At 33.7% G+C, this 72,089-nt stretch overlaps 2 protein-coding genes and 1 long non-coding RNA gene across 3 annotated transcripts; all 3 read right to left on the reverse strand.

The window, feature by feature from the left end:
* Positions 1–11,864: 11,864 nt before the first annotated feature.
* On the reverse strand, positions 11,865–13,547 carry LOC114292826 (uncharacterized). Its single transcript, XR_003639857.2, has 2 exons — positions 13,207–13,547; positions 11,865–12,297 (listed from the first exon to the last, which is right to left on the reverse strand). It is a non-coding gene; the product is annotated as an uncharacterized LOC114292826 (long non-coding RNA).
* A 1,965-nt stretch (positions 13,548–15,512) lies between these two features.
* On the reverse strand, positions 15,513–17,763 carry LOC114292825 (Pentatricopeptide repeat (PPR-like) superfamily protein). Its single transcript, XM_028236843.2, has one exon. It carries the CDS (start codon positions 17,672–17,674, stop codon positions 15,869–15,871), a length of 1,806 nt encoding a protein of 601 aa, XP_028092644.2. The 5' UTR covers positions 17,675–17,763; the 3' UTR covers positions 15,513–15,868.
* Positions 17,764–25,605: 7,842 nt separating this feature from the next.
* On the reverse strand, positions 25,606–33,865 carry WRKY12 (WRKY family transcription factor). The gene is made up of 4 exons (XM_028236840.2): positions 33,250–33,865; positions 32,876–32,949; positions 32,143–32,304; positions 25,606–26,088 (listed from the first exon to the last, which is right to left on the reverse strand). Exons 1-4 carry the CDS (start codon positions 33,517–33,519, stop codon positions 25,926–25,928), a joined length of 669 nt encoding a protein of 222 aa, XP_028092641.1. The 5' UTR covers positions 33,520–33,865; the 3' UTR covers positions 25,606–25,925.
* Between the last annotated feature and the right edge of the window lie 38,224 nt (positions 33,866–72,089).

Genomic DNA, 72,089 nt, shown 5'->3' on the forward strand with positions numbered 1-72,089 from the left:
GTCTGGATTGTGGCCTCTTTGTATGCTATATAATGAGACAATATAGCAAACATGAACCTATCAGCTCGAAATTGTCCACACAAGACATAAGGTTGATGGGGGCAGAAATCATAGAGAGATTTGTGACCGAAGTTGGCCGGTTATGGACAGAACCAGTTGAAATACCATCGGAAGAAGAACCAAAAATATAAGAGTCAAAGCACACTAGTGAAAGGAAGACAATGTACACAATGTAATTAGGATTAACCATTCAATTTGTTTTTTCATACATTGAAGGAATGATGATGTTTGACATATATGTATATATCTTTTTTTAACTAATTTAAATTTCATAGCTATCAATGGTTAAATATTTTTTTTTTATTGTGATTGTCAACACAATCCACACAGAGAAAATTGTCTGCAGAAATTTCTCTGGTATGATGTTACCAGAAATTCACAGAGAAATTTAACTAATATTTTGCCAATAGCAAAAATTTCTCTCGTATGATGCCTACATGATCATGTAATCTATAATGCTATGTGTTGGTACAAAACAATCATCAAATTGAGAAAACACAAAGCGCACAGTAGTTTTCTCTGCTAGTGGCAAATTTCATTGGATGAATTCGAAGCTTCAAAACACAATGCACAGAAAATTTTCTCTGGTAGTGGCAAATTTGTGTGGATGAAATTGACTGGTATTATAAAGACAATGCCCATAGTATCTTTCAACAAACACAATGCACATTGTAATTTTCAATGCTATTGGCAAATTTCTCTGGATGAATTGGACCTCACAAAACACAATGCTCATTTCAACAAACACAATGCCCATAGTAAATTTCTCTTCTATTGGCAAATTTCTATGCATGAATTTGACTGGTATAAAGTTAACAGAAATTCATAGAGAAATTTAACTCGTATCATCCCATAGAGGGTGCCTATATGATCATGCAATCTGTAATGCACTGTCTTGATACAAAACAATCATCAAATTCAAAAAACACAATGCCCACAGTAAATTTCTCTGCTATTGGCAAATTTCTTTGGATGAATTTGAAGCTTCAAAACACAATGCACAGAGAATTTTCTTTGGATGAACTTGACTAGTATTACAAACACACTGCCTATAGTATGTATCAACAAACACAATGTAGACTTTCATTGCTATTGGAAAATTTCTTTGGATAAATTTGATAGGTGTTATTATATACACTGTCCAAAAAATACATTTCACAAAACAACATACACAAAAGTAATCATCAAATGTATTATTCAATCAATAAAATGTATTATCCTCAACTATTTAACAAAGGTTCCTTGTATGTCCTCTTATTATGACGACCAATACTCTCACAACGACTACACTTAATCACCCTTTTAAACTCTCAAGTAGAAGAAATTTTGTTCTTTTTTGGCCTCCCAGCTGGTCTCTTACTCAATGGAGGTAAAATCATAGCATTATCAATGCTACACACAGGTTTTTCAACAGTTGGAACTGGGCTAATCGAAAATGAGTGTGCTTGACGATACATATCAGCATGAAAAAATGGTTCAACAAATGAATTCAAATTCTTTCCACTTCTAAAAATTGCAGCAACAGCATGTTGACATGGATACCCATTTATTTTTCATTTTCGACATGAATAAGTTCTCAACCCAAGATCAACCATAACCGAAGGAAAACAATGCACTTCAAAGACATTATCAGATGATAAACTCACATTCCATATCCTTCCATCCAAGAAAGCCTTCTCCAATACACTATCTATACGAGGACAGAGAATTTTATTCCATTTACTAGAGAGCAGCCTCCTATCAGACCTCATATTCATGATTTGTAACCATATCATGTCCACCAAATTTGTTATTGGCAAGTGCCGAGCGTCTCGTATCCATGAATTGAATGACTCAGCAATATTTGAATACATCTCACCATAACGTTTCCTCTCAAAATATGCATCACTCTAATTTTCATATGGTAAATTTCTCAAGAAAACACTCACAATGTCTCCTCCCTCACTTTTTAATTCATTTAACTTGAAATGAAATGATGCCTTTGTTGGCGCATATGCACATTCTGAAAATTTGGACACAATTGTCTCCCTAACCAAATTTGTGTTTCCACATGACAACTTATCCCTCAAATTTCTCTTTAGATGTTCAAGACAAAATCCATGAAAGCAATTAGGGAAAAACCTAGCAATTCTTTCCACAATACCACAATGTTGATCTGATATGAAACTTATCACCCTCTCCGATCCCAATACTTCACATAAATGTTCAAGGAACCAATACCAATTGTCTTTATTCTCAGCATCAATAATAGAAAAAGCTATAGGAAAAAAACCTACAAAACAAATAGGAACTAGCATATTAGATATACACATGCATAGAAAATTAGAACAATAAACAACCACAGAAATTTGACACTGCCAACATCCAAAGAATATTCACACAATGGCAACCTCCAAAGAAAATTCACTCAGTGACAAACTCCAAAAAAAATTCAATAGTGACCAACTACAAATAAAATTCACACATTGGCAATATCCAGAGAAAATTCACTTAGTGACAATATCCAGAGAAAATTCACTTAGTGACCAACTATAGATAAAATTCACACAGTGACAACATCCAGAGAAAATTCACACACTGACCAAAATCTAGAGAAAATTCACACTGGCCACAACTAGAGAAAATTCACACAGTGGTTAAAACCAGAGAAAATTCAAAGTGTCAAAGAAAAATCACATTCACTCAATTCCTACATGTATAGAAAATTCACATACTTAGATAAAATAAGATATATTTACAATTACCTTCAGTCCCATCTTTCCCCGTCACAGCAAGCATAACTCCTTTGTATCGTTCTTTCAAAAATGTTCCATCAAGAAATAATAATGACGGGCAATATTTGAAACCAGCAATGCATGCATGAAAAGCCACAAACACTCTTTTGAAACGCTTGTTATCGTCAAAATCTAACTCAAAACAACTACATGGATTGTTTTTCAATGCCTCATCAAAATACCATCATAATTAATTGAATGACAAATAAGAATCTCCATATGTACTACATTTTGTTTTTTCAACCCCCAACCAACCACAGTTATAACTGATAGAGACCCCATACTTGTCTTTTATTTCTTTGACAACATCCACTGGACGAGTTAAAAGTTTTGCACTTACCTCTTCAAGTATCAGCCTAGAAACTAAGTTGGAAGTCATCCTAGCATGTTTATTAGTACGAACCGCCACACCACATGTATGTTCATTGTTCAAAGCTCTTATGTAAAAGAACCCATTTGTTTTTTCAACTGAAGCATGTACACGCCACATACATCCCCTTGATTCCTTATATGCACATTCTGTCGTAACCCTCAGCTTGTCATTTTTAACATACGTAAACTGAAAACCAACCTCAATAGCATACTTGCATAAAATAGTACGGAACTCAACGGCACCACCCTCAAACTTTTGTCCAACACTCGTAATATTATTTCGCCAACTAGCTGACAATAACACCCTTTCTTGGTGAGAACAAAACTTAGAGAGTGAATTTCTTTCAATATCCACCAGCTTATCATATTCACCATGCACAAAATCTACCCAATTAGATCCCACTTCATCCTCTTGATCAGAAGTACTACACCTAGTAACTGAAACATCAACTACATCAACACCACGCGCACAAACAACCCTCAACATATTAAGAAATCAATATCATTTCAAACCATACAATTCGAATGGCCCACAATAGAATATGAAATGCACATCATTTCAGGTTGCAAATTCTCCCATGTTTTACACAAAATGCCAACCAATTTCTCAAAATTCAATTCGCATGAAATATTAATGACAATAGTATCATTCCCATATTTGCATAGCAACAACACTGTACTGTCCATCAAAACTGAAAGAAAAAAACAACAAAAATAATTTGTTCAACATAAAAACACTTCACAAGAACAACATAAAAGTCTAAAGAAATTTCTAATAATTATAATTTTCTCTGGATTATAATAACAAGCTTATAATTTTCTCTAGACTCAAATAAAAGTCCAGAGACATTTACAAACTTATATTCACCTTCAAGATAACAAAAACAAAATCACAGAAAAATTAATGAATCTAGATAGAATCACAGAGAAATTTACTGCTAACTATTAAACACAATCATAGACAAAAATCACACAGAAGATTTGTTATAAAATTATAAGCTTCTTTGTGATTTTTACTGAAGTACAAGCTTGCAATTTTCTCTGCGTCATTCTGCAATATTACACTCATATCAAAATCTAGAGAAATTTACAAACTCATATACACCTTCAAGATAACAAAAAAACACTGTACTGCCCATCTAAACTGAAAGAAAAAACACAAAACATAACTTTTACTCAAAAAAACAAAAACTTATATTCATTTTCTACAAACTTATAATTTTCTCTGAACCACAAACTGAAAGTAAATAACAAACTTATAATTTTCTCTCAACTACAAATAAAAGTCCAGAGAAATTTAAGAACTTACATTCACTTTCTCAGATTCTATTTGCATTAGAAACTTTGGATTATAATAACAAACTTACAATTTTCTCTGGATTATACCAACAAAAGTGCAGAGAATGAAAATTTTCTAGTTTAAACAAATTTCTCTGGTTTGAAAAAATAGAGAACAAAACTCATCATTGATCAGCATGTTGATGAAAAACAGAGCACGGAAAATAAACTCTAAACATCAAAATCAATTACACTGTCAACACTCTTTGAAATTGATCAAAAAACAGAGAATCAAAAATTAATTCCAAAAAATAAAAATCAACTCTATCAAGAAGGCCTCTGTCTAAAATTGATCAATAACAGAAAATGAAAAATCAATTCCAAAGATCATAAACAACTTCACTAAGCTAGGCTCTCTTTAATTACGAATTGATCAAAACTGAAAACAAAATCAAATCGGAACTGAAAACAAAATCAAATCGGAACTTTAATTACGAATTGATCAAAACTGAAAACAAAAACCTAATGCAAAAATACACTCGAACAACTAATATCAAATCGGAATCCTTACATAAAATTCAAAACAAAAATCAAAATTCATGTGGAATCTGTATCGAAACCATACCTGATTCAACTCCACTGAAAAACCTACGCGATCAACAGACTGTAACACCTATACGATCATCGTAATCTCTATCGCCAAGTCCACTGCAACACTTGTGAAATCCCTATGAAATCTCCGACAAAATCTCCACTGCGAAATCAGTTTCCAAAATCTCTACCATGAAATCAGCAATAAATATTCATGTCTTTTTCTTCTTTTTTTTTTTGAACTGAGCAATAGAATATTCAGTTCAAACAAACTTATGTTTTAAAGAAGGGTAAATTAGGTAGTTTATAACATGAAATAAAGTTGAGGGACCTTAGCCATCAAAACATATTATTTTGTACCTACCCTCCTATCAAAAGTTGGAGAGGGACCTTAGACCAATTTTCCCTAAAAAAAATATATATATAATTTAAAACCAAAAATGACAAAAAAAATAAAAATGTAAACTTTTAATAGCGATTAATAATTTGAATATATGTATTTAATAGCATATTATGTTTAGACCAATAATATTATGACACGTCACTATAACAAATGTGAATATTGATATCATTCTAATTGTAGTAATATAATTTTAAAAAGAATTTAAATTTTAAATTTTATTTTATAATTTAATAAAAGATGCATAAATTAATATATGAATATTGATCTTATTCTAGTAGCATAATTTAAGGAAGAATCTAAATTTAAAATTTTATAGTAAGAATATAAAATTAATTTATAGACCAATCATATTGTGACACATATTAACAAAAATTAAACAAAATCAAAAAAAAAATTAAAAAAAGGATTTCAACTTTCAATTTTAACAAGATGACAACATTTTAGAATTATAATAGTGTATAGATTTTATATGAGATTTTGAAACTCTTATAATATCTCTTCTTAAAGTATTCTTTTATAAAATATATAAATATATAAATAATCTCAACGCCACTCTTATTACTCCTTAATATCAAAATTATGAGATAATTATAATAATTTTCAATTTGTATTTAAAACTTATAAATCATGGGACAGATTATTATAATTTGAAATTTATATTATGTTAATTTTAAATTTAAATTAATAGATTGATTTTCATGTTTAGTGACCGTCAAATTTGAATTTTGAAATGGATTAGTATACTTTTTATTTTTATTTTTTTTAGATTTGATATAATTTCCATTTGCAAATCATAAATTAAGAGATATTAATTTTTATTTTTTGCTTGAATAAGAGCTTGCCAATAGAATTTTTTTTTAAAATTTTAAATATCAAAAAATTATAAAATTTAAATTGAGAACATAGAGCTCTTATAAGCCTTATGGGTTAGAAACTCGCTTTTACTTATATAATATATAAACGGAATGACTTTTCTCCAGTCTAATCACAGACATGAGGGTACTGTTGGGCTCGTGGGGGCCTACCACGAGTCACTTTTCGATAATCCGACCTGTTGATGTGTAAAACTCGTCAAGTACTATGCCTATAAAAAATTACGTTGATCGGATATCGATAGTTACGTAATCAAATCAGTTTTGTGTAAAAAAAAATAGACGATTAAAAATAAACGGCTTACAAAAATCTGATTTGATCACATAGCTATCGATATCCAATCAATGTGATTTTTTACAGGCATATAGTACTTGACAAGTTCTATACATTAACGGTTCAGATTATCAAAATGAAACCCGTGGTGAGCCATCACGGGCCTAATAGTACCCTCCAGCCAATCCCTATATAAATGTAATTTTTATATTTGGAAAACCTTATGGTACAAGCCCCGTACCATATGCATCCTACCAAAATTAGCGTAATTTTACAACATTTCGTAACATTAATTATAAAATGTATAATCTCGCTACAAATTGGCGTAACAAAATGTCTAAAATTTTGTGACTCATGTAACAAAAGTTTGTGGCTTAGTTATAATATTTTTTGTTATCCCAATTTGTGGCAATGTTGCGCATTTTGTATTTAATATTACCAAATTTTGTAGCAAAGTTACGTCATTTTGTGATAGAGTGCATACGGTACACACTTCTAGAAGGACATGTACCATAGGATTTCTCTTTATATTTTAGTCAATTTTTTTAGTTGAAAAATACTATGGTACACATCCCTTAAAAATTGTCTATCATATGCACCTTATAACTAAACAAGAAAATGACATAATTTCATACTTTTTGAGTCATAACTAAAAAAATAAAGAAAAATATCATAACTAAACACAACATAAGGCATAACTAAAATAATATCATAACTAAAAAAGAAAATGACATAATTAGAGGTGCGTATAATGCACCCTTTGAAGAATGCATATGTTAGAATTTCACTTTTTAATTTTCGAGTCTTTAAAAATATTTTTTGGATTTCAATTCGTATTTTGTTGTTTATAATAACTTTTTAAATATTTTAATCAATATTTTTAGTATTTAAATCCACTCAATCTAAATATACTTAAAACGTATAAATATTATATTTTTTAAATAAATTATTAAATACTAATAAATATACAAATATATATATATACATACAAAAAAGAATATACAAAAAAATTTAACTTTTTAGATCCACTCAATCTTTACATCCATACCGCCATAAATGGTTTATTGAATCCAAGATCTCAGACCACAAAGGGTGTTACATAACCCCTGTGCCAAATAGTAGGAATGTAATAATGGCCTAACTCGGTCTATCCGGGCCCAGGCTCGGGTTGGCCCAAGCAGGCCTCATGGGCTCTCATTTTTTAGGGGGTTGGGCCGGGCTGGGCCGGGCCAGACCAGCCCATGGGCCAAAAAGTAGAGCCTAGGCCCAAGTCCAGTCCCACTCATAATAGGGGTCCCACTCATAATAGGGTCTAGGCGAGTCCCTTTTTTTTTAATAAAAAAATGAACGATAAATACATTATTTATGTAGATTATTTATTAGCGATAAAAAATAAAAGAAAAATTATACTATAGTGTTTTAGTTAAGATAAATAAAATGTTTTGTTTGGTTATGTTTCATGCTGGTATTTAAATTTAATTATGTATAACTTATATTTTTTTAGTTATGAAATGGTAATATGACATTTTTATTATTAATGGTGGTATTTCATGGTTGTATTTTTTTTGAGTCTGTAGCGGTGCAGAAATTTTTTTTTTCTTCCTATTCATTGCAACTTGCAATGATGATGTGAGTGATGTGCATGACAAGAGGGCAAGAGGTAGGCACGCGGCACTGGTAGGGGCAGAGGTGTGCCAATTTTTTTTTATTTTTTCATTCATTGTAGCTTACAATGATGGTGTGAGTGAAGAGCGATGTATGAAAATGACTATTTTATTTTATTGTTTTTAAAATTTGATTGTTAGTAGAGAGAGAGAGTCAAGTAGGCCTGGCCGGGTCAATGGGTCAACGGGCCGGGCCAGGCTTCAAATGGAAGGCCCAGGCCCAAGGTTCTGGACTGGACTCGAGCCTGGGCCAGAATGAGTCGGGCCCACCTTGGGTCTCGAGTGGGTTTTAGGCCGCCCACGGACCTCGGGCTATTTTTATACCCCTACCAAATATTGTAGTTGATATGTTCAATCTGAATACAAAGAATCTATGTGGTTTCATTTTCAAATTTTGTTTTCACTAAAAATTAAGTTAGCAAAAAATAACAAAAATTTTAAATACATGATCAGTGTATATTATTTTCTTTTTTGTATGTGTAAAACAATTTCTAAAAATTCAAAAATATCTTTTTGATTTTTATTTTCACCAAATCAATTTTAGTAATTTTCTAGAAAACATGTACCGAAAACGAAACCCACGGTTTTGCTTTTGCTTTTGCTTTTACTTTTGCTTTTGTTTTGTTTGTTTGTTCGTTTGTTTTTTTTTTTTTTGGAGGGGGGGCGTCTAATGTAAGTAAAAAAAAATTCTTCATCACTTTGTAGTAATTTTCCCTAAATACACATTCAATAATTACAAGAGAAATGAAAATCTTTATTCCATCTATCAAGTGGAGAGATAAAAATCCCTATATATCACTACCTCTGTCTCTCTTATTCCCCCAATAAAATTAAAAAAAAAAACAGAGAATGATACATGAAACGAGATAGATATAGATGATCTGAATTCCAATCCAACATATTCCAATTCCACTCACTGCCTTACATTATATGCTTAATATTGAAACAAGTTGTCATTACAATTACAACAAAAAATGAAACATATGGGTCTAAATATAAAAAAAAAAAGAAGCATGTATATAATCACACTGAATCCAATGTCTCAACATCACTAGTATTTTTCGTGTACACAAGAGGAACCAATTCCCCAGCAGCACAAGCCTCATCAGCCACAAAAACATACTCTCTCACCCACAAAACTGCATGAACCACAATCACTGGCGTCGTCGCAGCCACCGTCACAAAAAAATGAATCGCCGCGCTCGTTAATATCATCTCAACCATGATGACAATCACAACCAAGAACAAAACTAGGCGTTTATCGATGATCTCATGAAGCAATTTTGATTCAGGCAATGACTGTACCAATAACAAGTACAAGCAAGTCAAGGTGGACGTGCCCATCAAGAACAACAGTGAAATTTTACGTTGTGGAATAAGGGCAATGGAGAGTACAACCAAAATGAACATTGTGTAGTATGCTTTGAATTGGTTTAAGTTTCTGATAATTCGTACCGCGGCTGCTTCTGGAGTGGTGGGGAGGTTGAATATGAGGGTAAAATTTTGGCGGCTTTTTCGGGTTGAGGCTTTGGATTCGTCGGGTGGAGGAGTGGTGGAGGGAGGTGAGGAAGTGGTGGTGGTGGGTGATGGCCTGTGTGTGGTGGTGTTGGTGCCATAACTAGCCATGACTTTGGTAAAGAGATGAAGAGGAGAGTGGTTTTTAAAGGACTTGTCAATTGTGTGGTCTGTGGAATTTTTATGTAGTGAAGTTTCTTAGAAAATTACATTTAACATTTGGTCCAAGTTCTTGTTAGACTTTTCTCCTAAAACTATGATAAGAGAGGTTATCAACAACTTTAAAAACTAAAAACAAAAATAAGTTTCAGAGAGATGATGTGAGATGAATTTTTAATATTTTTTCTCTCAATTTTAATGTAGATTTAACCTGCAAGTCTCTTCATGATAGTTTGAATACTAGAATTATTGAAGACATTCAATTTAAAATTAATTGAAAATAAATAAAAAAAAATTAAAATATATGAATCAAATTTAAATGAGTAATAATATGAGACAAATTTCTGATAAATATTATAGAGTAAAATTAATTTTAGGCGTGCTATAAGGGATAATGTGATGGTGAAAGTCAACTAGCAATAATTAAATGAGTGCAAGACTTGAATGGAAATGCTAGTCTTCTCTCAATGTTCATCTCTAAGACCAAGTCATCTCTGGAGCAGGCACAAAGAAGAGTCCTTCAAAATCCAGAGGCTTCGCTGGTGGTAAAGACTTATCGCGTGGAGTGTGCTCCTTTTACGATTTTAAGTTCGAAATTTGTTAGGTATAAATATTTTTTTGGAATCAGTTTATATAAGACTTTGCTTTCTTGGCTTTAATTGAGATTTCTGTAAGTGAATGATGAGATTGGTACTACGAATTAGTCAGTCCAATAAACTGGATGCCAAGTTATTAAAAAAAAAAAAAAACCTTCAATGTAGAAAATGTATATTTATTTATTTATTATATGAAAAATGTAGGATTTAGAAAAGGGGAATTACACCGACGTTGTATGACAAAAAATATTTATAAAAAAGTAAAAAATAATATAAATATTAGTAATTAATATCATACAATTTTTTACTAATATATAATATTTTTAAAACAAAAGTACATTGAATAATAATTTTTCGTTTTAGAATTATTTTGTACTCAATTTGACATATTGACTTCTTATTCCATTTTCTACTATATGATAAATAATGGTATATATCCTAAAAAATGTGTATGATATTGAAATATCAAAAATGTCATAACTGAATCCTCTTCAATCATAACTAAAAATAAAAAGAATATTAACCAAGTACCACATAAAGTATAGTTAACGACATTTTGAATTATAACTAAAATAATGTCAACCTTACAATGAATTATAACTAATATCACAATACTAATTTACAATCAAGTCACAACTAACATTACAATAAAACATAATTAAATATCACAAACTTTATAATTGAGACATATGTGTACACTCTAAAAAGAACGTGTATCATAAAATTTCTCTTAATAATGAATGAAAGGTGTATTACATTGGATCAATTACATGACGCACGCATTACAAAAAAAATTCTCCCTTTTAATCCGTGATTGATTTTATGAATCATTTTATATCCTAAACCATTGGAAATGCTAGAGACCCCAGCATTTTGGCACCCCCAGTGCCACATGAGGGGCTGCCAATGGCCAAAAACCAAGAAAAAAAAAAAAAAAAACAGTTTTTTCAACCAATCACAAAGGACCCCAGCACCCCCACTGGGGTCCCAAGCTTTATTCCCTAAACCATAGTCATTACTGTTCAATTATAATCAAAAGTAAACTGTAGTCTTTTCTACCAACTCTTTAAAACCTCGTGAAAACAATGGCTGGTAATGTGGCCAACATTGCAACCACCCATTTTTATGAAAGGTGAGAGTGGGAAACACTATTTTAGAATAATCTTTTATTTTATTATTGTTTTTCTCGAGTTAAAATCTTGACTCCTACTGTTACTATTATTATTAGAGTAATGTTCTACAAAAATAATTCGTATACAAGATTACAAGATTTTTATACAAAATAATCTAATTAATTTATAGCCACTCATTAAATAATATATATATATAAGTCATAGCTGCATAAATGTCATTGTCACATAATTGTGTATAACTTTTTAGTATTGTGAGTCTCAATTACTACTACAACAATTGTCAATAGAGACTGATGCGGCCCAAATCATTGACCTAATACAGAACGGACCGAGCTATAACTCCCCCTTCAGAGCCCTCATTGAGGATACAAAGTTCCTGATGAAACGATGCAATTGTACCCTTGGACACACATTGAGGGAAGGCAATAAAGTTGCTGATATGCTGGCCAACCTAGGAGTGGCACAGACTGAACATGTGGTGATGCTTGAAGTCCCTCCCCGAAGTTGTTAGAGCTTTGGTTGTGGAGGATATGATTGGAGTTAGTTTTGTGAGGGCTTAGCCCTTTGTTTGTACTGCTTCTTTTTTCTTGTGTTTCTTGTTTTCATCTGGATCAAAAAAAAAAGAAAAAAGAAAAAAAAGAAAACGTGTTAGTAAATCATGAAAATAAATATATTTATATAAAATTGTTAGTATATCCAATACTAAAAACAGATAGTCAAAGCCAATTTTTGATAGCACTATAATGTAAAAATGTCAAATTTTAACGATGTTGTTTTATTCATGCACTAGCCATTTCTTCAACCAAAATAAATAAATAAATAAACAAAAATGTTATTTGTGGATCCCATTATGAAAGAGAAAGAGAAGAGTTCTAGTCAAAATTTGGCATTTTGCTAAATCTTATGCCAAATTTAGCACAATATTTGACAATATATATTTTAACAACTCATTTGACATCGCATTAAAACTTATTTTTAAAATGAAGTTATTATAACTTAGCAATAAACAAGTATTATAACAACTCTATTGGAGTGTGTTTTCCTAGTACAAACTTGTCAAACATGGTCTCTCCCCTTGAGTGGATATGTGACATGTCAATGCTTATATGCTAAATTGCTTTTCAACCCTACTCCAGCCTCTTTTTGGGTGAGATGCCTATGATAAACATCAAGTTAGATAAAGAACAACCACCTCTCTCTTTATCAATCTAAAAATAGGTTAATCCTTCTCCTAATCTTCATCAGGTTGTTGGGTAAATGATGGGTTCATTCATCAATAGCCCAAGGGCTTTGCAAGCCTAGGCTATCCTTTGGGTTTATTGGTTCCTCTTGAGTGAGCTATATTTGTTTTCTTTAGAAGAATTTTCATATAACATTATTATTTTGGTATTCCTTGTTTGAATTGGATCCATTGTCTTATTGAAATTTTTCTTTTTTGCTATACTGCTTCTTGTCATATTTTTGTAGTTTAAGAAAGAAAAAAAAAAGGGGGTACAGTTCTATGGAGAAACTTACAATAGTAGGAGCAATAGAAGTGGGAACCTCCTCAAACCAAGCTTGGAAACCCGTTGAGTGAAGAGCCATCTGAGAAAGAAGGTGAGCCGCCTGGCTCTGTAAAATTCTACGGACTTCATCAATCGCATCCCCTTCAATGGACAAAATTCTCAGACTTGACAGCATTCACAACAGAAAGAGAATCATCCTCCAAACAAATACAAGACAATCCCAAATTTTTAGCAAATTCAATTGCCCATAAAACTCCCAAAACCTCAATATGGTCTCTGCATCAAGGGCGCACTGATCCACACAAGATCCCATCACCTCCCCCCCCCCCCCCCCCCAAAAAAAAAAAAAAAAAAAAAAAAAAAACCCCCACCTCCTTCATAAGTTCTCAAAACACCAGCAGTACCATCTCACATAGCTACTTCCCCCTCGCTAGCTGAACGCTTCTGGTCCGTGAAAGTAACATTGTTGTGATTATATCAGATAGCACTGGCCAATGTAAAGAACAACTCAAGAGCCTCAACCCCTGGAAATTTTTGAACCTCCAAGACCCAAACAACAGCATCACCCCTATCCTTAAGATGCCCCCAACAGCCAAAACTGTGACTTCCAGACATCATCCACAACAACACAATCATGCAAGCAGTGAACTACCACACAACCAATTTAATTTTTGGAAGTTGCATAAGCCAGATACAAGACTAAAACCATTACACTCGCTGATTGTTTGAGTAGACCCCTCCACTGTTTGTATTCTCCCAATCAATTCCAATGGCGTGCTCTGAAACTCTAGCATCAGCACAAAAATTCTACTTGTACCTCGGCCCAGCAACAGAAGGTCCAGCCAATCTGCTCTGTAGATCCGTCTCATATTCTCTCTCTGTTTGCACTCCATGACCATTGTTCACACCTTGATTGAGCCCAAGCAATGTTGTCAACCCATCTCCAACCAGGTCTCACCTGTGGTCAGCTCTAGGGTCACTGAAATATTTTGTATGATTTACAAATGCTTTGAATGATTGTTCCAGCAAATTCAAGGACATAAACAATGGTTTTTTAAAAAGCCCCTGCGATTTTAAGATAAAATTCTCAAATTCAAGTAGTTTTAAACTGATATGTTAAATTCAGGTTGTTTAGTAACAGAACTTTAATGTTCAACTTTTGAAAACACAACTTCATTAAAGTCGCATTTGCAACGCGACCGGGAAGGGAAGCCTGACATAGATATTGATTTGAACAAAGGGACTTAAACTGTTACCAAAAACCAAACAAGAGATGGAAAACAATCGATATCGTGTTTTGAAAATTAAGTTCAAAGTCTTTTTTTTTTTTTTTAAAAAAAAAATAGTTATAAATGGGGAAATTGCAATTCAGTGGAAGTATTCAAAAAAAAAACAAAAATCAAATTAGTGGAAAACTTTATCAATTTTAATAATCAAAGTTGTAAACTTTTCCATGAATTTGTAAATATTTTGTGAAGATTCCACTGATTTGCAATTTTCCCTATATAAATTCAAAACAACTCACATCTGAAAAATAAGTTTTTTAAAAGAAAGTTTGGCAACTCCATAAAACATCATATCCTAGATTTACAAATAGTTCTGGGATAGTTGGAACACCAAGACATCATAATATGATAAATATTCTTAGCTAAGTATGTTTAAATGTATTTTCCTCTTCAAAACATAGTCCACAGTTGGAAGTTGGTAATTCTACTCCATAGTTAAAAATATAGGCAGTTTTTTTAGTGACAGATTCTTGCAACATCTGCTTATGGATTTAGAATTCTAATAAACCCCTTACAAAATTCCTATAGGGTATTTTCTTTTGTGTGAATATGAGTGCCATTCAAAAAGATATATATATATATATATATTTGAAGTAGTGTGAAAAAGATATAAGATTAATCAGCCTTGTTTGGGGCAACTTATAGGGATTATGATGGCCTTTTTCTTTTATTATTTTTGAATTTGTGCTAGAGTATTTGGTGAAGTTTTTGCTTATACAGCTTAAATTTTTTTTAATTGATTGTTAGGAAGTTAGGAAAGAGATGTTTTTAGCTTCTACTTTCAGATTATAAGTTTTCAACTTACAATAGGCTGCACCAAATAGACTTGACATATCTTAATTTTTTGCCCTTTTGGAATTCTTTCCCATGGATGGGCCATGTGCAGTTGTTTTTAATGTTGGGATTTTCCTTATCTACTGTGTTGCTTTGCATGTTGTTGTAGGGTTTTATGATTTCTCACAATACTTGATCATTATGATATGTTGAGAGAAAGAAGTAAAAATGAGCATCACTATACCTGGATAATCTCTTTTTGAACTCTCAACAAGGAGCAGCAAAATCTAGCACATTGCAGAGAATCACCACAACCAAAAACCACCTTATCTTTTTCTTCATGTCTAGTGTTCTATTGAGAACAAAGTATACAAGAATGCTGCCCCTTAGCATTGGCCTCTTAACTAATTTCAATCTCTATCTACAATTCTCATCTTAATCAGTGAATTGTTTTTCTTGCATAAGTTCAATTTCTAAACATGAAACTCCTTTACATGATCACAAATGAATTCTCCTGATTAGATGCAACATCTCCAAGCTTTCTTTTTTTCTTTTTTTTTTTGGTAGTTGATGAACTTGACTCTCATAGCGAGTTTCTCAATCCTTCCTTCCCTATAGCAGATCAACGTTTGGGTTACAAACTTTCACTTTCATCTCATCATATAGCAACTCCATTACCTTGTAAATCTCTTCGGAATATAGGTGAACAGAGTCCCCAGCATGAAATTCATGAACTTGAGCATCCATCTCAATCCAACTACAACCAGGAGTTTTGGTGACACCTTTCTGTCTCATCATCACTCTCATCCTCGCCGAATCATCCCACCTTTTCAAATCTGCGTATATCTGTGATGAGATAACATAGTTTCCAGAATTTGAAGGCTCCATTTCAAGAAGAAGCTTCATAACCTTCTCACTAACATCAAAGTTTCTGAGTTTCTGACAGGCACCAAGCAATGCACCTAACATGACTTCATCGGGGTTTTCAGGCATCTTCTCAATGAAGTCCCATGCTTTGTACAACTGTCCTGCACGTGCCAAAAGATCAACCATGCAAGAGTAATGCTCAATTTTCGGGACCAATCCAAAAGATGAGCTCATCAAGTTAAATAACCGCTGACCCTCATCAACCAATCCAGCATGCACACATGCAGAGAGTACTGCAACAAATGTGATATCATTTGGACGGGCAGCCTCACCCTCCTCTGACATAGACTTAAATAGCAATAACGCCTCTTGGGCTCGTCCATTAAAAGCGAGTGCAGAGATTGTGGCATTCCAAGAGACTTCATTTTTCATGGGCATTCTTTCAAAAACTCTAAGAGCATTTTCCATGCTCCCACACTTCGCATACATGTCAATTAAGGCAGTAGCAACATAGATATCATGTTGTAAGCCTCTTTCCAAAGCATATGCATCAACCGACTTTCCAAAGTCAAGGGCTCCGATTGAAGCACAAGCAGACAACACTCCAATCAATGTGATTTTATCCGGGTTAACCCCTTTAACTCTCATAGAGTTAAATAATGAAATAGCTTCATCCGACAATCCATTTTGCGCATACCCAGTTATCATAGCATTCCAGGTGACCACATCTTTTTTCACCATTCGATCAAAGACCCCCCTTGCTGACAACAAATCACCACATTTGGTATACATATCAATTAAAGCTGACCCAACATAAGAGTTCAGCTGCATTTTATTGTTTACAACAAACCCTTGAACCCACCTTCCCAAATTCAAATCCCCCAAGTCACCGCACGCCCCAAGAACACTCACTACAGTCATCTCATCCGGCTCAAAACCTTCATCCCTCATCTTCCCAAACACCGCCACCGCATCCCCTGCAAAACCCATCTTTGAGTACCCTGAAATCATCGAATTCCACGACACCACATCTCTCTCCGAAATTTCATCAAACACTTTCCGTGCACAACCCAACTGGCCACACCTCGCGTACATTGTGATCAACGAGTGACTCACATGACCATCAACACTCAACCCATTCTTGAAAAGCACTGAATGAGCCAACCTGCCATGATCTAACGCCGAAAGATTAGCACACGCAACAAACAAAAATGGGTAGGTAAAATTATTAGGTTTTAAGCCTGAAAACTTCATTTGGTAATAGAATTTTAAGGCAAGATCGAATTTTTGCCATGTAGTTGTTAAGCCACGAATCATGATATTGAAAGCATAGTCGTTGGGTAGAGTTATGTGAGAGAAGAGAAGCGAGGCATAGTTGAAGTCTTTGAGATGGATGGATTTGGAGAGTAGGAAATTGGGTTTGTGAATGGAGTTTATGAGCATCTGGGTGTGGATTTGTTGCAATGTCTTGGTGGAAAAAACACATTGTTTCAAGAGAGATAAGAGTTTTTCAGTGAGAAGTTGTTTTGGGTGGTTCGGAATCATAAACATTGATTGTTTGGAAGTTGAGAATGGCGGGAAATGAAGCGTCAAGGTGTTCTATCCTTCAGCATTGTTTGGGTATGCACAGCTGTCACTTTATCCACCTCAAATTAAAGAAAAGAGAAATACGCATCATGAAAAAAATATTATGAATATGATAATGAATTATTCTCCATATTTGAATTACACATATAATAAAATAAGACATACTAATTAAAAGATAAAAAAATTTCATAATATATTTTATAATATTTTTTTCATGATTCTTAATATTATTTTATAAAAAATGATAAATTATTTGATGTTATTTTTTTTTAATACAAACACTCTTTGCGTTTTAAAAATTAAATCTTTTAAATTTTTTTATTAATTTAATCCTTCTAACCTCTTTGAGGTTTTTTTTGTATATATAATACAAACACTCCACGCATTTTAAAAATTATATTTTTGAAATTTTTATTATAATTTAATCCTTCTATTAATCAATTGTTAAATTAATTAATAAAATAAATTAGTATAAGAAATTAATTTTTTTAATCTTCTCACTCTCAAAGAACGAACCAAACCCACTACAACCTCTCCACCATCAACTACCTCCAAACCCACTATCATCAACCTTGTTTGACCTTCACTGCCACCATCACCTACTTTCAATTGAGATCAACATAAAATCGACAACAAAGTTCACTATTTAATGTTGACACCAAAACATTTTTAAAAAAATAATTACTAGATAAGTAAAGAAAATCTATAGAGAATTACAAAAAAAAATTATTAAATATATATTATTATACTATTAAATGTCTAGGTAATGCTATGATACACAACTTTTTGTGGTATTAATTATCATAAATATTATAATTAGATCTTTTTCAGTCATAACTAAAATAATAGCTATAACCAAATACTGCATAAAATATAACTAAATATCTTTTGAATCATAATGAAAATAGTATTATAATAAATAATTATAACTAATATCATAATATGTCATAACCAAATACCACAATTGAGACATATAAAATTTTCCTAAACGGTAAATTGTTTTGGAATTTTATATATAGATAATATATAAAAAATTTTAGAGAAATTACACACTGGGGATATGTTAGAGAAAAAAAATAATTAAAAAAAAGTGATGAACTTTATAAATATTACTATTTTGAAATAATTTTTCAAAACACCAGTTGAATAGTAATTTCCAAAATTTTTTCCTATTATGATGTATATATATATATATATATATATAATTGACAAACAATTTACGGTTTCGAAAAAATTTATATGCTTGAGTCGTGATCTTTGGTTATAATTTATTGTAGTGTTAGTTATAACTATTGGTGGTAATATTATTTTGGTTATTATTTAAAAGATATTTAGTTATACCTTATGTGGTACTTAGTTATAACTATTTTTTTAATTATGACTGAAAATGATCTAATTATAATATTTGTAATAATTAACAGCACAAAAAGATGTGTACCACAATATTACCCAAATGCTTAATAATATTATAATATATGTGTTAAATGATTTTTTTGTAATTCTAAACAAATTTTCTTTACTCATTTAGTGATTTTTTTAAAAATATTTTAGTGTCAACATTAAATAATGAATTTTGTTGCTGAGTTTATGTTGATCTCAATAGGAAGTGGGTAGGATTGTAAAAATGACTTGCGGGCTCGTGGACGGCCTGAAACTCACCCTCAACCTAGGATGGGCCCGACTCGGTTAGGCCTAGTCCTGAGCCCAATCCGAGACCCTAGGCCTGGGCCTTAGCTGTCATTTTGAAGCTCGACCTGACCCATCGGTCTGCTCAAGGCCCACTCAAAACTCGACCCGTCCAAAGTCCAATGTCATTTTTATTGAAAAATAATAAAATTTTGGTAGAAAAAATTTATAAAAAAAAAACAAAAAAATGTTCAAGCCACCCAAACCTGAGCTTAAGCCCAAGCCCACCTGTCCGTTTGCTCGCCTAAGGCTTGAATACCCCTGGACCTAGGCCTAATTTTATGGCCCGTGGGCTGGCCTGGTTTAGCTTGAATTTTGGCAAGAGCCCGCGAGGCTTGACATGGGCTGACCCAAGCCTAGGCCCAAGCCTAAGTGGGCTAAACCGAGCCAAATTTACACCCCTAAAAGTGGGTGATGGTGGTAGTTAAAGTGGGTTTGGTTTGTTTTATAGAGAGAGAAGACTAAGGGAGAGGGATATGGCAAATAAGGATAAAATAGGCATTTGGAAAAATTAATTGTTTATATTAGGTGTTTTTGTTAGTTGACTTAATAGTTGACTAATGGAAGGGTTAAATTGTAGTGCAAGTTTAAATCTTAAATAGGGAATGTAATTTTCAAAATGTGAGGAATACTTGTATTAAAGATAAATCTGAAGGGGTGTCAGTGTAACTTACTCATTAAAAAATTGTTACTTTTAGGGAAATTTTAGTATACACACCCCTTGAAAGAGGTATACTATATGCACCCCTAATTATGCTATTTTTTCTTTAGAGAATGGGATCACTGCTGTGCCTTTGTTGTGCCTCATTTTGTGATGTATTATGGATTTATTTTTATAATCTGAATCGTTCATATTGTAAGGTTTGTTGAGTACTTCATGCCAACCAAAAATCATATTAATCGGATACCAATAATTATATGATTGATAACCAAAAAAATAAACAAGAAGTTTTTTTTTTGAAAAATAGTATAAAAATATGTAATTCGATCATATAGTTATTAATATCCGATCAATATGATTTTTGATAGGTTTGAAGTACTCAACAAATCCTACAAAATGAACGGTTCAGATCATAAAAATAAGCCCATAATGCATTTCAAAATGAGGCACAACAGTGACTGCTGTGCCAAAGGCACAACAGTGACCCCAAGTCCTTTCTTTAGTTATGACCAATTTTCTTCTTTAGTTATGATATTATTTTAGTTATGACACATGAGATCTTTGATTATGCCTCATGTAGTGTTTGGTTTTGACTTATTTATTATTTATTTTAGTTATGACTTAAAAAATATAAAATTATATCATTTTCTTCTTTATTTATAAAGTGCTTCATAAAATAATATATTAAAACATCTAATTAAATATATATCTTCTTAATTAAGTCTTGTCTAAACAAACAATAGAGAGGAGTCAAAGTCCGACTTCTTCTTCCTTTCTTTTGCCTTCTAACAAACTTTTTCTGTCACTTCCCTTCTCTTCCCCTCAATCCAATTTTGTTTGTTAAGTTTGATGAGTTGTATACATGAGGTAAGATTCTTCAAATATCTATAACTAATTTTAATACTAAAGTATAGAAAACAACCATCGATACTTAGGTTTGGTTTATGCAAGAGTGAGCTTAAGGTTTCATACCCAAATCTAGTGTTCTTCAAGTGCTTGGGTCCTATTGCACAAAACTAATCTCCACATAACGTATCATCTCTAACTTATAGAAAATAATTTAAGAAAAGAATTTAATACCTTTTGTGGTGATATAGTCATTTATTTGTTCTCTAATTTTGGCTAATGGTAGTTGTTGGACTCCATGATAGTTGAGTTTTATAGTTATTATTTAGACTTTGACTGTCCCATTTGACATAGTGCTTCTCATATTTATAATTACTCTTCAACTGATTGATAAAAAATAATAAATAAATAAATAAAAGATTTTTGGTTTTTCTTAGCATTTGAAATGCTTCTATTTTAGCATCGAAAACTTGATCATCTCTCTAGAGCAATGGCCTATTAGTGGTTTAGGCTTCTAATTCTTTTAGCAATTACTGTGTCTAGAGTCTTATGTGCTTTTTTTTTTAGCCGGGAATTTGAGTTTAAGTACTCAAATTCATTATATTTTACTTTTTTTTTGCGTGTGTTTTAGCCGGGAATTAACTTAATTAGCAGATTACTTTGTCTAGAGTCTTACATTTTTTTTATGTCACCCGTTTTGACATGTTTTAGCAGAGTAATTTGGGATGATCTAAATAAGCCTCCGTTTGGGAAGTGGGTTGACTTTTTGACTTTTTAACTTTTTTGACTATTTTAGCTTGGGCTTAAAAGCTTAGTTTGGGAAGGGTTTTTTGGCTTTTTTGAGTTTTTTTGTGAGAGAAGAATGTAATGATTATGGGTTGGATGTGATGTTTTGTTTGTTATGGCTAAAATAGCCTATTTTGTTTTTTGTGGCTAAAATAGCCAAAAAAGCCCAAACCATAGCTTCCCAAACGAAGTCTTAGTATATTTTTTGACTTTTACGAAAAGATGTGTAGAAAAATAGAGATGTGATGTGATGGAAAAAAGATAAAAAAATAAAAAGTGTGTACTTATTAGTACACTAACAAGGCTTACTTTCTAATATTTAAATTTGTGCTTAAGTAGTCAAATTCATTATTTTTTACTCTTTTTTTATGGTGTGTTTAGCCAGGAATGAACTTAATTAGCAAATTCTTGTTATAAATAAAGTTGCATCTTTCAAGCCAAGCATTATTTTTGAATTTTAGAGAGGATTTCTCTAAATTGTGTCAAATGTTTTAAGTATTCTTATAATAAAATAGTAAAATGTTAGACTATTTTATATCAACCTCATTGGCGTTTCTCTTATTGATAATTGTTCATTGTTAAATTTTTTTTATAGAATCATTTATCATAATAACATGACAATTATTATTATTATTATTTTAAGGGATAAATTACACTTTGCACCCCTATATTTTACACAAAATTTCATTTTAGTCCTTACACATCAAATTGTGACACTTAATCCCCTACACTTTTGGTCAAGTGTCACATTGGCCCTTCTGTTAATAGTGAGGCTAACAGAAATTATCCTTTAGGAAGCTAAGTGTTACAATTTTGATGTGTAGGGATTAAAGTAAGATTTTGTGCAATTTATCCTCACATAGTTTTCATGTGACTAACCTCTGTTAACAATAAGGATAACAGAAGAGTCAAAGTGACCCTTGACCAAAAGTGTAGGGGTTAAATGTCACAATTTGATGTGTAGGGACTAAAGTATGATTTGATATAAAGTGTAAAGGTGCAAAGTGTAATTTATACTATTTTAAAATATAAGATATTTGAATAAATTTCTAGTTTTAAAGTGATAAATCTATACTTCAATACATCATTCTATATATTTATATGTATATTGATTGTCTATTTGTATTTGTGATAATTTCTAAGTACTTGCCAAATGAATTTTTTTTTCAAGAGTGGTCTGCATCACTGTGCTCACTTGCATTTTTGGTACAATAATAATCCCAGTGGTGTGTTTGGTACAATAATATTCCCAGTGGTCGTGTGTTGTCAGACATGTAATGTTAACCATCACTATGTAATGTTTCATATTTCTTTTTGGGGGGTAATTGCACCGATTTTGGGGGGAATAAATAATTATAAATTTATGAAAAAATTTATAATTTTAATTATTTTTATAAAATTATATTGATTTGATATTTTCTTTTTCTTTTCTCTTTCTAATGGTAAGTAACATAATCAGCAACTTGTTAAAATTCTGGAGTCGTTTTGCAAGTGATTAGTGGGATTTTGTTAGTTTGGATGAAATATATATATATATATATAATATTTTTGGACGTTTGGTACAATAGAAAATCAAAATTAATAGAAAATATTTTTTATAATCAACGGAAAATAAATTTATTTGGATAAAAAAATATTTTTAACTTTTAAAATTAAGAAACATTTTATAGACTACAGTCTTACAAATGTTATCACATGACCACCGCCACTATTACCTTCACAACTACACCACCATCGACATGGCCGTTGCCATCGCTAGCACCATCGCCTCTGCCACGCCACCACCTCCACCATCACCACTAAAAATAGAAAAATATTTTTTGAAAATTTTTTTTCGTAAAAAATTCTTTTTGTTAGAAAATGTTTTATGTCTAAACAAATAGAGCGTTCGTTATAATGTTAAAAATTATTTTAAGAAGTCAAAAAATTTTAAAATTATTTTCATTCACTCTACATTTTGCGTGTTTTTCATAAGAAGTCAAAAATATTCTCAAATATATTAAAACATATTACTCCCTCCATCTTAAAATATTAATCCCTTATTCTATTTTTTATTGTTCTAAAATATTAGTCTGTTTTCAAAAATCAATGATTAAAATAACATAAATTTTCTATTTTACCATTCTTTTAAATTTATTAACATTATTTGAACTGTAATAATTATACTACTAAAGGATAATTTTGAAAATTAATATTTTTAAATTGTAATAATTGTACTATAAAAAAAGGACTAATATTTTTCACCTTATATTTTTAGTCAAAAAAATGAAAAAAAGTGACTAAGGCTTTGTTTGGGAACATGTTTTTTTAATAATTTTTTAACTTTTTGACTAAAATATAAAGTAAAATGTTTGGAATGACTTTTTAATTTTTTACGAAAAGATGTACAAAAAATAAAAAAAATAAAATCTTTAACCTTTTAATATAAATTATAAATTATTTAATTTTTTTAATAATTTTTTAATTTTTAAACTAAAACTATTAGGTTCCAAACGAAGCGTATAACGTTCACTTCCCAAATGCGCTCCCCATCTACATCTGAATTGATTGATATATGACACCCTACCTTGATGGAATATTTTATTAAAATACTTAATTACAAATATAATAAATAATTTAGGGAAAATTATTAATCAGGTGATTTTTAAAAAATTATCTTGAATGATTAAAATATAACAATAGTTACAACGTTTAAAATGATGAGAAACAAACAAAATAGAAGATATTAAATTTTTCTCTAAAAGAATTAAACCCGCAACCTCATATTATAAAGCGATACAACCAATAAACCAAAAACATAATTTATAGTGTTTAATAATTCTAGTAATTGTGAAAAATTAAGCATAATTTTTCCTCAAAAATTATATGTAAGGTGCAGATTTAAAGTTAATATTGAGTCACATCTAAAACAAATCTTATTTCATATTTCATTTCTAAATAAATTTTTGAGTAATTTTTTTTAATATATAATGCAAATGTATAGAGTTTATTTATTATAGTGTGGAACATGTCATATAGATTCATTGATTGGGGTGACTCACATGAGACCTATTGCAATCAGAAAGTGAAATGTTGTATGCCATATGAGATTTCATCCACTGATTAGTGTGACTTCAGGTGTGATCCAAACGAATCAATGACTGAAATACTATGTGCTACGATGCTTCATAAAATAATTTTTTCATCCATGTAACCACCTTTTTTTTTTTTGATCAGCAAAGAAAAATTTCATTAACAGCATGAAATTAAAGGTACAGGCAGATGACATGCATCGAGAGAGATTCGGAAAGTACAGAATACCCCTACTACTGCTACTCGCATCCATACAACCAACCCCTTGGCCTCACGAATTTTTTTTTTTTTCAAACAAAAAAGTTAAGAAGAACTTAACTATAAAACAAAAAAATAAAAATAAAATAAAGACTCCCCACAACATCAACCCACACAACCCGAGCCCAAACACCACCTTTTTTTTTTTTTTGATCATCCATGTAACCACCTATCCACCTCTTTTTAGAGCATATTGTCTTAAGAACCAAGCTTCCTTTCCTTGTATAGATTCTTCTCATGAATCATAATAGTTTGGTAACAACTTTAACAAGGCATTGTCTAAACTAATCCATTTTAGCCCATCTAGGTTTTAGTTGGAAGAATCCTTTTAATTTTCAGCCAAAAAACTTTTCAGGCCAGAAATTTATAACAAGATGTTGATTTGCACTTGTGTAGATTGCAATAAATCTGATTAAATTACTGATTTTCCCTTCTATCAATTACACATTCACGATTATGCCCTCACCACACCACCCTCACAAGTGCACTTAAGTATTATTTTCATGTATGTAATTTACACAAATTGGTGGACTGAGAACATACAAAGTAGGTACTCCTAATCCAATGCATAAACAACAATCACATATCTTGCAAAGTTCTAATTGCTCCTAGTATTTTGATTTCATGGGAACTATATATATACACAAACATAGAATACCCCTGAAAATGGTTTATACAAGCATGATTGGAGGGTAAAATGGTTACAAACCCAACCGCGGACACATATATCTGTATAGAAGATATATAATGTTGTTCAATATCTTACTACTGTGATAATATTCAAGAAAACAAGCTTTCTACAACAACTAATTATGTGGGATACACTCAATCTTAATAAAGATTGATGCAGACTTTAATTGTACATTATACTCATTACAACATTGCTTTTGTTCACTTAATGAGCCACTAGAATGAAGAAAAACATTCATGTTCTGATGAATTTGAGTCATCACATGGAGAGTGATTGTGTCTACCTTCATACGTTGTTATCACCATTCGACAATCTTCTGATAATCGTTCAACCCGTTTCTTCACTCGACAATTACTATGTGTACAACGATAATAGCTCCTGCAAACAATCTAATAATTGAGGAAACCAAATGATAAAAAAATAAATAAAGAAATAAAAGAAAAACAACAATAGGATCTATTATTTGTGTAATATGCCTACACTTGTTAAGCGTAATTAATAACAAAAACAACATCAATCTAGTTGATTAAATTTCGAAAAGCTTGTAGATAACATTTCTTCTCAAACCCCTATATAAGTAGAATTTAGCATTGGTAGAAGAAGGTGAATAGACCGAACTCTTGATTCAATTTCCAATGAAAATTAACTCAATAGGTTATTAATTTTAACAAACCAAATTCAACATATATCAATTAATCATACGACATCCTCACAAATACAAATAAAAATAAAAACTTCCACTGAATAAGTTAAGACAAACGAGTTATTATCCTAGCTGGGAAGCGTTTAGCTATGACATCCTACATTCAAACTCATAAGATTGAACTCTAATCACAAACGGCTTTGACATGCTCGTTAGGATTCTCTTGTCTAGATCTGTACCTATTGCGATTTTGATCACAATCGGCTATGCACTAAGAGTGGTTTAAGGGGTTAATTGTGCATGTGGTTTTTCATCATCATCAAATTATTTTGCAGATCAATTCTTATGCAACTAGCAAACTAGGTCTCCTTTCCTTCCACAAATCTATAAACAAAACTTTGACCCCGATTGCACATTTTTTCTACAAAAAATGACATAATCTGAATCCTGTAACAATCTAAGATATGATCAAAGTATAGAATTTAAATTAAAAAATTGACTATAACTAATATAAAAAATAAAAAAAAAAATCTAGGAAACAAACAACCCAAAAGCACTAGTTTTTCTCTATTATCTTAGTTCAACATTTTAAATCCTACACTCAAAATTCAACACTCATAACCATATAATCATGAAAACATCAATTATTTTTATTTTTATTTTATTTTTTTGCTTCGCAAAGGAAGTTTGTATATATTAAGATGAAATGAACAACCCAAATTGTTTTGAAAAGCTAAAACAAAAACTTGTAAACCCTTACCTCAAAATTTTAACATGGAATTGAAATTCTTTAGACCTAGAGAAATTTGTGTGTTGACTCCAAAATTTTTAATCCTATGTAACCCTTATTTGAATATCTTTATGATGCAAGCATATGTTTAATTATACAAATAACATAGTAACATTCAAATATGGTATTCAGATATGTACTAGTTGTCAAAGATATCATAGTTAAATTCTAGCATATATATATATATAAATATATGTATTTTTTCATTGGGGGGTAAATCCGTAGCACTTAGTCATGTTATTTGAAAAAAAAAAAAAAATTATTGTGATCAACAAAAAGAATTTTATTAACTCGATAACTATTTGCTTCAAAAAATGTAAATTTTTATCAACTGCAGTGAAATAAATAAACTTCATTGGAGATTTATGGTGCAGTAATTATGTCTTAACTGATGTTTCCAAAGCATTTGTTAGCCAAAAACATGAAACAAATATAAATGCTATTCCACACTAGGTTGTACCAAATGCTACAAGTAAATATAGTTGGTGAACATAAGATTAACGGTAGTGCTACATGCACCAATTAGTGTACTAACTAGTGTACCAACATTAGTTATGACATTATTATTAATCTCACTCATTAATCACATTATAAATACCAAAAACTTCTTAAATTATGCCACATCATCAATTGGTACACTAGGCAGTACGCTAATTAGTGCATATAGCATTTGTTAATTTCATCCAACAGGATTAAGCAGGGCAATTGTTCTAAGTGAACATGTTTTCCTTTCCAAATAGCTAGCCATATGTGCATGAGCTCAAAGGACTCATAACATTTTTTTTTTATCAAAAAAATAAAGTTTTTATTGATGTAAAATGCAATACAAGTAGTTCAACAAAATTATATCAATAAGAAAGGAATAGGCTAAAGTACATCAAAAAAATTATATCAACTCATAACATTTTAAGCCTAAGGTAGGGACCGAGTACAAATTGTGGTTGCAAAATGTAAACTCATTAATTTTGTGAAAACATCAAAACTTTGGGACTTTTGAAGCTTAAAAAATTTTGTGAAATGTCAAGAGGATGGATTTACAAATTTTGGTAACAAAATTTAAGCTGATGAATTTTGTGAAAAAACCAAAACTTGTGAAAACGTTAAAGTAGACTTACAAATTTCATATGATGATGTTTGAGACAAAGGGTATGACTGCTGATAAAAAAAAAATAAAAAGAGGATTAAAAGGTCTTATTCGCATCACATACTTACCAATTTTAATTTCATTTATTCTACGTTTTCACAAGAATTCTACTTCACCAACAAAGAGGAAGAGTTATATTTTGTCAATTAACAAAAACAAGGGAAAGAACTAATGACTTGTTCAGATTTTAAAATTTGAAATACTTATTATTCTTTTCCCATAAAAAAAAAAAAAAGTGTTTGTACTTATTTAGATGATCCTGTGGTTGAATGCAGAGTTGGTGACATTAATAAGCATGTAATTAAGAAGAGGGTGACTCATTAATCATTTATGCATGTAGCTAAGAAGAAATCCTTCTACCTACGGTGGCCTAGTATTAAGGAGTATATGGTAATTTTCAGAGATTCCATATTCAACTTTTACAGGCACAAAATATTTAAGCTTAACTGATATGCGTAATTTATAAGTGATTGCATGTATCCAAAACTTATTCATAAGATATTATACTAAACGAAACGATACATGTGTTGAAATTCTCCGCCATAAAAATAAAAATAATAAAAAATCAACCTTTAACCTCCATTTCTTGGAATACATGCATTCATTGAATTACAACTTTTTTGAGTTTCACACACTCACTCTCTCTCTCGCCTCTTCCTAGTCCGTCACAGGGACAGATGTACATGAGGGTCAGGAGGTCACGTGCCTCCCTCAACTTTTAAAAAATTATTCTTCTGCCTCCAACAAAAATATATATTTTAATTTAATCCTTTCAAGTAATATCTATCACTATTTTCTTTATCTTTTTTCTTAAATGTTTAATTTCGCACTTTAAATGTTTAATTATGCTATAAATTTCATATTAGAGAAATGTTATACGTCACCAATTTTTTGTCACTATTTTATATCACTTCTTATATAAATACTCATAATTGATTCACTTGTTTACATATAATTATTACACAATTAATGACAACTAATAATATATTACTACGTAATTCAGTAATTCAAAACGGTGAAAAAAATAAGTGATATATAGCCACCAAAGTATATAATTTATTCACCTTTCTCTCATTTGTTTATCTATCCCTCTCTATGCCTCATTTTTGTGTGTGCATCTTGATATAATTTCATTATCATATTTTATGAGAGCATGTGATTATTTTTTAAATTGTGATGATGATCATACACAAAATGAAATTAATAACAATAAAGATAATGATCAATTAACTTGAGCTTATATTTAAATATAACTTTCATATCACACTTATTTTTAGTCTTATCATCAAATAAAATTTAGATTAAATTTGATTTTGATTTTTGTCAAGATTTCAACTTAATGATGGTTCTTTTGAGCTAAGGTCATGGTTCCGTCACTTCTCTCATGTTGGAACCCTTTGTAGTTACATTGGTTTTGGTGTTTTCTTTCAAAGACAAATCTCTCTGCCTCCTTCGCTAAATGGTACAGTCCATTTTTTATGCCTACAAATAATAGACGATGACAACAAACTAGAAGGATATATAAATAAATAAAAAGACTTCTTGGATTGGCTCAAGATTGGATTGATGAGAATCGTCAACAAAACATGATTTTGTAAATAATTGAAGGCAAATCATTTTGTTCTCGCGTCTCGTTTAGTTAGATCAAATCCTTTTGAAGGCAACATTATAAACTTAATGCTACCTAATGACAGTACAGAACTACAAGTACTTATCAGTTGGTGAAATAAGAAGTTTTCTTCACCTTCATAATTAATATGCAACTAATTAAAGTGCAAAACATGTGAACTGGTGTACCTAAACTTGGTATTTCTAAATGGACATGATTAAACATTACTGAAGAAACCATTGAATCATACAAACAATTAATTCTTTTGATTATTCAATTTGATAAATTGCCTGGTTAGCCTTGTTAGAATCGAATATTCGCCTAAGTGAATTTTGCAAAAACTCATTATTTTCCATCTTCTTAACTTGATATCTTTGTCAGCTTTGAATTCTATCAAATATTATATGCTTTATAAGATTATACTTGTACTCTTTTCTAAAAGTGTTCAATATATTGTCGGTCTTCAAAAGAATCCGCTATGCTTCATTTTGATCCAGATATTTTAATTGTATCAATATAATCACTAACTTACCGAATTTATGTTTAAATAGTCCCAGTTCCATTTCTGTCCAAATTTTTATTCAAATTTTTTTAAATTTGAACAAAAATACCCCTACTTCCGTATAAAATTTGATGGAGACTTTTTAAATACAAATTTGATAAATTAACGATCAAATTAGACAACAAATTTAGAAAAGTTAATTGTTAACCATCAATTTTACAATTTCCATGCATCACATAATGGTTTCAGCTCAATCTTGCAAAACATGAAGTAACATTCCAATCCAATATAAACGCTAATTAACTATATAAATTTATAGTTGATAAAAAAATAAAAAATAAAAAAACCTATATATATTTAAAGATTAATAGTTTCAGCTCTTTTTTACTTTTTTGAATCAACAAAAGAAAATTTATTAATCCCTCAATGCCAAAGCCAATATTTCTCACATGAAAACACTAATAAATATTGAAACTATGGAAGCGAAGCTACATCATAGCTAGGCTAGAATATAGCAACGAGGTTGGCACTAGAGGTGAACAGCGGATATATCGATCCGTCAAAACCGACCGAACTGAACCGATCCACTGTACTTTGGACGGATGCGTGATGACGAGCGGACGGTTGCGGATCGATTTTCTCCAATTCGCCAATTTGGCAGACGGATGGCGGATTTGAGATTCCTTTGGCTATAATCGAACCGCCAAACCGCGAGCACCCTTAGTAATTTATAAAACTTTGTGTTTTCAATTTGTTTAAATATTTTATTTGTGTTTTCAATTGAAAAAAAGTTTAAATATTCTGTTGAAAAAAAAATTCAACTTGAATATATTTTTTGAATTGAAAAAAATATATGTATTATTTATCTATATTTTTTAGTTTTTAAATCTAACTATATATAGATGTAACAATACAAAGACATAAAATCTCTACTACTGTTCTGTTCATGATTTTGGTGGTTTGAATTGTTTTTATATTTTAAGAACCACAGATTGTAATAATTTATGTGGATGAATCATGCTGTGATTGTAATATGCGAATGAGGCATGCAATGATTGTGATATTATAAAGTTTTAAACTTTCTTTCTTTGGATAAGACATGCAGTTATTGTAAAACTTTTTTAAGTCATTGACTGTAATATTTTTTTTTTTTTTTGAGGAAGTGCACAAGTTGAATTATGTTGAAAATTTATAAAATTTTAAACCGTCAAACCGATTCGCATCCATCCGCCAAACCGCCAATCCGCTCAATCCACATCCGCTGGATTGGCGGACGGATGCGGATTGATTTTTTCTAATCCGCCAATCTGACGGACGAATGGCGGATTGAAAGTTCCGTGACCGTAACCGACCTGCACCCACCCTAGTTGGCACCCTCTAGCTAGCGGAATCATATGCAAGCCCATTAAAACACTAGATTGATAGTTAGCAATAGATCAGCAAATGCCAAAAACAGAATCAACAAACCAGAAGAAAGGGGAAATCAAATTGCTAAACAGTGTACATTGTTCTCTACTTGCTAATCATGCTTCAATGTACTTGCACCAAAATGAAATACTTGTAGACTTTCATTCATTATTAATTTCATATATCAAACAAGCTCAAAAAGAAATGAAAAATCATGGTAGAACTTAATATTGTATTATTATACTCTTTGCTTTGAGTTTAATAAAAATTTATCTTTTTTTGCTCATAAAAACAAAAATGTACAACTAAAGGAGAGAGAGAGAGAGAGAGAGAGTACCTAGGATGAAGGCTATTCTTGACAACTTTTTGTCCATATTTCCTCCATTTGTAACCATCATCAAGAACATCCACATCACTTCTTGTTTGGAAACAAAACCTTGGCTCTCTCAGTTTTCTCCTCACTTTCACCTTGCTCTTCTCTGAGCTTGAACTCCTCCACCTGTTCAATTAATCCAAATTAATTACCCACTAATATTCATCTCCATTAATCTCTTACTTTTTGTTAAATACACAATGAACTTAATAGAAACGAAAAAACCAGTAATGGAAACTTGAAGATAAAGTGGTGATGGATGACATGTAGACTTGGGTGTCAATGAGTAGCAAGCCTATAGAAATAGTAGGTCTAGTACTCATTCCTTCTCACACACCACAAGAAAAGAGAGAGAGAGAGAAAGGACATGTTGTACAAAAGTATATTCTAACCAAATTCAAACATATAGAGAACCAGATCTCCTTAGATTTTGGGAGAGCAAACATACCTCTCTCTTACACACAGGCACAAAGAGAGAGAGGAGCGAGTTGTCCTCACATAATATCACTGTTATATTTAATATTTGTCCAAAATAAATATTTGTCCAAAACAAAAAATATTGTAAAATAAAAAAAAGTTTAATGTGACGCAACCAAACTCAGAGATCTATTTTATATATGGTTAGGTTTCTTTAAGAGAGAGAGAGATTAACACCTAGGGAAAAGCTAAATTGAAAAGGGTTTGGAGAAGAGAGTACCATGAAGTGCTAGCATCGTTGGCATTACCACTGCAATTCTCATCATTAACAGTCTTGGGATCCAATTGCCCAACCTAAAATAATATTCAAGCATAAAATATAAAATTAACAAGCAATTCTTTAAAGAAATTCCAATTAATAAGACAGATTAATAATAATAAATTGCGGGGAGAAAAAAGGACAAAAACACGTATTATAAGCCTACATATCAGCCTATAATATTGGCAAAATTGAACTATAAAATACCAAGATTAACAAGAATTTATATTATAATATCACAACAAAGAAAAAAACAAAATTTAAAATTTAGAAAACAAGAAAATTACCCTTACAAAAACTATATTAACATGCGATACATAAAGAATTTTAACAACCTGGTCATTATTCCAAGCAGGTCTGTTATGGCTAAACCCCATAGCGTTGTTGTCATCGTTGTCGTTGTCGTTGCTGCGGTGGTGGTTGGTGGTGGTGCCGCCACCGCTAAGAGGCTGAGATATCTGAGAAGGCTGTTGTGAAGGAGCCAAGAAGCTCATAACCTGGTTATGATCTTCAAATTGTACAAACCCCATTTCTTGAATTGCTGGCGGGGCAGCGAAAGATACTTGCAGCTCGTAGCTCGGTAACCCTCCTCTTTCTGCTTCCATTTTTGTGTTCAAACTAATACTTTTGACAGATTTTTTTTTTGAGTTTTTTGTACGTTGCTCTCTTGCTTGTTGATCTTCTTGTTTAGTGGATGATACATGTGTATAATGTGTAAAGGGTATTTTGGGGTCAACTAGTAAACGCTGGATGGAATGTATATCGGAAACTATTCCACCCTCTCATCTTCCTAGGGCTTTTTGGACTCCACATAGAAGACATGCATAGTATATTTCTGACTCTCTATCTCTCTCTGAATAAAATACCTACAAAGTTCAATGAGAAAAGGAAATATGACTGTTTGAATACTATTGTGTATGACTGTTTTGGGGTTTGGGGATGCATATGATTGGTCTAGCTTTGGGTGTCAACTTAGCTGGGATGCTTAATTTAAATAATGTTGTATTTTTTTTCCCTAGTCCATGTTGTATTTATACTTCATTTTTAATAAAGTTTGGTTGCTGTTGCTGCTCAAAAAAAAAAAAAAAAAAAAAAAAAAAAACTTATTGTGTAAAATATGAATAGAGAAAATAAATTGAGCAAGCTCATGTTGGAATTATAATGAAGTTAGTAAATTAGTAAAATAATAAGATGTAATATAAATAATAAAGTTCTTATTCTGTTTAATATTTTAAAGGGCAAATTACATATACACCCCTCGAGGTTTGGCTAAATTACAGATGCCCCCCTGAGGTTTGAGAAATTACGAATTCCCCCCTGAATGCTATATTTGCATAAGAAATTAGGGGGTAATTTGTTATGAAATATAAACCTCAGGGGGCAAATTGTTATAAAAATACAAACCTCAGGGGGCGGGATGTAATTTCCGAAACCTCAGGGGGGTATCTGTAATTTAGCCAAACCTCGAGGGGTGTATATGTAATTTGCCCTATTTTAAACTTTTAGATTGATTAAAAATTAAATTTAAATATGACAGTATTTTTGTTTCTGAAAAATCTAGAAATCCCCTAGATGTTGATTTGTGATTATGTATCAATTTTAAGCAGAATATAACAATCCCAATCAAACACTTAAGACAAAGAAACACAACGATTTTACGTGGAAAAAACCACAATTGGACACCTCCAACTGTGATAAAAAAACCACGGGCAACAGCCACAAAACAATCCACTAAGAAGATTTAAAGGAATTACACAGGTATACTCTCAATTACCTAGCGAATCCACGCCTAATTGAACCAACCTCTATGTGCCTCTTCCAACCCGTCTTCACCTCGGAATTGTCTTTACGATGAGCCACCCCGGAATCCACCAAAGCTTCAGGCTCGAATTCTTCAGAATCTACCGAAGAACAACTCTCTCTTTTGTAGAACAAAACACAACCTTTGATGTACTCTCTTTAGAACATGAGTTGAAGACTCAATCAAAACATCAAAGAAAAACTAGCAAAATCTCTCTAGATATAAACCTTAAGATCCAAAAATAAGATCTGAAGAAGTCTTACTGGTGTTGGGAGAAAACCAATTATTTATAGAAAACCAAAGCAATCCTAATTTCAGAAGAAAACCAACTCTTTAATCAAATCTGGAAATCTGGGATCTCGCGGTCCGCTCGAGCGCCCTTTTCCCCGCTCGAGCGGAGACTTCAAATTCTGTGATTTCATACAGGCTCCACGCTCGAGCGTCGGTTTTGCCGCTCGAGCGGCAAATCACACTATCCAGTACTTTTGTAGGCGACTGCAGAGATGCTGAGAGCTTTCAATCCCCGCTCGAGCGTCCCTTTCCCGGCTCAAGCGGGAAGGCCAAAACTGGAAAAACTGGAAAAATATAACATGATCGGACAGGCAACTTTGAATGCATTTTTGCATTTTGCTTCGGGCCGCGAGCTGACCGGGCAGCTCGACCCCCGTAATAATCAGCGAAGTGGCAATCTTGAAAATATTTGCATCACAAACTTCTCTGAAAGGCACAATTCGGGTTGGATTCGCATCTAACAACACATAGCCTCACTGAAATAAAAATGCGAATAAAATTACAACTCAAAGGAGTTTTGTCAAACGAGAATGCCAAGAAATAAAACCTAACAGTTTCGAAGAAAAATACATTACAAATATTTTTGTTTCCAATCATGAAAATTTTCAAAACATCTATATTTAACTAATGAAAAACAGAATTTTCTTATTGAAATATCATCAAGAATGATGTAGCATTAATGTCTTGAAATCATGATTGCAATTGATAGGTGTATTTATTATTATTATTATTATTATTATTATTATTATTTACTTTTTTTTGAGAAATAAGAAGATCAGAATGAATTATATCATTTTGTATAAAGATTTTGTGTTGCATTACTCTTTACCAAATTTGATACCGGTTTAGGTTGAACAAAAATATTTTTTCCAATGCATGAATTATTTACTTTTCTTGAAATTAATTCAAGATATTTGCTTTACTACTCATGGGTAGGAATATTTTTTTACTTTATAATCGTAAATGATATTGGTTTTCTTTGTCTTTTTTTTATATATTTTTTGTTTTTACAAAATTTTTCAGTCATTTAAGTAATTTCGCTTTAAACGTGTTCCCTGGTGTCGGCTTATCCATACGTTGGATAATCATAATTTGCCAAGAAAATAAGCATGTTTGTTTTTTATTTCTTCTTTTCTACACAACTCTATATGGTCATTTACGTAATTTTCCTACAAACGTGTCTTCCGTGTCGGTTAATTCATACGTTGGATAATCACAATAATTTGTCAAGAATATTATCAATTACTTTGACACAAAGAAATGGATTTCATTATTCTATTATAAATTAGAAGAGATTTTGTTATTTAGAGTGTGAAACGGTGGGAAGTTTATATTAAGAGAAGAATGTTGATTGTTTTCATTTTTTTCCTTGCATTGGAAAATAATTTAGATTGTTATTTTAAGATTGTCCAGATAAGTACATGGGTTACATTTTTCTTTCAATAAGAGTAAAATGTTTGAAACCAAAGGTACATATTTATATGAGATTCCACACTCTCGGTTCTTCAATTCTTCCTATCCAACCCAAAATGTCACGTAAGAGTAAAGTGTTTTTTCGCCCTCATCTCCCGTTGTAATATTATCAATAAATTATTACTTTTTTTTTGTTAATCAAAAAATAATTAAAATAATCCAAAATGTCAATTTTTGGTGGCAATACTCAAAAAACATGTACTCCTACTACTAAAACCAAATGAAGTAAAACACAAAAATAGTAACAACAAATTAAGGGGGAAAAACAACTACTCCTACTACTAAAACCACCAACAACAACTTATATATATAGTTAATCAATATGAACATTTATAAACAAAATAAAATGATAATGCCATGGTACATATAACTGCCATGAAAGTTCAATGAGATATGCAATTATTTAACAATGAGTAGTACCTAATTGTGGTTAAGTTATGGTTTGTTCAGTAGTAATTTTCTCATGTATGTAACAAATTAGACAAATTAGTTAATAAAATTCTTCTTTGTTTTTCTTCTTGTAATATGAGAGAGAGAGAGAGAGAGTCTCTGTTTGGTTATGTTTTCAAAATGTGATTCTACACCGAGTTTTGAATATGATGTTTGGAACGTGTTTTGGAAATACGTTTCCAAAACTCTGCAGAGATGTCTGTACTAGGCACGAGTTTCGGAATTTTTTTTTGCAAATTTTGCCTAACTGGTCGTTCGGCTGGTTGACTGGAATAGTGAATTTTTTTTTTGATATGTTAATTTTTATATGTTCAAAAAAAATATTTTCTGAATTTTTTAAAATTTTTTATGTACTTTAAAATAATTTTGAATTGTATGTTTGATTATGAATTATAAATTGAGCCGTGATTCCGACCTCCAGTACGGAGGCACCCCCAGCACCCCCCACCCTCCACGTGAGGGGCTGGCAATGAAGAAAAAAAAAAAAAAAAAACAATTTTTTGGCCAATGGGAGGAGACCCCAGCACCCCCATTGGGGGTCCAACTCATTTTCGTTATAAATTTTTGTATCAAATATTAAATGTCACATCAATAATTCCTCACTCAATTCAAAATTATTTTCAAAACTCTTTACCAAACAAATTTTTCATACTCAAATCATAATTTCAAATCTCATAAACTTAAAATACAACTTATACACTCAAATCATAATTATAAAATTCTACCAAAACGTAACCTTTGTTTTTCTTCTTGTAATATGAGAGAGAGAGAGAGAGAGGGGAAGAGCGGGGGGGGGGGGGGGGGGGGGGGGGGGGGTGTGTGTGTGTGTGGTCGGGAGAGAGTAGAAGTCTACGAAGCAATGAGTATTGGGGTCCATCAAAACTTCCATCAATGTCAAATTGTTGGATGGAAGTTGAAAGAAAGGAAAAACTGATAAGCCTCTAAAATCCTGACAAATCTAATTCCAATATAGATGCCATTATTTCCCTACCCACACCGAGGTTTTTTCTTTAATATTTAAAAAATAATAATTTAAAGAATTGATCCACTTTTTAAATTATTTAAAAAATTAACTTGTTTTATGAAATTGTATTTTGAAAATATAATTTTAAATTAAAAATTGTATTTTTAAAATGTAATTTCAATTTAAAATCGTATGTTGAAAATATAATATATCTTAGTGAAATTGAATGTTGAAAATGTGATTTTAATTTAAAATTATATTTTTAAAATGAGATTTTAAAAAATAAATTAATTTCTCAAATACTTTAAAAAGTGAATAAATTCTCTAAATTGTTTTGTTGTTTTAAACATTTTAAAAAAAAAACTCTACTCAGACCACCCCTTTCCTTTCCCTGCAAAAAGATGAACAAACTATCATAACTCCCACGTTTCATTGCAGGAAAAGCATCTCCTAGATGTTAAAATTATAATATATATATATACAAGCATTGAGAATAAATTTTTAGATAAATTGATAATATATAATTTAATATAATATTAAAGCAAGTCATATATTTTATATAGGGGTGTGCGCGGTGCAGGTCGGTGCGGTTTGAGAGAAAAATAGAAACCGTATGGCGGGTAGCGGATTGATAAAAGTGTCACTAAAATTTGCCATTTTCCTTATCAAAAACCGGCGGTTTGGTTGGCAAATAATGACGGATTTTCCTTGGCGGTTCGGGCGGATTGGCGGTTTATAAAAAATATAATTCAAATTACAAAGCTTAAATAAAAAGTAAAAAAAAAAACGAGAGATACCATGATGTTAAGCATCTTGCAAAGCTTTCTTCTGATGCAACAAATGTAGCAACAATATGATAATATCAAGACTATGCCATCAGTTCATTACAAGCATATGTGGAAGCTACAATGATCAAATACAATACATAAAATTAATATCATTCAGTGTTTACAACATATGGAAAATGTTTACTGTTGAAAAGTATTTAGATTGAAAAGTGAGCTGATGTAAGTTTGCAACATGACCAGGAAAAAAAAGAGATTGAAAAGTGAATTGGAATCCAACTTTATTTTGGATTACTGATATCTTAAATTCCCCTCGAACAGTAATGTAATACTATATTCTAAGGTATAGAACAACAAGCAAACTTAAGTAAAAAAGAATTTTTAGAATCTTATAAAACATGATTTAATAACGGTGCGGGTCGGTGCGGTTTGGAAGAAAAATAGAAACCGGCGGATTGATAAAAGTGTCACTAGAATTTGCCATTTTTCTTACCAAAAACCGGCGGTTCAATTGGCAAATAATAAAGAATTTGCCTTGGCGGTGCGGCTCGGTGCGGTTTTGGCGGTTTCGACGGTTTCGGCGGTATTATGCACACCCCTAATTTTATATTTGAATTTCACTATTGTCCGATAATTAAAAATATATGCACATCTGCGTTAAAAATGTATGTTAAAGTGTATTATATGATAAAAAATGATAAAAATGAGACCAAAAAATATGTGTTAAGAATTTGTTAATTTAGTGAATGAATGGTGATACAATAGATGTGTTAAGGTGTGTGTTAAGAATATATATATATATATATATAAAAAATAAATGAAAAGTGCAGTGGCCCCCCACCCCACTGCACTATAAGAGCATGTTTGTTTTGAGGGATAAGGGGTGGGATTGGACTATTAGTCCCACCGGACTAATAGTCCATTGTTTGTTTGAAAAATTTTGCTCCGGACTAATAGTCCCCCGGACTATTAATCCCACAAACATGGGACTATCCTATCCCATGGGGGGTGTGGGATAGAAACTATGGGATTGGTGTCCCATGGGATTATTTTGTGAAATGTCCATTTTACCCTCCATGCTATTACTTAGTGAACAATTAGAAAAAGGTAAAATAGTCCTTTGAACATTTATAAATTATTTTTTTAGTGTTGTTAATTTAAAACTATATATTAAATAAAAAATTTAAATTATAAATTATAAATTAAATTTAATTAAAAATAATAAATTATAAATTATGGCCTTATAAATTAAATTTTTTTAGTGTTGTTAAAAAATTAAATTTACATATTAAATAAATTTTTTTTTAGTATTGTTAATTTAAAATTATATATTAAATAAAAAATATAAATTATAAATTAAATTTATTTAAAAATAATAAATAATAAATTATAAATTATGACCTTATAAATTAAATTTTTTTAGTGTTGTTGAAAATTTAATTTATATATTAAATAAAATTATTTTTTTATTGTCGTTATTTAAAATTATATATTAAATAAAAATATAAAATATAAATTTAATTTAATTGAAAATAATAAATTAAAAATTGTGGCCTTATAAATTAAATTTTTTTAGTGTTGTTAAATTATAAATTATAAGGGTAAAATAGTCTTTTGAACATTTATCCTTATCCAGTCCGTCTAACCAAACATTAGATTTACTAAAAATAGTCCAATCAAGACATTTAATCCCATGACTAAACAAACATAGGATACAAATCCAATCCAACCAAATAGTTCCAGGACAATGTATCCCGGGACTAACAGTCCGATGGATTACAATCCCCCTTATCCAGTCCGTCCAAACAAACACACCCTACGTGCCTCTCTCTCTTTCTGTCAGTGCATATCTTTGTTTGGTAATAAGTCAGCCGACCATAAAATCGTCCGCCCGGCCAAAAAAAAACTCTGCAATTTTTTTTCTTTTTCTTGAAGGTCTGGATGTCCGGAAGGACAATCGGCCGAACATCCGGTTGGACGACCCCATGGCACTTTCCTCTTTCTCTCTCGCTGGTTAAAATGTTGACTGCAGTTAATACACTATTTAACATCTGACACTAATTTTAACCACTAACGTTGCCCTTAGCAGACTAAGCTAAAATTTAGCAGCTGATGCTCTCACGAAGGAGAGTGATCACATCTGAAAAGAGGTGTTGAGAATATAATATAATTAATAAAGTTAGTAAGGAAATAAATAAATAAAATTCAATAATACTAGGGATATTAACAAATGCAATATATGACTCAAATTTAACTCATGCATGATGTAATTTATATTTTGAATGAATTTGAACTGCATACTACTTTTCTTAATTTTTTTTAAATTTAAATTACTGAACCCTAGCACTAAAGATTAAAAATAAATTGTGATTCTCATCTTTTATTTTATTTATTTATTTCTCCCTTCTCCTCTTTCTTTTCTCTCTCCCCGCTCTTGGTAAAGCCCTTCCTCCATTTGCTCTCTCTGCTCTCTAATGGCCACCGAATCTCTTCTGAGGAGCGTCTTAGGTTTCATTCGTCGAAGTGAAATAAAAAGCAAGATTTAAGTGCTTGCAAGGAGAAGGTGAGAGTTGAACCCCTAAAATTGTTAATCTAATAATTAACTATTAACTTCCATTTATCCAAAAAAAATAAAAATAAAATTCCTATATTGTCAAAAACTAACCTGAAGCTCAATTTTTGAGTTCTTCAATAACTAAACTGTGTGCCATATTTTAGTATTTCTAAAATTTGTTACAAAGTTTAACTTTAGTTAAAATTTGACAAACCTTTTTATTCTAGAGTTAATTATATAAAAGTCCTATTTACAAATATTATGGTAATTTAAATTCTATTTAAGATTTTTCGAACCAATAAGTCTTATTTAGTAAAATTGATAATATTATCAATTTTGCATAGTAATGTTTCAGATAATTATTTTACTAACTAATAAAAAAACAGAGAATAAGAAATTAAACGTTTTTGCCCTTCTACTTATTAGTTTAATTCAACTATCTAATAAAATCGAGAACATTATTAGTTTTTTTTCCAGTTTTAAAACTAAGAACATTATTATTTTTTTTGTTTTTAAAGGTTTTTTTTTTTATTTTTAGTTTTGCATATCAGTTTTTTTCTACTTTCTTATTTTCCATATTTTTTTTGTTTTTTCTGATTTTTTAATATTTTATGCAATTTTTTAAATTTTTAGATACACCTAACATAAATACACTTAAAAAGTATAATTTTCATGAAAAAAATCTTTAAAAAATTCACTAAATACCAAAAATATATATAATAAAAAAATACCAAAATTCAGTATATTTTTTGAAATATTTTTTCACAAATATTTTATTTCTTAGATACATCTAAGTAAGATGCATCTAAAAAAGTTTTAAAAAAAATACTTAAAATTTTAAAAATACTTACTAAAAACAAAAAAAAAAAACTCAATTTTTAGAAAACTGAATTCAAAAAACTGAAACCAAACAACTGACATAATTTTTTTTAGTTTTTTTAATTTGAAAGTCGATGTTTTAAAGCTTTGAAAATCAAAATAAATGTCAAATCATCATGTTCATTTAGAGATAATCATAAATGATGAATAATCATTGTTTGAAGGGTAATTTCGATTATTAAAAATTTAATGAGGCTTGAAAGTCTAAAAAATTTTAATTAGAATTTAATAAAAAATAAATTTATAAATTAGGACTTGTGTATAAATGTCACTTTATTCTACCTCTTTCATAATGCGATTCACATATAATATTTATATTTGATAATTTGTAAGAAGAATAGAAAAAGTGACATTTAAAGTATTGGAGTAAGAACATCTCCAACGGTGAACCAAACCCAGCATCAAATTCAAATTTTGATGAAAAACCTACTTTTTCAAGCTCCAACCGTTGCACCAGATTGATATCAAAATGAGATTTCAGCAAAAAAAGCATCAAACTGAGAACAAGACACAGATTTTACCAAATCACTGTTACTGACCGTTGAAAGAGGTACACCGGTCAACCAGCCGGTTGCCCCGCCGGTTGACCAACTGGTCAACCAGTAAAAGATTCAAACAGTTCAGGAAAAAAAGTTCAAACCGTTCAAAAAAAAAAAAAAAATTTGCCTAACCGGTCAACCGGCCGGTCGACCACCCCGGTCGTCCCAAAAAAGTTCAGAAAGTTCAAAAAAAAGTTCAGACAATTCGCCAAAAAAAAAAAAAAAAATTTTTGCCTAACCGGTCAACCGGCCGGTCGACCACCCGGTTGTCCCGGGATAGATTTGGTGAAAGGTGAACCGTTGGAGCGAGTGGTATCAAATTTAGTGAAATGGGTTATTTTTTACTCAAATTTGGTGAAAAATTTGAGTCACCGTTGGAGATGCTCTAACCTCGCTAAAATATAATCTTTTGATGCTATTTATTGCTAAAACATAATAAAAATTTGACATTTAACTATTGAATCATTGAAGAAATTCTAAGACCATCTCTAACTTTTACTCAAATTTGTCATCAAATTCAAATTTAATGAAAAAAACTTAAAAGTGAGCTCCAACATTTTCATCAAAGTGATATCAAATAAAGGGAGAAACAATATTTCATCAAATAGAGAGATGTTTGATCTTTCATCAAATTTTAATTGTTATTGTTGGACCGGATGTCCACATAAGGCAATTTGACAGCTTTTTTTATTCATGTCCGAACAATCTCCAGGACATCTGCCTAAACGTCCTTCCAGACAACTAGAGATGTGGAAAATTTTGAAGAAAATTTTAGTTTTTTAATATTTGAATGAACGATATCAAATTTAACTTTTCATTAATTTTTTACTCAAATTTGATTTAATTTTTTATTCAACATTGGAGGTGCTCTAATAGCTCTACTTAGCCTCCGTTTGGGAAGTGAGTTGACTTTTTGACTTTTTGACTTTTTTGGCTATTTTAACTTGGGTTAAAAAGTTCGGTTTGGGAAGGATTTTTTGACTTTTTTTGTGAGAGTAGAGTATAATGATTATGGATTGAATGTGATATTTTATTTGTTATGATTAAAATAATCTATTTTATTTTTTGTGACTAAAATAATCCCAAACCTCCTTGCCAAACGGAGTTGTAAACTCTTTTTTTCTTTTTTATAAATAAAATAAAATAAAAATTTGTTTGGCAATGTATGACAATGACAGCTGAGACATCTTCAGTGAAAATGCTCCAAACAACTGCCTCGGCCTTCCACTCACCCTCACCTGTTACTCTTTTCATCCACAGTTGTCTCTCTTTTCAGCAAAAACACTTCTCTCTCCTCCCCCTTTTCCCCACACAACATTAGCAACAACTACTAAAACTATTTTACAGAATAACAAACTACAAACTCTCCAAATATATAAGGGTCAGTTCGATTGTGTTTCGGTTTTAATTTTTCAGAAAAAAGAGAAAAAAAAATAATAATAAAGCAGCAACAAACAAAGAAATAAAGGCTCCGTTTGGTAGAGCTTTGTAACTATGATTTGAGAATATGAGTTGTATTTTGAGTTTGTGTGTTTTAGAATTATGATTTGAGTGTAGAAAATTTGTTTGGTTATGGTTTTTGAATAAAGTGTTGAATTGAGTGTGGAATTGAGTGTAGAATGGAGTTTTGAAAGTTTGATTTGACATGTGAAGTAAGAAAATTTGTTTGATTATGAGTTTTAAAAAGAGTTTTCAAAACTTAATTCAAATTGTTATAACTCATAACAAAATACATTACTTTCACATTATTGAAAATTTTGATCAACACTCATAACCAAACTCTTTTTAAAATTCAATTAAAAAAATTTATTATTAACAAAAAATAACATTAATCAATTTTTTAATTGAAAATACTACAAACGAAATAATTTTTTTTCAAAATAAATATTCAAAAAATTTAAATCATAAATATTTAAATAATTTAAATAATCTAAAAAATTTAATAAGTAAAAAATTAAAATAAATATTCAAAAATTTTAAATCGTAAAAATTTAAATAATTTAAATATTTAAAAAATTAAAATAATTTAAAATTTTAATATTTTAAATTTAAAAACAACTCTACACTCAAATCGTAACCAAACACATAAAACAAAACTCAATTAAAAAATTATTTTTAAAACTCATAACCAAACACATAACTCGAAACTCCATACTACTTTCACAACTCTACACTCAAATCGTAACCAAATACATAACAAAAAAATTAAAATATTTAAAAATATTTTTATAAAATAGAGTTTGAATTTATTTTTATAAAATATTTTAAAATTTAAAAAATTAAAATCGTAATATTTAAAAATATTCAAAAAATTAAAAAAATTAAAAAATTAAAAAAATTGTAACATATTTAAATATTAAAATATTTAAAATCTTAACAAAATTAAAATATTTTTAAAATATTGATTTGAATGGAGTTTTGAAAAGAGTTTTGAATTATGTGTTTGGTTATGAGTTTTAAAAAGTAATGATTATGTTTTGAATTGAGTTTTGAGAAATGAGTGTAGAATTATGATTTGAAAACCCTAAACAAACACCACACTCAAAAGTGAGTGTGGAACTAGATTTTGAAAACTCCACCAAACGGAGCCTTGTTTGATGAATTATTGATAAAATTTTCTGTAAACATGCCATTTTCTAGTTATCAATAAAAAAATATTTTGAAATTTTTAAAAATTATTTTCTCACAATAATATTCTTTAAACTTTTTATTATTTTTGTTTTAAAAAATATAAAAAAATAAAAACACAACTAAACAGTGTCAAATTGAACCTTCACTATTGCATGCATACCCTAGCACGGAAGTATGGGTCCTCTACCAAAAATTAAGGCTCAGTGACAGAAATTTAGAGACAAAATTAATTCTTAAGAACAACATATTTTTGTTGTCAAAGTGTCATTATTATATTTTTAAAAACGAAATTAAAAATTTAGTGATAATTATTATTCTTTTGAGACCAAAAAAATTTGGGACCAAATTTTTAGTGAAGAATTATTATATAAGCATTCTTATTCAAATCCAAAAGTTAGACTTAATTTTTAAACTCATGTCCTGTTGGGGAACTCAAGTTAGAGTTAAAATAACCAATAAAGACATAAAACAAAAATGCTAAAATAACTAATAAAACAAAATATTATATCTTACACATCAAATCAATCATTTTTTCTCTCACAATTATTTATTCAACTATAATAAATAAATAAAATAAAATAAAAGTCTACAAATTATGTCAAACGCAAATTTTTTTTTCATCTTATAAAAGAGTCAAAAAATCAAAAACCAACTAAAATAGCCAAGTTCTCAAATGAGGCCTGATGTGGCTATCCATTAGAATATTTACGACAACTTTCTCTTTTATATATATTTTTAATTATTAATCAATTATTTCTCTTATAAATTGTTAGATCTAGAAAGTGAGTTTAGAAAAAAGACTTATATATTATATATGTTACAAACATAAACTTCTTTGGGACCGCATTCTTTTGTCCACAAAAGAGCATTTCTTAGTAAAAGTTATAAAATTGTCACTATTTTGACTACGACCTTTTAATGATTATTCTTGTGACGATAGAAATTGATTTTTAAATATTTTTTATAACAAAATTTTTTTTAGAGAAGAAAAAAAAAAGTTTGATCTAAAATTTTTATATATTGTATGGACATTGATGATTACAATTAACCTTGATTAAAATAAAAGGCATTGATAATCTAAAGTTCCATGGGAAGATTATTGACATGTATAAGTCCATAAAGGCCACGAATCACCTATGGCCCATCACTTGAAGCCCAGTGCATAACCCAGCTGGTGAGGTCCAGGACAGCTGGAGTCCAACATGGCATAAAGAGCCAATAACATTCAGACACACGGCAAGAGAAGGACGAGCCACATCAGCAGACAAAGATCTGCAAAGTTATTGCCACTGCACATCACCATTAATGCAGTCCATCACAGCATTTATTACGACAACACTTCTCCGCCGGAACAGGACCCCCTTACCCTGAGCAAGGTAAGTTACAGCATAGGCTTTCGGCGAGAAGAGCAGGTCGGAAGGGACAGCGAAATGATTACCAAAGGATATAAGCGAACGTTGTAGACAAGAAAAAGGTTAAGCTTTCTATCTCTACTCTCCACCCCCATATACTCTACTTCTCTTCCTAATTTGATTGTCGGAGGGTTCACTAGGGGACTACCCCGTTCCCTGTTGAACTTGTTTGCAGGATATCCGGTGGGCTCGATCATTTGGGCTTGGGCTTGAAGAGCTTGGACCAGTTCGCTCCATTCATTGGGATAAACTGTATCAACAGTTGGCGCCCTCTGTGGGAAACGCTTTGCTCCTCACGCGCAGTTGTGTTCACTGTCGCTGGAGACTCCGTTCTAACAACCTCTTTCTCCTACCCGTCAAAGTGCACGGTCACGACTAGATCCATGGCTTCTCACAATAATGCTGCCGACCATCAAGCTGACCCTCCCAATCCAAACAACCCACCACAGTATTTTATCGAGCTTACCAACAACATTAACCGCATGGCCGAGCAAAACCAGGCCTTGATAAATGCTTTACTCCAAAGAAACCTTCCAATGCCTCCTCAACTACCTCCAGATATTTCCCCCAACCAAGAAAGAGCCCCGAGCCATACTGCTCCACAACTCCATCCACCCAACTTGGAAGGTTTGCAACCTCTCCACCCACATATAAATCCACCACCACCACCCCCACACCCGTCGGTCGTAGCACCAGCCCTTGAAGGGGAGGCCAGCAGCGTCCAGCCTCTATTGACTGACCATGGTGACCACGTTCTCCTCTGGGACGCTGAGCTCTGAGCAATGAAGCTCCAACTCCAAGGGATCATGCAGAATATTCATCATAAACCCTCTACCACGGCAAATTCACCATTCGTTGCCTCCATCCGGGACAAACCTTTGCCCGCCAAGTTCAAGATGCCCACCATTGACTCCTTTGACGGTACGACGGACCCAGTCGACCATCTGGAGACGTACCGTACCCTCATGATCCTCCATGCCTTCCCTGACGAGAACATGTGTCGGGCTTTCCCCCCGTAACACTGAAGGGGTCAGCTCGACTATGGTTCAGTCAGTTACCAGCGGACTCTGTCTCCACTTTCCAGCATCTCAGCGACTCCTTCCTCAACCATTTCATTGGAGCCCAGCGCCAACGCCGCCCTGCAACCTAACTCCTCAACATCTGTCAGACCGAGGGGGAGTCGCTGCGCAGCTTCGTTACCCGCTTCAACACCGAAGCCCTACAAGTAGCGGAGAATGACGATAAGGTCATCCTCACGGCTTTCATGGCCGGGCTACAATCGTCCGATTTCCTCTTCTCCCTCTCCAAAAACCCTCCGACCTCCATGGCAGCCCTATTATCCAAAGCCCAGAAGTATATGAATGCCGAAGATTCACTAGCCGCTCGGCAGGATCCAATATCTAAAAACCCGAACCCCAGAGAAAAGAGAAAAGACTCGGAACCCAGAAACACCCAGTATAACAGCCAAACACCCCAATATACCGACCGACCTCCTCACACTGACCGGTCGGCACCGGTCCAACAGCCCGGTCGGTTCGAGCGGTACACGCCCCTTAATTCTCCCATAGAACAAGTCCTCCACCAGATCCAACGGGATTACCCCCTCAAATGGCCCTTGCCCTTACAGACCCATTCCAACTGGAAAGACCAGTCCAAATATTATCGTTTCCACCAGGATCATGGCCACAACACTGATGACTGCATCAACCTCAAGGATTAGGTCGAGACCCTCATTCGTCAAGGGCGTCTCAGCCGGTTCACGGACACCCGCCCACAACAGAGGCAAAGAACCGAGCCCCTCAGAAACAACCGCCGGCGTACCCCACCTCGGCAGCCAGCCCAATCTAACCAAGGCCATGACTGCCCCCCCACAACAGCCTCGGCCCCCAGGTAATCCCCCTCTGCCAGTTGGTGAAATCCGAGTCATTTCTGGTGGCCTTGCTTGTAGCGAACCATCCCGCTCCGCTCAGAGGGCAGAGCTTAGGAAGATAAGGCAAGGCTCGGACAAAGCAGTGGACACGGTAGACCGACCCTCCAAACAGCCCAAGCAGTGGACAGAGCCCATCACCTTCACAGACGCCGACTGTACTGGCATCCGCTATCCTCATGATGACCCTCTCGTCATTTCTGCCATTCTCTCCAACTATAAGGTCAGACGGGTTCTCATCGACAACGGCAGTTCTTTAGACATCATATTCCTCAGCTGCTTCCGCCAGCTCAAAATTGGGGAGAAAAGCCTGTCCCCCCTCCAAACCCCTTTAGTCGGTTTTACTGGTGACCGGGTGACCTCCATCGGCTCCATCGACCTCCCCATCACCATCGGCGAATACCCACGGCAGACTACCAAGTTGCTCACTTTCCTTGTGGTCGACTGTCCCTCTGCCTACAACATCATCCTTGGTCGCACCGCCCTCAACGCTTTTCAAGCTGTCACTTCAACCTACCACCTCGCCATAAAGTTTCCCACCGACCAGGGGGTCGGGTCAATACGGGGAGAGCAGACCATAGCCAGGGAATGTTATGTCGCCTCACTCAAGGAAATCAAGCTGAAGGAGGCCATGATCATTGAAGGACTTGACGCCCAAGATGAGGACGAGCTGGTCAGAGGCAAACCAGTGGAGGAGCTCGTTGAGATTCCTATCGATCCCACCAACCCAATAAAAACTGCTAAGATCGGCAGCCAGCTATCCCCCCAAGCTAAGGCCGACCTTACTGCCCTTCTGACCGAGCACAATGATGTATTCGCCTGGACTCATTCAGATATGCTAGGCATCGACCCTTCTTTCATAACTCATCGCCTCAGCATTGAACCTCATTTCTGACCTTACCGCCAGAAGCAGCACATCTTTCATCCGGAGCGCAATACTCTTATAACTGCAGAGGTCGACAAACTCCTTGAGGCCCAATTCATCAAAAATGTCGACTACCCTAAATGGTTGTCAAACGTGGTCCTCGTCCGCAAGAACAATGGCAAATGGCGACTCTGTGTCGATTACTCTGACCTGAACCGAGCTTGCCCCAAAGACAGCTATCCTCTGTCCCGCATACATCTGCTGGTCGACGCCACGGTCGGTCATCAAATGCTCATCTTCATGGATGCTTTCTCTGGCTACAACCAAATCCTGATGCACCCGTCCGATCGGGAACATACATCCTTCATCACCGACCGAGGTACCTACCATTACCGAGTAATGCCATTCGGATTGAAGAACGCTGGGGCCACCTACCAACGGTTGGTCAATGCCGTCTTCCATCACCCAATAGGTCGGAATATGGAAGTATACGTCGACGACATGCTAGTCAAGAGCAAACTCTCCACTGACCATCTGATCGACCTGCGGGAGACCTTCGCCACCCTACGCAAGTACCAAATGAAGCTCAACCCAGAGAAGTGCGCCTTCGGCGTAGGATCCGTGAAGTTTCTGGGTTTTAAGCGGGCATCGAAGCTAACCCTGAAAAGATCAAGGCCTTGGTCGAGATGCAGTCACCCAGAACAGTTAAAGAAGTTCAAAGACTCACTGGCTGAGTTGCAGCCCTCAATCGTTTCATTTCCCGCGCCACAGATAAGTGCCTATCATTCTTCAAAGTTCTTCGGCAAACTTTTAAATGGACATCTGAGTCCGAAGAGGCTTTTCAACAGTTGAAACAGTGCATGGCCAACTCTCCCCTCCTTTTACAGGCAATCGTGGGCGAGCCCCTCTTCCTCTACTTAGCCGTGTCAAACACCGCTGTTAGTGCAACACTTATCAGGGAAGACGACTCTGTCCAACGACCGGTCTACTACATCAGTCGGGCCCTCAAGGGAGCGGAACAAAACTACCCACTGTTAGAAAAATTGTCCTTGGCTATGGTCACCGCCTCCAGATGACTCCGTCCTTACTTTCAAGCCCATTCCATAGTGATCCTCACTGACCAGCCCTTGAAGAAGGTCATGTAGCAACCAGAACTTTCTGGCAGACTCATGCAGTGGTCAGTGGAACTCAGCCAGTTTGACATCTCTTACCGACCCCGAATAGCAATTAAGGGGCAGGCTATAGCCGACTTCATCCTAGAATTCACTAATCCTACCCCGACCACTGCCTCTTCACCCTCACCAGCCCCCAACGAGCCAAAAGACCCTCACTCTTGGACTCTCAACGTCGACAGATTATCCTGCAGGCAAGGTAGTGGGGCGGGCCTCATCCTCACCGCCCCTAAGGGTGGTTATTTCAAATGTGCACTCTGTTTCTTGTTTGAAGCCAATAACAATGAGGCCGAATATGAGGCACTAATAGCAGGCCTTCGCCTAGCCAGGGACATTGGTGTCAGCCACATCCGAGTGCTCAGTGACTCCCAGCTCATCGTCGGATAGATCACGGGAGATTTCGATGCCAAGGAGGACACAATGCGGGCTTACAGGGATCTTGCACTTCCCCTTGTTCGCCTCTTCAATACTTTTCACATCAAGCACATTCCTCGGGCGAAGAACTCTAAGGCAATGAGATGGCCCAGTTCACTTTCGCAAACCAGTCTGACCTCAACAGTGGTGTCCGCCTCGAATACTTATCCCACCCCTCCATTTCTCCCGACCAACATGAAATCCAATTCCTCCAAAATGAGCCCATCCCTTGGGTGTCGGACATCTTTCTATTTCTGACAACGGGGGAACTTCCAGACGACCAACAGCAAGCCGCCAAAGTCAGGGCCCGGTCGTCCAATTGCATCCTCGTCAGCGACATTTTGTACAAACGTGGTTTCTCACGCCCTTATCTGCGGTGCTTCAATCCGACTCAAGCAACTTATGTGATGCAAAAAATTCATGAGGGTATCTGCGGCAATCACTCGGGCGGCAGGTCTCTGGCTCACAAGATACTTCGCACTGGATATTTCTGGCCTACTCTCAACCAAGATGCGGCTGACTTCGTGCTCAAATGTGATAAGTGTCAGCGTTTTGCCAGTATCTCCCATGCCTCCTTACTGAATTGATCACACTTTGCAGCCCCTACCCTTTCGCCAAGTGGGGGATTGACCTAGTTGGCCCCATACCCACCGGCTGAGGCCAGACCAAATTTGCCATTGTCACCATTGATTATTTTACTAAGTGGGTAGAGGCAGAACCCCTTGCCACCATTACCGAGCAGAACACAACCAAGTTCGTCTGGCAGTCAATCGTTTGCAGATTTGGCATTCCCCAGGCCATTGTTTCCAACAACGACAAACAATTCGACAACGCCAAGTACAGGAAGTTCTGTGCGGACCTCCAAATCTAACCATGTTTTTCTTCCCCCGGACATCCCCAAGCCAATGGCCAAGTTGAGGTCACCAACCGTTCTCTTCTGAAGATCATCAAAACCAAGCTAGAAACTGCCAAGGGGCTTTGGGCCGAGGAACTACCAAATGTACTTTGGGCTTACTGAACTACAGCACGGACTCCCACTGGGGAAACTCCTTGTCACTTGACATACGGCGCTGAGGCGGTTATTCCGGTAGAAGTCGGTCTGCCTACCCCTAGAGTTTTACATCCGGATCCAACACTAACGGAAGAGCTCCGTCGGGCAAACCTGGACCTAATTGAAGAACTTAGAGAAACCACTGCTGTCAGACTGGCCTCATACCAACAAAAAATGCGAACACACTACAACCGCAAAGTCCGACCATGGGAGTTCGCTGTAGGGGACCTTGTCTTGAGAGAAGCAACCCTTGCTACCAAAAATCCGACCGAGGGTAAACTGGTACCCAAATGGGAGGGACCTTACATTGTGAAAGCCCGACCGCGTCCGGGCACTTACCGACTTCAGGACATGGAAGGTCGAGATCTCCCCCACCTTTGGAACGCTGAACACCTGAAGGGCTACTTTCAATAAGTCCCTACTGTTGTATTCCTCAGTTGTTGTATTTTCTTTTTGTTTTGTTACATAATGTAAACTTGCATCGACTGAATTACACTGATCATGGCAACAATTCTATACCTTGGCTATCTATGTGTTGTCTCTATAACATTCTCATTTGCAGCACTTATTACAAGTCTCAGCCAGACCGACCGTCAACAGCCTCAGCCAGATTGAGCACTCAAAAAGCCTCAGCCAGACTGAGCATCCAAAGCCTCAGCCAGACTGAGCACTAAAAGCCTCAGCCAGACTGGGCACTAAAAGCCTCAGCCAAACTGAGCACCAAAAGTCTCAGCCCAGACTAAGCATCCAAAGCCTCAGCCAGACTGAGCACTAAAAGCCTCAGCCAAACTGAGCATCCAAAGCCTTAGCCAGACTGAGCACTAAAAGCCTCAGCCAGACTGAGCACGAAAATGCCCCGGCCAGACTGATCATTAAAAGCCTCAGCCAGATTGAGCATCAAAAGCCTCAGCCAAACCGAGCGTATTTCAAATGTGCACTTGAGCATCAAAAGCCTCAGCCAGACTGAGCATCCAAAGCTTTAGCAAGACTGAGCACAAGAGCCTCAGCCAGTTGAGCATCAAAAACCTCGGCCCGACCGAACACTAAGAACCTCGGCCCGACCGAGCAGTAAGAGCCTCTGCCAGACCGAGCAAGAGGCACTCGCCCTGCCTAACAAGTCTTAGCTAGACCGAGCTCCACAGCCCAAGGGTCAGACACAGGTTATTTTCTCCTCAGTCAAACCCTTACAAGTTAGCTCCCTCCTCCTCACAAACCACGCCTCCCTCCATGAACCACTAACTTACCTGAGCAATGTGGCAAGCACACACTTGTAATTTTACTACATTTCACAAGCTTAACTTTACTCTGTATTGAGTTTTTATCAAAAGTTTAACTTTACTCTGCATCGAGTTTTTTATCACAAGTTTAACTTTACTCTGCATTGAGTTTTTTATCACAAGTTTAACTTTACTCTACATTGAGTTTTTATTACAAGTCCAATTTCGCTCTGCCTTAAGGAGTCTATCCAGTCCTTATTACAGTTTCAATCCCACTCTGTCTTGAGGAATTCCTAAATGCAGTTTTTATCACAAGCTCACCACAAGTTTTTATCACATGTTTTCATCCATTTCAGACGCACAAGCAAAAACAGTGAAAAGCACAACACAACTGAAATTTCATTTATCCACAAACTTTATACAAAAGTTCATTACAGCAAACTTTATACAAAAGTTCATTACAGCAAACTTTATACAAAAGTTCATTACAGCAATTCAAAAAAAAAAAAAAAAACAATAACAAAAACAATGTCGATGCCCAGTCTTTTTCTCCTTCCTCCCCAGTTACTCCTCCTCACTGGAGAGGAGGTCTTCTTCTTCAATGCCCTCGTCCAGGGGGGTTTGGGCCACGTCGTCTTCGCCAATCGTTACACTACTAAGGTCTAAGTCTGGGAGCAGCTCTTCAGCTCTACGTTTGAACGTCTTCCAGCCATTGTCCCAGTACTTAGCCATTTCATGCTTATAAAAGTCTGACTGTTGGAAGCTTTCAATAACTTCTGCTTCAGTTCTTCCTCCAACAGTCGTCCTCCATGGGCCCGCCCCCCCAGATTCTTGCTTAATCAGGCTACTCGCGACCGCGGCATCAACCGCCATCTGAAATTCGGCAGACCCTTTGAATTGCTCCACTGCTGCAACGCACAGATCGGGATAAGCCGCCCTTTTAGAGGCTGCCTTCGCCCTCTCTTCGTCCAGCTCTTTCTGCAGGGCCGCCCTTTCCGACGCAGCCTTTGCCTTTTCCGCCTCCAATTCCTTCTTCAGGCTCTCCTTCTCCGCCGTCGCCTGCGCTCTCTCTGTTTCCAACTCCTTCTAAAGCCTCCCCTTCTCCTCTATTGCCTTGGCGCGCTCGCCCTCCAGTTCCTTCTGGAGATCACCCACTTTGCCATCGGCCTCATCTTCTTGCCTGACCAGCTCTTCATTACTGCTCATGGCCTCTTCATGTCGCTCGACCGCGACGGCGCAGGCTCTCTGGGCCTCCTCTAACTTCTTCTGCTCGCCAGCAAGTTAGAACTCGAGTGACATAACCTGGCGGCGTGTGCTCTCCAGCTCCACCTCAACTGCTTGTAGATCAGCATGAGCAGCTTTCCAACTCGTCCTCTCCCTCTCCAACTTCGCAAGTTGGGCCTTGGCCTCATCTGCCTTGAGTTTGGTAGCCCCCGCTTTCCTCAACAGAGCCCCTGCTAAGGTGGTTACCTCCATTTGGGCGGAGCATAACCCCCTCAGCAGTTCAGCCTCGTTGAATCTGGATACCGAGCGCAGGGCTGCCTCTTCTACGATCCCCACCAGGCGGTCTGCCCCTGCCCTAGCTGGGCCTTCTTCTCCCTCCAGCAGCCCAGCCACCGCGCGAGCATGGTAGATCGCTGTGGTCAGAGCAACTCCCCCTCCTTGGGGTGTAGGGCCCCCCTAGGGCTGCTTTTCTCTTCTTGAGCCAGGGCCACTTGCCCCATCTTCTCCTTGCCCTTAAGGGACGGCCCTCGCGACCCCCGTGGCGATCGTCGCCACCAGTGGCACCACCTCCATGCCCTCTGAAGCAACATCACCGCTTCTAGGCCACCTACCCTTCCTGGGGTCCCCTCCACTTCTCCCCCCTCAGCCCCCTTGGCAGCACTGGTTTCCTTCACACTTGTCTCCCTCCTCCTCTTCTACGCAGGCACTTCCTCACTCCGCCTCACCCTCTTCTTCTTCTTTCCTACGCCCAACGCCTCCATCTCCTTCAAAGACCTCTCCTTCAAAGGGCCTGTTGGGGACGGCCGTGGCACAAAATCGCCTAAGTTTTTCTCTCCCAAGGGTTTAGGGCGGGGTCGAATCCTCTCCCTCGCAACCGGTTTTGGTGGTCTGTCGGCCTGGGACTCTTTGAATTTTTGGGCTTTAGCCAGAATGGCCTGATCCTCCACCTCTTGAGCCCTTCTCCTCGCTTCCAACTCCGCTCGGTCGAGGTCCCCACTACTTGGCCTTGGACCCAACCCTGCCTCAAACAATGCAGACGGCTAAACGAGCTCGTTCCATTTGGCCCATTCTTTCTCCCTCCACTTCTTCACCCTCTTCACCCTTCCTTCCGCGGCTGCTCCCAGTTTCGGCTCCATAGACCTGATAGGTACTTTCCAAATGGTGCGCACTCCAAGCCACCCATTGGCAGACACGTAGAACCATCGTGGTCACCACCCATTGATCGACGACGGTAGCCCCGCCACCAACTCTCTCACCACTCTTGCCTGCAGAGTGACCCACGTCTCCTACTGCCCCGAGGCCTTATAACATGCAAAGAATTCGTCTACTGTCATAGCCTCCCCTCCATTCACTTTCGGCTACGCACTTGCGCAGGCCAGCAGGATCTTCCATGCATTGGGCATTAGTTGCCCCGGTGCTACTTCCAGCCGGTTGAGCACATCTACCACCACTTGCGGCAGTGGCAACCTCAGTCCACTCTTCAGAGCTTCCTTATAAAGGGAAAACTCTCCTGGCCTGGTGTCAGACGGCCTTTCCGTTGATGTCGGCAGTAATAACTCCACTTCCCCAGGGATCAGGTATTTTTCGCGGATAGCCTCCAACTCCGCCTTAGTAATCGTGGATTTGTCAGTCTTCGTGTGCCAATGATCTGGTTCTGCCTGGCTGATTGGCTTTGGAGCTGCTATCATGGTGGAAGCGTGGGATCGTACCACCGACTCCCCACCCTCTCTGTCTTATACTACGCCGCTAGCTCCACAGCATCGTCATCTCCAAGTGGGTCCACCCTGACAATCGCATTCCCTTCTTAGGCCATTTCTGTGGTATGTTTGCGAATCATTTCGGTGGCAGGAACAAGGAAATCGAAAAAGTGTTGCAGAGGTGTATTGTGAGCAACAAAGGAATTCACACTTGGAATATTTTGATTTTTCGTAAACAGGTAGGTGAATCGAATAATGCTAAAAGCCCACGGTTTGCTTGTATTCCAAGGATCCCAATTAATTTTCGCCAGTTTAAAAACTTTTCAAAATCATCCGCCGAAACTGTCTCTTCAACACCCATAATGACTTACCGTTTCATTTCTGATCCAACGCCTAATCTTCACTCCCCTACGGGATTTTGTCACGTGTACGTCCACGATCCACTGTCTCCTCCCCTAACCTTATCTTTTCTACTTCAACTCACCACGTGACCCGCCGCGTCTCGAGCCCCACGCCCCTTCACCTCACCCTTTATGGTCGGCCCTCATTGCTGCCGATCATACCACTCGACCAACACCGCGGTTGGCCCTCCTCGCGGTCAGCCCTCCCGCTCGGCCAAACGCCGCGGTCGGCCCTCCTCGTGGTCAGCCCTCCCTCTCGGCTAAACGCCGTGGTCGGCCCTCGTCGCGGTCGGCCCTCCCGCTCGGCCAACCACCGCGGTCGACCCCCCCGCCCCCTCACGGTCGACCCTCCTTGGTGTCGACCGTCCCGTTCGGCCAACTTCGCAGTCGGCCTTCTCCGTGATCGGCCCTTCCACTCGGTCGCCCTGCGCAGTCGGACCACCTCCCGGTCGGTTCACCCCCCTCGATCACCCTTTCCGATCGACCTCCATCCTACCAATCCCTAACATGCTCATCTACGTCACTAATATTCCCTTCGTTGGATTAAAGCTGCACTCGAGAATGGGGGACTACTGACATGTATAAGCCCATAAAGGCCACGAATCACCTATGGCCCATCACTTAAAGCCCAATGCATAACCCAGCTGGTGAGGTCCAGGACAGCTGGAGTCCAACATGGCATAAAGAGCCAATGACATTCAGACACATGGCAAAAGAAGGACGAGCCACATCAGCAGACAAAGATCTGCAAAGTTATTGCCACTGCACATCACCATTAATGCAGGCCATCACAGCATTTATTACTACAATACCTCTCTGTCGGAACATGACCCCCTTACCCTGAGCAAGGTAAGCTACAGCATAGGCTTTCGGCGAGGAGAGCAGGTCGGAAGGGACAGCGAAATGATTACCAAAGGATATAAGCAAACGTTGTAGACAAGAAAAAGGTTAAGCTTTCTATCTCTACTCTCCACCCCCATATACTCTACTTCTCTTCCTAACTTGATCGTCGGAGGGTTCACTGGGGGACTACCCCATTCCCCGTTGAACTTGTTTGCAGGATATCCGGTGGGCTCGATCATTTGGGCTTGGGCTTGAGGAGCTTGGACCAGTTCGCTCCATTCACTGGGATAAACTGTATCAACAATTATCTTATACATCTTTGCCATTAACAAATGGCAAACGTAACATAGTTATAATATGCACTTTATCATAACAAATGTAACATAGTTATAATGTGATGTTTTAGGAAGTAGGTAAAAAATTAATTTTTTAATTTTTTGACTTTTTTGGTGACTTTTTTAGTAAAAAATTAAATTATTTTAAGTAAAAAAATTAAAAAGTTAAAAAATTAACTTTTTACCATTGTTCCTAAAAGACCCCAATATGTTATAACTTTTTCCACCACATTACATAAATTTTAAACTTTATAGATTGAAGAGATAAAATTAATAATTTAATAATATATTAAAAGAAATGCCCATTATTTACCATTGAAAATGTATTTTCTTGACAATGCACAATGTTGTATGAATGTTACACGTATATAACTTCTTCCTCTTTTTTTTTTCTTTTTATCATGCTGGTAGTTATATATTATTGAAATATTTAATTTTAAGAGCATGTTCATCTGATACTTTAGATCTGTTGTGATAATTTAATAATTATATTTTGACATCAAATATTAACTCTATTCGATATGACAAATATTGAATTGATATTTGACATGAACTCAACATGTCAAATTTAATATGTCCCGTATTGAAATTTGACATGCCTCGTATTGGTACCAAATTTTGAATTCAGCTAATAAAATACAATAGTTAGCTGTGTTTGGCAAGTGGGTTTGCAGGCTTTTTTGGCTATTTTAGCCACAAAAAACAAAATAGGCTATTTTAGCCATAATAAACAAAATATCACATCCAACCCATAATGATTACATTCTTCTCTCACAAAAAAACTCAAAAAAGTCAAAAAGCCAAAAAGTCCTTCCCAAACTAAGCTTTTAAGCCCAGGCTAAAATAGCCAAAAAAGTCAAAAAGCCAAAAAACCAACTCACTTCCCAAACGGAGGCTTAATAAGTTTGTAATTTTCAAAAGAGTAGTGCTAGAGATCCCAAATATTTTACCAAAAGTTTTACCAAATGTCTCACATGGGTGTGGGACCCACACAATGTGGGTCCCATGTGGGTCCCACACCCATATGAGACATTTGGTAAAACTTTTGGTAGAATTTTTGGGGCCTCTAGCATTTTTGTTTTCAAAATACAATAGTTAATATACATGTTTATATATATATATATATATATAATTTAGATAAATTACATTGGTAGTTCCTGCATTTCGTCTCTTGTGTCATTTTGATTCTCATAATTTCAATTAATTCAATTTGGATTCCTACTTTTTTAATTTTATGTTAATTTAATTCAATTGATCACACTGATTAAGATTTTTGATAAACAAAATGATCACTGAGCTTGTTGAAATTAACTCATTGAATTGAACAAGTTTATAATTTTGCCTATTAAAGTTTGTGATCAATTAGATCAAATTAAAACAAAATTATAAATTTATGTTCATAATCAAACAAATTAAAATTACATAAACTAAAATAATACAAAGACTAAAAAATAAGAACTACCAATATAATTTTTTATTGAAATAAATCCAATGATACATTTCTCTTTCAAAATCCAAAGAATTCTCGATGATGTCATTTTTGTCGGTAGAGACATTCCCTTAGGAGATAAAAAGGGACCGAAATTTTACAAGAAAAAAGCCTCCATTTTGTAAAGAAAAGATATGTATGAACCGACCAAATCTCCAATTTGGTTGTTGAGCTTTTACATTTTTTACAGTAAAAAATAAAATATAAAAAAATTAATATTTAGATAATGGTAGGAAAATCGAAAACGACATACTCTTTTGAAAAGAAAAAAGAAAAAAAATACACAAAAATAAAAATAAAAGAAAAATTACTTTTGCTCTCAAAATAATAAATAAATCCAATCAAATTCCAATGTAGATAACAAAATCTTGTTTTTAATAACTCATTTAAAAAAAGTTCAATTCTCTATAATTGTATTTTTATTCCCAATTTACCCTTCTCATTTAAATATGAATAAACAATTTTATTAAAAAATATTTTAAAATTTTAAGACTAAACAAATTATATTAAAACAAAAGCATAGACATAAGAAAAATATATGAATTTGCCATGGTATTATTTCTCACAATTCTTTTAATGGAACATTAATAAAATTAGGCCTTTCAGATTTTTTACCAAATATATTTACACAGTGTGAAGTAACAGACAATGATGAATCCTATGCCATAGGTCTTTCATTTAAATTGTTATTTATGATTTTGTTCTACGTAATTTATTTAATTTTTATAATTAAAAATATAATTTTTAGATAATCCAAAAATAAAAAGATAAGGAAAATATGAATGAAATATAGGTTAATATTTTTTTTAAAATTTTCTTTCCCTTTCCAAATTTTTATAAAGAAAAGGAATAGTGCAAATTATTTAAAGGAAAATGTCTCGTAGCTCAAATTTTGTGGCTCAAAAGTGGCTCAAATGGCCAAAACGATGTTCTGTACTCAAAACGACTTCGTTTTGGCCATTTGAGCCACTTTTGAGTCACAAAATTTGAGCTACGTAGCATTGTCGTTATTTAAAAATAAAACCAATCAATAGTTACTGATACATTGCATAAATTAATAATAATTTATTGGATCAGAAAAAAAAATTATATAAATAAATGAAAAAGAAAACTTCAAGTTACAACAAACAGAATCCAAAAACAAAAAAGAGCAAAGGGTAACCTCAAGACTCACCATACCAAACACCTGCCAAAAACCATACCCCAACTCTCGAAACCCAACTAGAGCAACATCAACCAGGAAAAAAAAAAATATATATATATATATATATAATAATAATAAAATAAAATAAAAAAAACCCACTGACAACACACTTTCCACTTCACCAGATAGCACTATTCAACTATGCAGTGGTAAATTGTGAATTTGCATATAAGGATTCGAACTTATATTTTAGACATTGCATACAATTTGTCTAGGTGTAGAAGGTTCATACTATTAATTTTGTGTGTTAGCGCCCGAATGAGTAGTCTTGAAGGGAGTCAAAGTCAGGATTTGAGATTCAACAACACCCCAAGTCCATACAAAGTCAGGATTTGAGACTAAACAACACCCCAAGGCCATACTGCTTGGCCAACCTCAATGGTTCAAAGAGGAAAGAAGCCTTGCATAAAGAGCTGAAGTAAACAAAACCAGAGAGCAGTTGAGCACACCCCAATTTATTAATTTTTAAATTGTGTTTAAATCATGAATTTAAATTGAAATTTGATATATATATAAAATATGAGTTAATTATCTAAAAATCTTATTTACAAATGTGTGGTAACTTAGGTACTATTTAAGATTTTTTCAACAAATAAGTCATATTTAATAAAACTGAGAATATTATTACTTTTTATTAATTTTTAAAATTAAGAAAATTATCAATTTTACATAGTAATATTTCAGATAATTGTTTCACTAACTTGAAAAAAAGAGAGCATGAGATTAAACGTTTTTGCCCTTTTACTTATCGATTTGATTCAATTATCCAATAAAACCAAGAACATTATCAGTTTTTTTCATTTTTAAAGTAGTTTTTTTCATTTTTAAAGTAGTTTTTTTTTTTTTTTTTTTTTTTTTTTTTTTTTTTTTTGCACGTCAATGTTCTATTACCATGTATAGATACAAAATTTTTAATTTTGAACAAAAAAATAATTCAATTTTTTCAAAAAAAATTATTCAACTTGTTTGGTTTAGATTTTCAAAAAATTCTACTTTTTTTATTTTCCATATTTTAATGTTTCCAATGAACTTTTTTAATAATTTAAGTAATTTTTTATAAAAATTTTTAGGCACACCTAACATAAATATACTTAAAAAGTATAATATTTGTGAATTTTTTTTTAAAAAAAATTCACTAAATACCAAAAAATACAAAAAAAGAAAAAAGAAAAATTTAGTATATATTTTTATGTATTTATTAATTTTTTAAAATATTTTTTCACAAATATTTTACTATTTAGATACATCTAAGTAAAGTTCATCTAAAAAAATTAAAAAAAAATTGTTTAAAATTTTAAAAATATTCACTAAAAATAAAAAAAAACGAAAAATAAAAAACTCAATTTTCAAAAAATTAAAACCAAACACATTAATTATTATTTTTTTTGCACGTAATGTTTTTTCTTTTTTAGTTTTTTTAATTTGAAAATTAATGTTTTAAAGTTTTGAAAATCAAAATAAATATCAAATCATCATGTTCTTTTATAGATAATCATAAATGATAAACAGTCATTAATTGAAGTACAATTTCGACTATTAAAAATTTAATGGGACTTAAAAGTTTAAAAAATCTTAGTTAAGACTTAATGGAGTATAAGTTCATAACGAACTTGTACGTAAATGCCCCATTTAAATTTATTTATTTATTTATTTTTTAATTCTTACCTAAATCTATGTTCAAGTAGATCTTTGAGTAAGTCCAAACATACTCTTTATTTTTTATTAGTTAAAATATCAAAAAGTAATTCTTTATTTTGCCTAATTATTATTATTATTTATTTATTTATTATCAATATATGTACTCCAGTGCAATACACACAAATTATTTAAAAAGTCTCTCAAAACTCTTTAAATATAGCTAACTTTAAATAATTTTATTAAAATAACTATGGTAATAATCAACCTATTGAAATTATTAAAACATAAGAATACTAACTATAATAATTAATGTCTCATTTAAAAACTCCTTTGAAAATGCTGTTACAAGCCTCCCACATTGCCCGTGATAAGCAAAATAAGTACAAACAAATCAAAATTCTTTACCTCCACTACAACAAAAAGCAGTTTTGGCGACCAAAAATGTAAATTTCGTCGCTGAAAGTAGGAAAATTGGCGACTAAAATTGAATTAGCAAAATAGTTTAGTAGTTAAATGTGTACTTATTGGCGACTAAAAATCAGATTAGTCGCTGATTACATGGGTTTTAGCAACTAAAAAAATTTTAGTAGCCAAAGGTGAAGGTTTTTGGCGACTAAAAAAGATTAGTAGCCAAAAGTATAGGCTTTGGCGACTAAAAAATGGTTTGGTCGCCGATTGTAGGTGTTTTACCGACAAAAAAAAATGTTGTAGCCAAATGTAAAGGTTTTTGGCTACTAAAAAATTTTTAGTAGCTAAAAGTGGACAATTGGCGACTAAAATTGAGTTTAGTCGGCAAAAGTGGCGGTTTTGGCGACTAAAAATCAGTTTAGTCGTCGAAAGTGGTTATTTTTAGACGGAAATTAATTTTTTTAGCGACTAAATTATTGGTAGTAGCCAAAACTAAGGTTTTTGGCGACTAAAAAAAACTTTAGTCTCCAAAAGTGGCTCCCTTTTTTTTAATAATTAATTTATTTTTTTATAAATTAATATTGAATAAAAATAATTACATTTATTTATATATATAGTTTTAAATTAATACGGGTCAATATACTATATAAATAATATATATTGCATATATATTCATGTGATCTTGTGGTGGCATAGTAGAGGGAGTTTGTTGGTAAAGGTGTACAAAGTAGAAGGTCCGTGGTTTGAATCTCAGAAAAAGCAAAAAAGTTAGTAATTTTTTTTTTTCACGAAAGCACCTTTGGCGACTAAAATTGTTTGTCGCCAAAAGTCTTTATTTTGACGACTAAATGGATTAGTCGGCGATTCAGTGAGTATTGGCGACTAAAGGATTTGTTGCTAAATGTATGATTTTGAAAAATGTAAATCACTATTGGCGACTAAAATGTTGGTCGCGAAAGAGTTGCTTTTTGGCGACTAAAAAAGTTTTAGTCGCCAATACCTCTGCCGACCATCTATACGAGACAAAACCAGCGACTAAAAAAACCAGCGACTAAAAAAATTAGTCTGGGAAAGTAAAAAGTCAACTTTTGACGACTAAAAACGAACTTTTAGCGACTAAAAATTTAATCGCCAAAGGTATTTTTTCTTGTAGTGCTCACTCAAAGCAAAAATAAAAAGTCAACAAAATCTTCCCAAAATCTCCAACATGCCATGTTAGATCCACAATTTCCATAACAACATCCCCAATTCCAGTACCTCCAAAACCCATGCAATAATTGGATCTTCTCAAATCTCCGAAGCTTCCATTGATCAACAAATGATATTGAGTTATAAAAATATATATATATATATATATATAAATGAGAAAACAAAGTGAATGTACAAATTAATATATGTTGTGAATAATTGAACTAATACATATATCGACTTTCAAGTATTATTTCATAACCCTGCCTTTTTTCATACAAGTTACTTGCAAATTTTAATTTTGAGAGTTTCTCTTGGTTATCATTTTTCAAAAACACTTTTCAAAAAATTTTACTTTTTTTATTTTTCGTATTTTTTTGTTTTTATTGAATTTTTTTAATATTTTGAGCAATTTTTTTAATTTTTAAACATACCTAACATACATATACCTAAAAAGTAAAAAAAATTTGAAAAAAAACCTTTTAAAAATTCACTAAATACCAAAAATACAAAAAAAAATGAGAATTCAGTACATTTTTTTTTATTTTTATGTATTTATTAATTTTCAAAAATATTTTTTCACAATTTTTTTTACTTTTTAGATACATTTAAGTAAGGTGCATCTAAAAAAGTAAAAAAATTAAAATTTTAAAAATATTCACTAAAAACAAAAAACACGAAAACCAAAAAACTCAATTTTCAAAAAAACTTAATTCAAAAAACTCAAATCAAACTCAATTTTCACAAACTTTTCATTTTTTTTATGTGATCTTCTTTTTCTTTTTCCTTTTTTTCTTTTTCTTTCTTCATAGACCACAATTTTTCCTGATTAAAAGGAAAAATTGCAGAAAAATGAAAAGTTAAAAAATAATTGCCAACTTTTTAGTTTTGAAATTTTTAAAAACAGTTTTTGAGTTTTCAAACCATATTTTTTTAATTTTTAGTGAATTTTTTAAATATTTTAATCAATATTTTTCACTTTTCGGATCCACTTAATTTAAATACACTTAAAATACTAACAAATACAAAAAAAAATATAAAAATTCATCATATTTTAATTTTACTTTTTTGTATTTATTGAATTTTTTAAAGATTTCATCACAAATTTTTTGATTTTTAAATATATCTAAATTAGATGCATATAAAAAATAAAAAATAAAAAATTGACCAAAAATATTAAAAAAATTCATTAAAAAAAATATACAGATTAAAAACTCAAAACCAAATAGAGTTAGGAATAAAATCAAGAGGGCTAGGCTTCTCAAGTTCAAAAAGTTCAAATCTAAATTTGTGACAACTTGAGTCATTCATGAGATCCTTGATGGGCTATAGCGATTTTGGTTTAAACCCGACCCATTTGATATTATAAATTTGGGTTTCATTGTCTTATATAATTGTTCATGTCTTGTTTCTCCTTATTCCTCTTTGAGTTTGGCCATTGGATTGTGTTGGTTGTGTTTGGAACAGGTTAGTAGCTTGTTTTTCAAACTGTTGTTGCCCAGAATTTTATTTCTTTGCTTGAGCGACACTTCTTGCACTTGAGTAGTCTTTGCAAACTGTCTCAGTACTTTTGTAGGCCTGCAAAACTATTAGGAGTGAGCATTCTTCGCTCAAGTGGTCATTCTTGCACTCGGGCAGTCCTTCTTGAGCTCGAAACGATGGTTGTCTGTTTGTAAAACTTATGGGAGTTTGTATTCTTCGCTCAAGCGGTCACTTCTTGAGCTCGAGGGATCACACTTATTGTGTCTGGTCGCTCGAGCGATACTTCTTGCGCTCAAACAGTTTGCGCGTATATCAGTCCATAAAAGTCACTTTTAAGATAACTTTTTCATCTCTCTCTCTCTAAACATTCTAGAACCCTAGATTTACACCAGCTCTCTCTCTCTCTCTTTCTCTCTCTCTCTAAAACCCTTTGTCAAAAAGGTAGAGCCCATCTAGAGTTTCATTCTAATCAAACCAAAGTTGAGTTTCGGCGTTTTTGAAGTATCTCCATTCTCTCTCTCGTCTTTTAAGCTTGAGGTAAAGATTATCCGCACTTTGTTATGATTTTTAACTTAGATATTTGTCTTTATAAAATAAAATTGTGATTTGGAGGAATTTTGGACAAACTTAGGGTTTGGTTTGATTTCAAAAAAGGGGGTTTTTTTCAAATGCTTTGTTGGAAATGATTAAGAGAATATATTTATTATTGAGTTATGATGAATTAGTAGATCTTTACCTTTGAAATTGGTTTATAAAGAAATGGGGGTTTTACCCTAAATATATCAAATGTTAATTTTGAAAGGATAAATGAAATTGATGTTGGAAATGTAGAATTGGGTTGATGTTAATGAGGATGGTGGAGTTGGATATGTACTATCACTCATATTTTGAAATTTGGAGAGTTTATCTTTTTTGAAAATTATTTATTTATTTAGAAAAATATTTTGGGCTATCGATAGAGGATAACTATGATTATTGTAGAAATAACATAGAATTAGGAGAATTAAAACTAATTTCTCATCCTTTTGCATTGAGCATTGTTATATATTTACTACATTGAAATGTGCATTGTTTTCAGAAAAATTGGTGAATCTGGGAAGTAAGTGTTGTCTCGTTGAAATAAGTTGGCATGTGTGTCCATGGTGAAGGACCTAAATATCGCGCGTATAAATGGGTGTCGATCCCGCGGACAAATTTTTTGTGAAATGGTAATAGTAGTGCTTGTATAATCTACGTTTACATGAATGCCGGTCTATTATTTCCTATGGACAAAATTTTCATGAAAGGTTGTACTTGTTTTGACATTCCCGGAGATTATGATTCACTGTCTTGTTTTCTATTGTAAAGGAAAAAATTTCATAATTTTGATAACCCTAGCATGGCATGGTTTTGGGAAAGTGATATAAAATGTTTTGGTACGAGTATTGCATATACCTACTATCTTATATCTTTGTTCAGATTCATATATTATGTTAGATTATTTCTATTGGGTTTTGGCTCACCTTATCTAGGAAAACTATTTTCAGATGTTGATGATATACCTTCGCCAAAGCAATAGCTTGGGAGGACTTGGAAGCAAGAGTTTCATTTTATTTATTTTGTTGTATTTATTTTGTACAAGCCCAAAGCTTTAACTGTATTGGATTTAAATCCATTTTGTTGTAACTAAGTACTGTCTTGGAAAGTTGTAAGTCTTTAGGACATTCCTTATTTGTTCAACTTTCATTCTATTTCCTTGTCATGTAACATATGCTATAGATTCAAGATTAGACTTGTGAATGTATATTTGGATATGTTATCCTTTTGTACAAATAATTGGGATTAATGGAAAATGATTATTTCATCATGTGTTGTTATTTAATTAACGTATATACACTACAAGAAATTACATTTTTTGCAACGCAACAAAATATGTTGCTAAAAGGAAAAATTCATCTGCAAAGAGTTTTGCCGACACACAAAGCTACGTCAGCAACCCGTAGGCAAAAGCAAGTCAGCAAAAGTTTTTGCCGACGAAATTATCATTGCGTTGGTAAAAGTAATTCCTTTAGCGACAAATGTAGTCGTTGATAAAAGCCTTCATCCATCGTCGGCAATTTACCTTGCGTCGGTAAAAGTAATTCAAATATAATGATTGTGTGACACTTTTCCCGACACAAATTTGCATGGGCAAAAACTATACTTTTAGCAACAAAATATGTGTCGGAAAAAGTAAACTTTTGGTGACAAATTTACGTCGGTAAATGTTTCCATTTGCCGAAGATTTGTTTGTCGATAAAGCTTTACTTTTGGCAACGACAATTAGCATTGGCAAAAAATACACTTCTAGCAACGTAATATGAGTGGGCAAAAGTAAACTTTTGGCAACACATTTACATTGGTAAATGTTTCCATTTGCCCAGGGACGGATCCAGGATTGAGACTTTAGGGGGCTACTCTATAGTTTGAAAAATTGGAGGAAGGGGCTATTCTATATAATTTTGAAATTATCTAAAAAAAAAATTGGGGGTGCGAACTCTTATAATTTTAAAATTTCTAGTATAATATATGATATTTTTCAAATTTTTGGGGTGCGACTGCCCCCCCTAGATCCATCATTGCATTTGCCGACGATTTATTTGTCGATAAAGCTTTACTTTTGACAATGAGAAATTGGCATTGGCAAAAAATACACTTCTAGCAATACAATATGAGTGGGCAAAAATAAACTTTTTGCAACACATTTACCGAGAAAAATAATTAAAAATAATTTATATATTTTTATAAGATTTACAGATTTACAAGAGGCATCCCTCAGGTACCACTATTACAAACTAATAACATTGATAAGAAATCACCTAAAGTTGATGAGTAGGCAAAAAAACACTACTAATACTGCTTTTAGAAGCAGTATATAAAACCTAAAAGGGTAAACTCACTAAAATACCCAAATACATCCAAATTGTGAACCCACAGTAGAAACATCATATAACAAAATGAAAACATGAAACTAACAAAGATAGGCAAAATGACACGATAATCACCCACAAAGTTATGCAGCAGACCAGCATCCACTAGCAGCTGCCTCAGAGTAACATTGCAATAACAGTAGCCCAGCAAGCATCAGCCACTAGGGCAACGGCAGCGGCAGCAGACCAGCAAGTAGCAGCATCAACCACCAGCAAAAAGGAGGATCTGGTAGCAGCCTCTATTGATCAATGACAACTTTAAAACAAAGCCCAATTTGCTTTTTTGCCCTCTCTGATATTCCTGTGTTGTTTGATCCCAAACTTGCAAAAAACCTGTACAACACCATCTCAAAGCACTTAGCAAAGGAAAACAAAAAAGGATATCCCAAAAAATCTAAATCTTTAAACAAACAAACTCATATATTTGTTCATATTAAAACTATTCCCAGAAAGTAGACAATAAAATTAGTTGATTGTTAATTTAAGCATAATTTCACAATTTCGAAAAGTGCACATCCCTAACCTATATCACAAATGCATTATGAATTGGCAACTGATAACAACCCACTGCTTCGATATGTCACATTTACAAAGTAACTGAAAAACTCTATGGCTGAAGTTAAAGTAACTCAACAGGGATTTGATTAAAATCCATTACAATTCAAGGAAATGCCTCCAGCCATGATTTTAAGATTTCACACGGGCAACCACTCCAGGCCTAGCAGCACTCATGTGGTACCTAATGTTTTTTTTAATATTATTTCCCAGTTGCTACCCAGAGTTCAAAATCTCATTTCCACTACTGTTGCATTCATCTTAACTATTTCACACTATAAACCCGTAATATTGAATCTTGGCTTGCACACTTTTTTTTTTCTTCTGAAAAGTATTGCACACAACAATCTATTGTTTGTGTTTGACAACCCCCACAGGGAACCTATTAGTTCTGGTAATGCAATTACAATCCAATGTTCTATGGCATTAATGTAAAATGGAACCTGAATCACTATGGAAAGAGAAATATCTTTTTAACATTGTAAAAGCAGGAATTGGAACAACATGTAATAAACTACTTAGTCTGAAATGTGGTATTATGGGAGTATGTTTCCAACATGTCTTAGCTAGGTGTCAAAATGTGAGAATCTAGTTTCAATTGTAATTATGAGAGACCCCGAGACTTGGGTCAATGTTTAGTATACCTTATTAAACTATTGGTATTCAAGTCTTGGGGAAAACATTTTATGCACTATGCCAAAGGTTAGGTGTATATCCAATCTTTCTGTCCCAAGCACACATAAATGTGTGTGTGTGTGTGTGTGTGAGAGAGAGAGAGTTAATAGATAAGTAAGTGCAAGTACTGGCCATGTGTGTGTGTGTGTGTGTATGTGTGAGTTAATAGATATGCAAGTGCAAGTACTGGCCAAGTGTGTGTGTGTGTGTGAGAGAGAGTTAATAGATATGCAAGTGCAAGTACTTGTCTTATTTAGGAAGTGATCTATGGATGCATAAGTGATCTACAGAAAGAGTAACAATTGCAAAAATTATAACTAGAGGGGCCATATCAGGACCAGCAAAATCCCTTTCCACCTTCATTAAACCTGCAGCAGTGTTAGCCATTTGATTGTATAATAGAAAGACGAAGAGACGAAGAGACCACTCCTTAATATGCCAATCATTAGCCTATTCAGATTTAAAATTATTCACAGATAACAATCTATATCTATATAGTAATGCTACCTAAACAAGTAAAGAAACAAGAAGAGGTGAAAGAGTTGATTGTGAGAAAGCCATAGTTGGTTAGAGACCATCTTTGCTCCTAGATTCACAAACAAGAATTGTAATGCTGACTATTAACAGCGGATGCCAAATGCTTTATAGGCAAAAAAATGTTGGTGCAATGCAAAGCTTACGAAGAAAGTAAATTGACTTTGACTAGTTAGTCCAACATATCAACCACCAAAACTTGCAGCCATCCTCTTCCTACACAGGACCAGCAACAGAGCTCAAACTAACAGAAAAATACACACTGAAGTAACAACACCAGCAACAAAGCTCAAAACAAACATTATGTTTTGACTCAAAACGAAAGGATTACAAATGTTACCATGATAAAAAATGTTAGGATCACAAATAACCACGTAAATTTGTATGAATTTTTTGCACAAAATTATGTTTATAGCACTAAGTCCTTTAAAAACTTTTTACACACATAAATCCAGAGATACACACATACACACACACAAAAGAGAAAAACATGTCCTGACTCCATTAAATGAATTAGATTTTAAATTTTTTTAAATTGTACTCTAAGGACCTTACCAAATTCCACTGGTATCAAATATAATGGGAATATTGAGAGGCATGAAGTCCACTCCTGTGTGTTATAAAAAGAACAAGTCAACTCAATAAAGCATCATGATTCATGATTGTAATTTTTAAGAGTAGATAGTATATCCTTCTACACGTGCATAAATCCCAACAAGCAAATGTAAGCAAATTATGCATTTCGTCAGTCAAATAGAAAAATGAACATGAAAGCAGTTGTAGATTTGATAAAATTGGTGTTGTTCATATGTCAGAGTAGAGTATTACAAGTCTGGGAGCAAAAATTAGACCGGATCAACATGAAGGCCTAGGTTGGCCAGGCTTCCATGAGCAATCCTATTCCATAACTCCTACTAGTGCCACATGGCAGTGGTGAAAGTATGATCAAAGAAAAATTGGTAAATTTTAATTATACATAACAGTGACGACAAAATACAATATAGTTTTGTTCCCTTCATATAAACACATCTAGATATAATAGAACAGGACAAAAAATAAATCTTTGTTTGGATCACTTATGAGTGCCTTACTGAATTTGTTTGGATTTTTACTCCCTGTTTGGCCTCAATTTGTTTGGATTTTTACTTTTCTTTTGTTTTTTGGGGACTTGAAAAGTTTTAAAAATACTGAAGCAAGAAAAAAAATAAACAAAAACAAAATCAAAAACAAAATGACGACAACAAAAACAATAACAAAAAAACAATCAGAAAAAAAAAGTTGGGACGAAATGGGGACAATTTTAGATTTCTTTTGTTTAACATTGCTGCCACTCTTTGCACTTAAAAATGTTCTTCAGATGATGAGAGCCAAATGAGAGAAAAGAACAAAGAGGGTCTCAATCTTTACAAGAAATAACAATAACCCAGAAAACTATCTAAGATGCTTGACAGAACGAGCAGTTACAGAATGCGTAGATAGAGGCGGCAGTAGAAGAAGTGAAAATAGACAAACATAGATTTAGTTAAGAAATTGAGAGAGAGAAGCTTGGGCATTGAGATACAAAGCAAAAAGGGAACAAACTTGTAGGGGCAGACTGAAGCATTGATCGTCTCGCGCGGCAACAGCAAACGGCACAAACCCTACGATCAAGAGTGAAATCGTAAGGGAGAGAACTGCGAATTGTGAGAGAAGGGTGTGCAAGAGTGAAATCGTGGAGATTGATGAGGGGAGACTTGATGGGGGAAAAAATGAGGGAATTTTAAAAGGGAAATTGCCATCGCTTGATCAACAGATCACCCCCCCCAAAAAAACAAATAAATAAATAAATAAAATTCAAAACAATTTTTAGATTTGTTGTTTTGAAAAAATTAAAAATAATTTGAGAGCAATAAAAATCAAAATTGTGTTTTTAAAATTTTAAAAAGTATTTATGACCTAAAAGATAAAATTATACAAAAATAATAAGTGTTTTTTTTTTCACCCAATTTTTTTTAGTTTTTTAGGGAAAAAAATTTTGAAACTAGTTTCTGAAAATAAAATCAAACATATTGAAATTGATAATCTAATCATATTCTTTGAAAAAGTTTAAATTATATCAAATTAGTCATCTCAACTTAAGAGTGTGTTTG

This window comes from Camellia sinensis, chromosome 2, assembly GCF_055761805.1.
Source record: "Camellia sinensis isolate YWXY chromosome 2, ASM5576180v1, whole genome shotgun sequence".
Classification (NCBI taxonomy): domain Eukaryota; kingdom Viridiplantae; phylum Streptophyta; class Magnoliopsida; order Ericales; family Theaceae; genus Camellia; species Camellia sinensis.

Excerpts from the sequence above, each read along its gene's own strand:
- WRKY12 (XM_028236840.2), bottom strand. The coding sequence starts at position 33,519 with ATGGAAGCAGAAAGAGGAGGGTTACCGAGCTACGAGCTGCAAGTATCT. Across the intron at positions 32,950-33,249 it reads CTGCTTGGAATAATGACCAG|GTTGGGCAATTGGATCCCAA; the intron begins GTTGTTAAAATT and ends ATATTATTTTAG. Across the intron at positions 26,089-32,142 it reads AAGAATAGCCTTCATCCTAG|GAGCTATTATCGTTGTACAC; the intron begins GTACTCTCTCTC and ends GATTGTTTGCAG.
- LOC114292825 (XM_028236843.2), bottom strand. The coding sequence starts at position 17,674 with ATGTTTATGATTCCGAACCACCCAAAACAACTTCTCACTGAAAAACTC.